At 34.8% G+C, this 72,089-nt stretch overlaps 2 protein-coding genes across 6 annotated transcripts; one reads left to right on the forward strand and one right to left on the reverse strand.

Moving 5' to 3' along the window:
• Positions 1 to 1,758: 1,758 nt before the first annotated feature.
• Positions 1,759 to 22,767, forward strand: LOC125666798 (polycomb complex protein BMI-1-A-like). 4 transcript variants are annotated; one of them, XM_056151913.1, is made up of 10 exons: positions 1,759 to 3,551; positions 10,440 to 10,551; positions 15,138 to 15,234; positions 16,567 to 16,622; positions 16,723 to 16,767; positions 19,014 to 19,122; positions 19,444 to 19,492; positions 19,632 to 19,730; positions 21,842 to 21,922; positions 22,008 to 22,767. In XM_056151913.1, the coding sequence occupies exons 2-10, from the start codon at positions 10,440 to 10,442 to the stop codon at positions 22,623 to 22,625; spliced, it is 1,266 nt and encodes a 421-aa protein (XP_056007888.1). In that variant the 5' UTR covers positions 1,759 to 3,551; the 3' UTR covers positions 22,626 to 22,767. The 4 variants fall into 4 exon arrangements, with proteins under 4 accessions (XP_056007888.1, XP_048756046.1, XP_048756045.1 ...); XM_048900089.2 differs by having other exon boundaries at positions 1,766 to 1,949; XM_048900088.2 differs by having other exon boundaries at positions 1,769 to 3,551; positions 19,011 to 19,122.
• A 20,193-nt stretch (positions 22,768 to 42,960) lies between these two features.
• On the reverse strand, positions 42,961 to 62,491 carry LOC125666799 (polycomb group protein Psc-like). Of its 2 annotated transcripts, none has more exons than XM_048900090.2 (10): positions 62,339 to 62,491; positions 59,598 to 59,714; positions 59,135 to 59,231; positions 54,059 to 54,114; positions 52,387 to 52,431; positions 50,321 to 50,396; positions 49,308 to 49,341; positions 48,062 to 48,160; positions 46,981 to 47,061; positions 42,961 to 46,202 (listed from the first exon to the last, which is right to left on the reverse strand). In XM_048900090.2, exons 2-10 carry the CDS (start codon positions 59,707 to 59,709, stop codon positions 44,538 to 44,540), a joined length of 2,265 nt encoding a protein of 754 aa, XP_048756047.1. In that variant the 5' UTR covers positions 59,710 to 59,714; positions 62,339 to 62,491; the 3' UTR covers positions 42,961 to 44,537. The 2 variants fall into 2 exon arrangements, with proteins under 2 accessions (XP_048756047.1, XP_048756048.1); XM_048900091.2 differs by having other exon boundaries at positions 59,858 to 62,451.
• Positions 62,492 to 72,089: the final 9,598 nt, after the last annotated feature.

Below are 72,089 nucleotides of genomic sequence, written 5' to 3' on the forward strand. Positions count from 1 at the left end.
TTTATTATAGTGACATGTGTTATACAACTTTTGGATTTCAGTAAGATACATGTCAGTATGATTTTACATCCGGCCCAACGGACTTATATGTCACTTTAAGCAATTTAACACACACAAAAAAAAAAACCGATGTCTGCGCATGTACAGTCATTTGGGTGTATATTACTATAGATAATTGAATTATGTGGCTTTCCTGTTAGTTTTTTTTTTTAGTTTTTTTTTTTATTTTGGTCTGGTGTTACAATAATTATAGATAAATTTTGCAGTTATTAAATGTAGTGCATGGAGATGACATCGTTTCGGATTTAATTTAACACAGCATTTGGAAACTTATTAAACGTTCGTCCTATTATGATATCCAGTGTCTAAATGTAACGCTTTCGCGGAAATTAAAAAAGATTTCTTTCTAATTTCTACTAAAGCGGTACATTTTTAAAAAAAAATAGCGGAATGTACCTCCTGTTTTTCCCATATTACTTTAGACGTGAAGTTTACAGTCGGGATACCATATCGTCTCCTTGTATTTAACTTTAAATCAGAATTTTGTCATGACAAACAAAAATTTACACCACACACATTTATGAATATTGAACCGGACATTTTAATTCTGTCGTGGAGAATTGTGAATCACGTTTATAACTCATTACACGCTTTTACTAGCTGATATATATATATATATATATATATATATATATATATATATATATATATATATATATTATATCTCTGTATGTGTCAAAATATTTTTTTTTTTTAATTCTATCAGTGATTTTAGGAAACCTTACCAGGAGTGTTATGTGTATATTTAAGCAATTGTTTTGTTTTGTTTGTTTTTGAATGTTGAATTAATAATATATATTTCACATTCAAGGAATGCCTGTAAGTGACTAGTTCGTTAGTATGTGTATAGACAGTCAATGGATAAATCTAATTACGCAAAACGCATGCATCCCTTGCTTTCATTTTTTCTTAAATACCCTACACAATAATGCACGCACACTAGACAGGGATTTTGGAGAATTCCTCTGAAGCTGAAATATAAAATTATGTATTATTTCTGAAATATATCTCGTAATTATCGTAATCTTTTGTTCGGGAAATTTAAAATGCATGGCTTATTGCATTCGACACATGGGAAAACCTTGCAATACAACCTTGTACTTTTTTTAAAATTATATATATTTGTGAGTTTGAGCACAGTTCTTTAGAATTTTTTTTCTTCAATATCAAAATGATTCACGTTAAATTAATATTCCAAATTTTAATTTGATATGAAATGATTATATACTTTTCATTATCTTGCTTTTAAAAAGCTAAGAATATCAAACGGACTAGCTGAAAATTTTAGATAATGAGGAAGCGACAATTTATATAATTAATTATTAGGATGTTAAATTTAGAGGGAAAAGGTATTGTTATCGTATGAATTTATGCCTTAGTAACCATCTTCGTGTTTCTTTCATATCTTTTTTTTTACCTATATATATATATATATATATATATATATATATATATATATATATATACATATCCTATATTTTATCGCAATATATATATATATATATATATATATATATATATATATATATATATTCGTATTCATCGAAAAATTAATATCTTAGAGACGATATTGATTTTTATAATATTGATTTTATTTTTTTTTAATTACTTTTCATTTGGTCATAATCTTAAAGCAATTACGGAAAGGGTTAAGTCACCTTTATCAAAAGACAGCAGATGTTTCGTTGTTAAAAAAAGAAAGACTACCGCAAGCATCTGATTGGTTAAAGATACTCTATTGCTATTTTTATCAGACAATGCAAATAGCTCTGGAGACGATTGACAGGTCATGTGACTACAGCTGAGAACGCTAGGGAAATTATGTAGACATTTGCTCGGGTATTTCAACAAGAAATATTGAAGATTTCAGCAAGAATTGGACATTAAAGGTATGTCAGTTTCAATCATAAGCTATCGGAGATCTTAAGTTCGTAAACTGAAGTCAAGAAAACGTGAGATTCACGAGATATACGACAAGAAGCGAAACAGTGACCCCACGCACAATCTAAAAATACCAAACAAAATGGCGGCGGTCAAATACGCGATTTTTATCCCATTTCCTTTGTTGCGATAAAATCAAGTAGGATGACAGCTTATTGAACCGGTTGTTTTAAATGACTTAATCAGTATTGATCAAGTATTACTAAAAATTAGACATTCCCTTGAGCTATGAATAAGCAGGCATACATTGTTCGAGGGTTCTCACAAAGGCGGATGTCGGATTACATTATTGTATACGTCAAGCGTACAACATTTGCAAGATTTTGATTCTATTCCACTGTGGGACAAAATGCACGCTGATACAATTTGCTATGACAACAACGGGTATATTGGAACGGGTGAATCTGGTGTGCAATACAATTGTATGCATGCAATTTGCAAAATTCTTCAAAATCAGTATTCTTTCAACTAAGTTGCAATATATTCTTCATACTTCATACATTTGACAGCACGTGTGGATTTTATCGCAAATCGCAGACTTGGGGGGTCAAAGTTCATGGGAGCAGGTGTTTTGGCGTTAGGGGGATGACCTCATGCTGTGATGGCGAACAGGCTTTCACACTTAACAATAGAGGTCACCGTATACATATCAATCATGCATCGAATAAACGAAATCAGTTTGTAATTAGAATCTGTCAGATGTAAAAATTCTCTGCTCAAAAGAGAAAAATTGTATTACTAGAAAAAAGAGAATATTGAAATTTATGTGGTTCTTTTGAAAGTGACAATTTTTTTTTATCAATATTACATTTGAAAATTTTTGGATTTACGTTATTATGTGTTTGATAATTCCAATTTATTAAAAAAAAAAAATGCAAGCTATAATTTTAAGAAAAATCGGCAAACTTCGTAAGATAGAAATTATTATTGCATGCACCTTGTCTCAGACAGTAGTTGTACGAGCAATTATTAGTGTGAGTATAAATATTAATTTTGTCAAGGTGAAAGCTGATGATTGTGTCAGTTGGTGGACATTTAAATTCATGTATGTGTTAAATCTTACTTTGAAAAAAATAGAAGTCCGTCTTTTATGTATATAGAGATAAAACGAAAACTTTTCTTTCAAATCCCAAATCTTAAGACCATGCTATTCGTGCCAAGAAAATTGATGGTCATTTTATAGTCGCTTAACACGTGGGTTTTTTAATGTTTTGTATCTATCACAGTAAAACTGATTTTGCGTGACATGGCCGTTACATGGTGATAAACATTGTATATATGGATTGCCCCCCGTACCCCGGACCAAGCAATGTTGATTTTTTCTTCTTTTTCTTGTTTTAATTCTTTTTTTGAATTTCAATACGAGGGACTTCAAAAGAAGTTAAACTGCGTATGAAAAGTTGGGGTCGGTTTGAGCCGCGTCACGATAAATTCTTCCGCCGCTGCGCACAAATTCAAAATACAGGACGTGTAAATCGGACGGATCGAAAGAGAGAGAGAAAAAAAAGAACCCACAGGACGGGATATATTTCAAGTCAGACACTATTAACGTAGGTATACCAAAATTCGTCCGTACGATTCGTGTACCCTAAACCTCAATCTGCCGTCATATCGTGACCCAGATAGTTGGTCTTTTAGGTCAAATAATGTTACGTCAAATTACACAAGATAGATGGTTAGGAAAACGAATTATGGCTATCGCAAAATACGTATGCACATGAAAATTGTACAGTGATTTATTTGGGGCTACAAGTTTGTTTAACCTAACGAAAGTGTTGTGGGACAATCAAGGTCGGAGAGAAATATTTATCTGTGTTATGAGAATGCCGCTTAACGACCTTTACTTGTGTACGAAGGAAAATAAGCAGCCCAAATAAAATCGAGAAAATACTGCGGTCTTTTCTGATCTTCCGAATTTTTGGTTTTGTGTTTTCTCTACACATGTATATATGTGTTAGCTGGCTGTCATGCTGACATTTTCTGTGTTAAGTGTTAGTGATAAGTACAAAATTGTCGTCGTTTTATTTAAAATGTGTAAATGAAAAACGTCACTCCATGATTTAGAACAATTTAAAAGTACTATTACTAGTTAGTAGTACCACTATTATTTAAAAAAAATCTCAACACAAACAAAAAAGGATGATTTTTGATTGACACAGTTATTCTTTCAAGCATGGTCCTTTTTGGACATATTTTGATTTATCTAAAACCTGGCCAACCGACAGCAAGAAGATGTTTTTCTAAATGTTTTCTCTCGACCCTCTATATATAACGATAAAGGTTTCCAAATTCTTACATAATCTTTTAAAAATGAAATAGTTACGAAATTCTCTTGATATTCACCAGCAAAAGACGCAGCAAAACTATAAAACTGATTAATAATTTCCTGATTTTAGTCGTCTCTATACATTGTAGTTGTATTCTAAACAATTGCAAATAAAAACCGTTACATTCATAACGGTAATATTGAGACAAATGAAAATGCAATTGGTTTATTTTATTATTATTATTTTTTTGGTTATATGATTACAACTGAAGGTTATTTCTCTCGCACCTGCTTGTAGAGTTTTATAAATATCAACTTCCAAAGACAAGTATGGCAGTTGTGATCAAAAGTCCATTGCTGGAAAATGCTATGAAGGATTTTGTATGGGGGGTGGGGTGGGTGGGTTATTGGTTTGGAGTGAAAATCTCTTCATTCGTGTATTGTATTTTTCTTTTTAGGGGTTGATATTTATAGAGAGGTAAATATATTTAATATTTTATTTGAAATATACCCACTTATACATCAACAGACAATAGATAGTATAAATATTTTCTCGTGTTTATTACAAAGCAAACTGTCAGATCTATTTGCCATGACAAAATGAAATATTATCTTGCGAGAAGTATATTAATTCAGAATTAGGCCCTTCTTAGGTTTTGGTGGGAAATATATTTAAACCATTCTAGTAGGAAATGCTAAAAGTTAGTATACAATAAGTTCCTTTTATATCACATTTCCTTTCTTTTTTATTCATTTACATGTAATTATGTAATGGTAGTTTTTTCTTTTTCTTGTTGTTCTCACATTTTCATATTTGTACATATGTTGTATGATTCATCCTTAATGTAATATATATATTTCTGATATACTCTCTGCAAAGAGGAATAAAATATTGAATGAATGAAAGTAGGAAATGCTTCTTTAGTGTTTTTCATGTTATTCATAAACACTAATAGGTGTATAGCTAATTAATGCAATGGGTTAATTATAGACAATCAACATGTACCAGTATATGACATATTTTGTAAAGTGAGAGTGGAGATGTATAAGTCGTACAGCGAAACCAAAAAATAAATGAAATAAAATGAAAATAAAATTATTATTTATATATACTAGATGTTAATTTTGTATATCATGTAGGATGCACAAATGCACATCATTATTGCACAGTTTTAATAAAAGAACAATTTTATATGATTATGGAAAAAAACATCGTTATCCAGTCATAATTTTAGTTATATAAAACATTTAACATGTCCACAACTGGTTTTGGCATATGTGAAAAAAGTGAAAATAACTAACAGTGACCAATCTCATCAATCGTATACGAAAATTCAGAGTAGGACAAACATGGGTTCCTGGAAACACCAGGGGTGGGGTCAGGTGTCTAGGAGTGATTCACATCTCCCGTTCACCAGTCAATGCTGTAATATAACCGGTCACGCCCACCGTGAGCCCAGTAAACGGAGTAACTCGTACTTAAAATCATATTATAAAGTGTACAATTTTGCTCTGGAGTTTCATTGAAAATACAAATGTTTCATATGCAACGAGTGCAATTAAAAAAGACTCGAGTATATTTTGTACCTGATTTAAAGAATTCACACCCTAAATCATAATAAATCAATTTATAGATTTGCTTTATCAAGTACAAAACTTTTTTTTTTTTTTAAGAAATAACGTCCATCGTCAATAAAAAAAAAAAAATCTTCAATTGAATTCAATAAATTCATAATCCATTAACGAAATTCTATGCAATTGTTTTGATAGTTTTTACGTAACTTTTGACATGGTGTGTCGACCATTTTCAATTGCTAAAGGTAATGAACCGCTTGTAAACTCTGACATGACTCGCTCGTGAGACGAGTTTTATATGGCAGGTTACGGCTGTTCTTTCTCTAAATACGTAATATATTTTCCACTGTCGTTATTTTTAACATCAGGTAATGTTTGTCCCCAAGTTACACTGTCTCCTTGTAAAAGATTTTAATTGGCTAATTTTGTGCGAGGTTGAACTTGGACCTCATGCTAAGTATATATTTGGCCAGAGGCCCCACCCCCAATTTTTCCCCCATAAACAATGCTGCATATAATGTTCACCAAAGAAGTGTGTGCATCTTCACTTTCGGAGTTCTAGATCTTCATTAATACTCGGTATACCTCTACAACACAGCTGGGCGGATAGGTATGGCTTCGGACTGATCCTGAAAATAAACGCCAAGCTCTATTCTGTACAGCATTCGTCCCCCCCCCCCTTTCCACCTAGAAGGCGCTGTATTAAAGCAGGATTCTTAGGTTATAATATTCTGATTCTAGAACCATCATCTGATTCTGACTCTTTATTTCCGGGAGCCACAGGCTCATTGGATAAACATGAATACAATTATACAAACAAACAAAACTGACACTGTATAGAGCGAGTAGACAACAGTGTCACAACGATGTACAGTTTCAATTAAACAAATTGTATCACACCACATGAGAATTTCGTAGCTGTAAAACTTTTCCAAAATTAGTCAGTTTTAGGTCACCTCAGTGTACTATTACCAACTATTGCAATTGGTTGTCGTGCGTTAACAATTGGACATTTTCAACTTCTTAATAACTACCAGTCCAATTCTTTTCAAATTTGGTATGAAGCATCTTTGGGACATGGGGGACATATAATGTAAATTTCAGGACTCCAACATCTCTGGGGCCCTAGGGGTAAGGCAAAAACTGTCCAAAAGGGACCAATTTTCAAAAATCTTCTCTACAACCGCACACGTGTAAGAAAAACTAAATGTAGAGCAGGAAGGCCTCTAGGCCTTCCAATATTGTAAATTTCATGATCCCCAGGGTAGGGGGTTGGACCCTAGGGCGGGGCCAAATTTAGTACATAGTGTTTATCTGTAAAACACTTAAATAACATCTTCTTTCGTGCTAGTGATACTAAATTGAAACCAAATAGATATTTGGAAATAACAGGTAGTCCTTTACCAAACTGTAAATTTGATGATCCCAGGGGTAGGGGTTTTGGTATCAGGGTGGGGCCAATGTAGTCAGTTATTGAATGTGTGAACAATAAACATTTTTAACTTCTTCTTGATAACTACCTTTCCAATTCTTTTCAAATTTAGTATGAAACATATTTGGAACAAGATGTACAAAATTGTAAATTTCAGGACTCCTGCACCCCTGGAGCCTTAGGGACGGGACAAAAGCTGCCCAAAATTGACAAATTTTCAAAAATCTTCTTTTCTAGAACCGCACATGTTTATGAAAAACTAAATTCATAGTTATGTAGAGCAGGAAGGCCTCTTCACAAATTGTAAATTTCATGATCCCCGGGGTAGGGGTTCTGATCCCAGAGCGGGGCCAAACTTACTATATATGGATATTTAGAAAGAGCAGGTAGTCCTTTTACCAAAATTGTAAAATTGATGATCCCAAAGTAGGAGTTTTTACCCCAGGGTGGGGCCAAACTTAGTATATAGTATTTATGTGTAAGTTTGCTGATACTGTATAAAATCTAAATGCATACTTAGGAATAGCAGAAAAGGATTTACAAAAAATGGTGAATTTCACAACCCAGGATTTTGACTTTAGGATGGGTTCAAACTTATAGTCATATCTTTTGATGTTTTAATGTTAATACACCTATTATATTATGTAAAGCCTTTCATCAGTGTGTGCACTTTTGAGGGCAGTGAAGTTTTAAGAACACATCTAGTTTTATACTGTTGCTGAACATTAGAATTTAGCTTAGATATTCAGAACAGGAATATTTTTCTAGATTTAATAGCCCTTGGGATCGAGTAGTGATACTTTTTCACAAGTATTCAGGTGACCGATAAGGTCTGTGGGCATCTTGTTTAGTATTTTTAACACTGAGTAGTTTAATCAGTTTGAAAACACTGGATTTTGTATGATAAAATTTGTTAACATATTTTTTTTTCTCAAGTCATCATATAGAGGGCATTCTAAAATAGAATGGAACTCATCCTCTACATCATTTAGCTCACAAACAGTACATAGCCATCGTTCTCTGACTATATGATTATGTCTTCCAACTTCAACATTTAAAGTTAGAGTCACAGATATCACTCTGGTTACAATTTTGACATTTGTATTTACCATAAGATTTCCTTCATTATTTGTTGTTTTACATCAAATAAAAGTTTTTCGTCGTCAACATCATCAGATGACGACCTTAAACAGGGTCCTAGATCAATTCTAAGTTTGTGCGATAAAATTCGTCCTAGCACAAAATATTTTTCCAGACCCCCCCCCCCCCCCCTTAACACCCCCCAACCAAACACAATTTCCGGTCTTTAACATAGCGCTGGCACAAGATCCCCTGGTATAATGTTTTAAATCTGTTTGTTCCTTGTAAGAGTAAATTGGCAGAGCCATTTTCTGATAAACAATTAACGCATAGTGAATCCAAGACGGAGCTTTAGATTGATGTAATTATGCTGATTCTACTGAACGCTTGTTTAAGCAAAGGTAAAGATCCTTAATGTTGTAATCACAGAGACTCGACGTTTTAAATATATATAATATAAAAAAATAAAAAATTGTCTTCCTGTAAACATAATTTTATGTTTTACAGGAAAAGATTTTTTTTTATTATATATATTTAAAACGTCGAGTGTCTGTGTTTGTAATGTATATAGATCAACAACTTATCACAGATTTAAGGAGGTAGGCTAGCTACACTCGAGAAATTTGATATGGATGAAAACTGGAGGATATGTACAACAGTATTTTGAAATTGATAACTTTCAAATTTACTTTATCTTGTCAAAAAAATGTAGTTTTAGGAGAGAGCAATCGGAATTTTTTTTTTTAAACCCCTGCTGGACTCTAACCCGCGATCTACAGTTCAGCAGTCCACGTGCTAACCTACTGAGCTACTCAGCTAGGCAATGATTTTTTTAAACGAGTAGACAAATATTGGTGATATTTATATTCTCATCCATGTTTTAAAAGGAAATCAGCCATTATGACGATGTAGAATACCTCCTTAACAGCCAAAAAAACATGAGGGAATCTAACAAAATTCTGATAAAGTAGTAAAATTTGTTACCGAGATTACAAAATTTAATATGGATTTATTTTCAAGATAGGATTGGGATAAATTAATGACATTGCAAGTCATTAGTCTTCAGTTTCTTTCTGAAAACCCAGAACTATACAACATAATAGGTTTGATGCTATATATAAAATGCAGGGTGCTTTGCTGGTTGATTTCATCATTTTACGACCTGTGTGTTTGAGTACTCGCGTTTTATGAATAAAGATCGCTAAATAGCAAAACTTCGCTATTACACCTTAGGATAAGATATCTATTGTCGTGTCTCCATTAAAGTCCAACTAGTTTTTCAGAGATTGTTTCAAGCATCTGAATATCTTTTACAGACATGCCAAAAAAAAAAAAAAGAATATAATTGAGAAACTTGCAATTAAGAGAATGGAACAGAGAATTTTTTTTTTCAAAGTTTCAAAATGTCCCAATTTTTTAATTTTTTTTTTTTTTTTTTTTTTTTTTTTTTTTTTTTTTTACTTTTGACTAAATGCATTCCTTGTGAAAAACAAGCTCAAGACCACCATTGTTGAAGACGGGATCACTAAGCACAGTCAAGCGGCGCAGGTCATTTAGCGTTCCACGTGTTTCTGCGGAAGGAATCTACCGTATTCTTTGCGTTTGGTCTGATTTTCTGCACATTGAGATAATCGTATCGTATAAAGTTGCGAAATTAATGCTTTTTAATGTTATACGCCCGCGGAACCAGAAAAATAGTTGTATTTTCGCTTCAATTGGGAATAAATCCCGCTTCTGTATAATTGCCAATTTCTTGTCGGAGAAAAAAATCAATAGGCGTTCAAATATTCTCTCTCTCTCTCTTTATACAGATGTCTGGTATTCTCTCTCTCTTTGATTTACTTTGTGCTTTATACAGATGTCTTGTTCTCTCTCTCTGTCTCTCTGATACTTTACTTTTGTATTTTATACAGATGTCTGGTACCGCTTTTCATTCTCTCTCTCTCTCTCTCTCTCTCTCTCTCTCTCTCTGATGATTTACTTTTGTATTTTATACAGATGTCTGGTACCGCTTTTCATTCTCTCTCTCTCTCTCTCTCTCTCTCTCTCTCTCTCTCTGATTATTTACTTTTGTATTTTATACAGATGTCTGGTACAGTCCGTATTAAGATCACAGAGCTGAACCCGCATTTGATTTGTGTGTTGTGTGGTGGGTACTATATTGACGCAGCAACTATCCGGGAATGTCTGCATTCATGTGAGTATCTCATTAAGTAATTGTGTAGGTACAGGTCAGAGGTCAAATGTAAAACGACGGCTGATTCAGTGTATTTGGTGGGGGTTTTTTTTGTTTGGGGGGGGGGGGGGTGGTGGTAGTTGGTTTAGGAGGAATTTATATGAGTAGGCCCAATGTCATTAGTACATGTAATCGTGTAGGTTACGATAAGAGATCAATGAAAACCGGCGGCCGTTTTGGGGATGGTGGGGGTGGGAGTGTGTTTATTATAGTTAAAAGTAAGTTATATGTATATAGATATATACAAGGCTAATTAAACCATGAATTAAATGTTCTAGAAAAATGATATAACAAATGGCTTCTTAAGTCCAATCCATCCAATTCAAAGGCTTTATATTTTTTTCAAACCGTTTGTGTATGCACTTATGCAATAAAATATGTCCCCCCCCCAAAAAAAAAAATATGTTCAAATCAAATCATATTATTTCAACGAAAAACAATTCTGATCTTCTAAAATTATTATTTCAAGGTGATAGCCTAAATTGTGTATCCATTTATCTCCTTTAGATCTGTTATTTTCACAAAACCTTAGTTGGACTGAATTTATCAACAGTATTGTAGGTACGTGCACTATATACAGGGAAAATGTTTTTTAAGTGGGTAGGGAAAATATTCAAATTAATTGTAGTATACAATATCTTTCGGGCCTGTGCTCGAATATGCTTCAGTTTGGGATAGTTGCTCTCTTTATATTATGTTAAAGTGTGTTTTCTTTGGGGGAAGGGGGGGGGGGTTACTATAAATATGCTGAAAGATTTGAGGAATCGCTTTCTTCTTATATAAGATGGGGACCTTTACAAATTTCACAAAAAGAATTACTAGGATACTTCAAACATTTCAACAAATGAGGTATGTACGCGAAAAAATTAACTAGAAAGCATTCGAAGTGTTATACTCATAACAAAGAATAATATACTAAAAAGTAGATTAGAAATATTCAATAGTTCATTCGTACCCGACGCTGTAAGAAAATGAAATTAAATTCATATAGAAACACGAGACTCCATTCATTCAAAATTGTCTTATTCTGCATTTGGCAAACCCTATTTATTCACATTAAATTAAGGCATAACTGCGTGCGTTTAATTCAATGTCATTTTTATGTATCTATGCATACATATTAAACTGTTGTGATAAGACGTATGTCTCAAGCAATAACCAGAATAATAGAATGGTTGATTTAGACGAAGTAATATTGATAATGCATTCTATTTTTGTGGAAAAAAAGAAGCATGCTTGTCATGACCTTATTTTATGTAAAAGATACTCTAACGCTCAAATCATTATTTCCAATCATACATTTAGATTTTATTTAAACGTTTTAGATACACACGTTTTAATTTGGGAAAATGAAAATTTGTCTTTAGAGCTGATTCATCACATTTTTGCTGCTGTACACAAATTCATAGATAAATTTTGTACATTCAGATACGTTTATGTAATAATTTTCAGTGCATGTGTGTAACTTTACTTCGTGAATGATTTCTTTTCATGACAAATATGTTTTTCTTTATGGAGGGGTGTTTGTAAACTTTTGATTCTTAGGACCCAGTTGCACAAAAGTTAGTTAGTTAAGTTTAACTGACAGTTAACGTTTAGTTTTCACTATATAAATGTAAGAGATAATGACAAGTTAACTGTTAACTGTCAATAAAGTTAAAAACAAAACATACGGAAGAAGCTAAGTTTTAAGTGGGGACGATATTTGGTTTTGCAATTTTTAAAGGTGTTGGTGGAAGTTTGCTGGACTATTTTCAGAGAGAGAGAGAGAGAGAGAGAGAGAGAGAGAATCGACTTACCCCTCTAACGAAAGCAAAATGAGTAAATTAAGTATGTACAATATATTTAATCCCTTTTATGAAATAGTTTCTGCAGTCTTTATCATTACTGAAGTGCGTGGTAAATTTCCCCTTGGTAACCTTGCTAATCATAGCATTCTGATCAATAGTTTGTGAATTAAAATTCAATCCAATGACATTGAAAAAGGAAATCTCCCAAAATTTGTCCTACAGACAGAATATCATCAAATTGCTATATTTCGTGTATTGGTGGTTGGCTTACATCGTGTAGAAATTATTATTCACACTATTCATAGATCTAAGAATTATGGTGTTCGAATAGGGCCATTTGCAAAAGCGTGACTGCGCGTAAGTCACAACACGCCAACAAGCAACGCACCTTCGCGCTCTCACGCCAACAAGCAACGCGCTTTCGCGACAACAAGCAACGCGCCTTCGCGCTCTCACGCCAACAAGCAACGCGCTTTCGCGACAACAAGCAACGCGCCTTCGCGCTCTCACGCCAACAAGCAACGCGCTTTCGCGACAACAAGCAACGCGCCTTGGCGCTCTCACGACAACAAGCAACGCGCTTTCGCGCCGTCACGACAACAAGCAACGCGCTTTCGCGCTAACACAACTTCACACAACTCGCCTTCGCGCCAACAAGCAGTCACGCTAACACAACTTTACACATCTCGCGCTTGTCTGCGCGAAGGCGAGTTTTGTTAGCGTGTCGGCGCGAAGCTTGTTGGCGTGACGACGCGAAGGCGCGTTGCTTGTTGGCGTGAGAGCGCGAAGGTGCGTTGCTTGTTGGCATGACGGCGTGTTGCAAATGTCCCTATCCGGACACCATACCAATGTCCATTCAAAAGGCAACCTCCTGAGAGCCGGCTATGGCCTGATAACGCTCGTCAGCTGGCAGACCTCGGCTTAGGATATTTAAACAGTAAAATGCTGTATTTGTTATTTCACCGGGTGATGAAGGTAGCTAGCATTGCAGGAAAATGCATAACGTAAGCGGGTTATTCATTTTTTTTCTGCAACGATTGCTACCTTCATCATCCGATGAAACAACAAAGAAAGACATTTTATTGTTTATACCTTTATTTTTATGCATTATTAAAAGATATAAACTAGAATTACGATTTATTGTATCATATGGTTGACTCATTTGTTAAGTTAAATGGAACAGCCAATGCACCCTTTGACCTTGATGACACTCCATATTTGGTAATGAGTTTGCAGACAGGTGGTACTAGAAAACCGGATCGAACTTGTTTACAAGAAACATGCATTTATAGCTTGATGAAAGCAATGTCATATTTCAAAAGACCGCCGTGGTGGCCTAGAGGTTAGAGCGTTCTCCCCGCATGCGGAAGGCCGGGGTTCGAATCTCGGCTGCGACAGACCTTAGTCGTTAAAACAGGTAGTGAAAGTTCCATCGCCAAACGCTCGGCATCAGGTGTGAATGTCACGGGTCCTCGGAGATGACCTTAAAAACGGATGTCACAGTAGGTGTGACACGCTAAAGAACCCTCACTGCTCAATGGCCGTAAGCGCCAAGCATAGTCCTAAATTTGAAGCCCTTCACAGGTCTTGGTGACGTCTGGATATGAGTGAATAATTCTCGAGAGACATGTTAAGCAAGATACAATCAATCAAAATAAATATAAGAGAAAAAATTCAGTGAACGTAAATATTGTACAATAACATGTTACACCTGTTGGTTTCGAGAAATGAAATTTTCAAAATGCATGCAATTATGCCGTGAAGAAGCATTTCTTGTTCTAGAAGTGAAACAAATTGAAAATTGAAAGAAAAAAAAAAGAATTCTATGTTTTAATATATTCTACCTGAGACATTATATGCTGTGTGTGTGGGTGTGTATTTCATTATAATTATTATTTTAATACGCCCTGAAACTGATGTTTATTCTTATCTAGCATATTTATAGTATCTTGTGTTTTCATGTTTTATATGTACAATCAGGATAGGTACAGCTTTTAATGCTTTATTTATTTTCTATGTATTATGTGTATAACATTCTGTTATAAGGTATATACGTATTGTAAAGCACCTTTGAGCGTACATAGTGTATGAAAAGGGTGCTATATAAATATGGTATTATTATTTATTATCTTGGGAATTAGGACCTGGTGTTTGAATATATCTATTTAGTTAGATATGTTTAGAGTCATCAATGGAGTCAAAGAATACCGCAGTGCACAGTAAGAAATGATATGGGTGTTGTCTTCAGAAGTTCTCTGTACTTTTATATTCGTACATGAAATATGATATGGATGAAAAGTGGAGGATATGTGCAACAATATTTTGAAATTGGAAACTATCATAAATTTTCTTTAGTAAAAAAAAAAAATGCAGTTTTAGTGGTAAGTAAAATGAAAATAAAAAAGAATTAAAACCCCTGCTAAACTCAAACCCTCAATTTACAGATCAACAGTCGATACGTTATCCTGCTGAGCCACTCAGTCAGGCAATTAAATAAAAAAGGAATGTGCAAATATTGCTGATATTTATATTTTCCTTCATGTTTCAAAGGTAGTCAGCCATTATGACGATGTAGTATAATAACATGTAGTAATATGATACTTATAAAATCTTTTAAATCGTTTTCTGGCACCATATAGATAAAATTATCAATCACATGGGCCAGGACGATGCAATATGATTTTTATAGCTCGGGTTAGCTATGTTGTCCAAGGGACTTTTCTGTCGGTTGATGTTAACTTTCTTTGTCTTTTTCAGTCTGTAGAACATGCATATCGAAATATTTGGAGACCACCAAGTACTGTCCAATCTGTGACGTCATGGTACATAAAACGAAACCGCTCCAGTTTGTCAAGTAAGTGGTTATATAGCGCCCCGGCCCGAGGATTTCCGAATAGGCACATTCTGTTCAAACCGTATCTGAAAATCAAACAGTCCAAAATATATTGTGTTGTAAGATATCAGCAGAGAGTTGTTTAATTATGAATTTAGGATTAGTATACTAATACGTAAAGGGAAATGTGCTTAAGCATCTTAAGGGTGGGTGAAAATACATGTATGAATTAAAGTTTTCGTGATAACTGCGACAGATATGGATGTCTAAGATTTATGGGAACATTTTAGTGTGTAGTGGAATATTAATACTGTTATATTAATCAGTTTCACATTTATAGAAAGCAAATCTACTACTGCTTGTATATTGTTTAACGTCCCTCTTGAATTTTTTTCACTCGTATGAAGATGTCACCATCGGTGAAGGGCTGCAAAATTTAGGCCTATGCTCGGTGCTTACGCCCTTTGAGCAGGAAGGGATATTTATCGTGCCATACCTACTGTGACACGGGGCCTCGGTTTTTGCGGTCTCATCCGAAGGACCGCCCCATTTATTCGCTATAACGACAAGCAAGGGGTACTGAGGACCTATTCTAACCCGGGTCCCCACGGGATGCCCATAACAAGAAGAATGGCACGTTTGAAATACGCTAATCACTGCGTATGGATACTAATCTAGTACATCATGAGTTTATCATTAAAATGCAATAAAAAGGATTAAAATGCAAATAAATATTTAGGAAATGCCTGTCATGTTTTAAAAGTACAGTAAATGAGATGATATTCCAGAGTATCGTCATACCAGCGTATTTTTCTCAAAGAGTACTAGTTACACGCCCCATTCAATGCGTCTCGAGGTGTTATTGCCATCGATGTATCTTTACAAATTGAAAAGATAGCCATTTCCTCGTGAATGTGTCGCAGGTTGTGAACACAACGCGCGTATGAATATTGATCAATATAATACACGTCTACTTTAAAGACTTTCTGACAGAAATGAAAGTAGAATACAAAATATAAATTTTATTTTTGAAAATCCATGAGGGTATGAGCAGCTACGCTTCACACCGGCCTATTTTTCTTGCGCCTTCATGAAGTATACCGGAGTGAAACAACGCAGTTGATTCCCTCATGTATTTTCTTAAATACACTTTCAAAATCTGAAAAACATGTCGTAATGAAATAATAGAGTACGCAGATGTGGAAACATTGAAATCCCCAGTTTTTCTCTCTACTCTGCAACACAACAAGTGCTGCCCTCTTAAATATAGTTTATGAAATGGAAGTCTTTAGAAAGAGATATCACGCCAATGCTGATTTTTCTATATTCATGATGCCATATTTTGATTTACAGATCTGACAAGAATCTTCAGGACCTTGTCTACAAGCTCGTCCCTGGGCTATATAAAGGTATGGGAGTGTTATCGATTTAGCCTGACATATATGCGGTGAGATATTCTTATGAAGTTCTCTGAGCGTTACCAGTTAATATGGATTCTGTTTTTTCCAGATGAAATGAATAGGCGAAGGGAATTTTATGCAGCGCATCCGGAAGGTAAGTTCATTAACGGGGGGCGGATCCAGAAATTTCCAAGATGGGGGTGGGGTAATTCGACCCATGTTTGTACCTTTACTGCCTAGAAAGGGTGACTAAAGAGCCAATTTGGCTAAAAAAAATCCATTTTTGTTTGTATATTCAGCTAAAAGAGGGGGGTAGGGTTGCAACTTCCCACCCTAAACCCTCTACTGATTAAGTTCGCACATTTAATGAATTTTTACAACGAAGGAAACGTGTGCTACAACTCAAATTAATGGATCTTGTCCCATCATCAGTTTAGTTCCATCACTCCGGCGCAGTTGTTTTTGTGGCGCGCAGTTTTCTTTTTGTGATGCGCAGTTATTTTTGTGTTGTGCAGTTGTTTTTGTGTTGTGCAGTTGTTTTTGTGGCGCGCAGTTCTTTTTGTGGTGCGCAGTTCTTTTTATGGCGCGCAGTTCTTTTTGTGGTGCGCAGTTCTTTTTATGGCGCGCAGTTCTTTTTGTGGTATCACTAACGGTATGAGTCTGATCGGTTGTTTTTGATTTTTTTTCGATCTTTGAAGTTTTTGTCTTGTTTAAGTCACTTCGACAGAACACTCAGAGCGCATGTAAATGAATTGACACCTGCTGAAAGAAAGACGAAAAGACAAACACAAAATAACTTGCAAGTGTATAGTGAGAGAAAGAGGTTTGTAACATGTTCTCGTTAATAGTCGGTTTTTACTCAAATTCTCGCTCCTTAATTTCATAAATATTCATGAGACACTGGGATAGTGTGTTGAAAATTAGTTACTAACTGGCACTGGTTATTGGGCTTATTTGTCGTCTCGGATGGTAACAACTAGGGAGAGGGGTGCTTCGGTCTGGGAGGAAATAAGAATACCCGGTATAGATTCACCGTGGTCCATTTGTCCAAATGAATGAGCACCATGCCTTTTCGGATATAACCACTGTTGATCACCGTGAACATGGGTCTCAGCGGTGAGAAATGCTATCCAGACACTTTACACACCCGTATTGACTGGGGTCAGTGCCATATGTGTTTTTGTCGGACCGGCAACTGTGTCTTGCAGGGGCAATGCATACAATATATCAACTCCAAATTACTAGAATTTTAATGGTTTTAGTTGGTCTTCCTCTTTAAATGACACGCAATTATACCGCATGGACGAATCATGTTATTAATTCGTTAAAAATGATTTATTAATGTTGGAGAATTTGCATTATTGTTGTAAGAGAAAAATGTATTTATAGATATAGGGGGAAACCCAAATAAATCGCCCTTATAATATATATAAATTAAAAGGTAGATACAACTGTATATATATATATATTATATATATATACAACTGTATATATATATATATATATATATATATATATATATATATATATATACAGTGTATATAAATCCAAATAGAAAGAGTTGATATCACACAGTCAAAATAATTCAATTTAAAAAAAAAAAAAAAGAAGCAGGAAAATATACAGTTCCAAAATATTTAAAATATATTTTGGGACTGTATATTTTCCTGCTTTTTTATTGAATATATATATAAAGATACTGGAAATATCGCTTCCCACAATAAAATAAATCCCTGTGTGTAATTTATTTTTCTTTGATTCACGTATTTTCTATGGACAATTATTTGGTATTGTAGCAGTAGCAGGTTATGAAATATTTTCAAGATTTTCTCCCCCTCACCCCTACCCACATAACAAAAAAATAACTTAATCGATAGAGCACTTGCTTCCTGGAGAGTGAATGGTCAATACCACGGGATCTGGTGAATGTCGAATATACTGTGTCGTATTGGTGTGAATAAACTACATTTCGGCGGGGAAGTCGACCCGCGTGCAATCAATCAATAAATCAATCAGATTAGGACGGTGAAGTCCGGGTGTGCCTGGTCACTTTGGATTGTTTAATTCAGCAGAGTAATTGAACTATTGATTTATTAAATCTGATGAGGGTCAGGGGGTATTTGATATTGTTCATATGTTGCCGACACTTTTCATTGTCTTATCATACCCTGTTTGCAATAAAATCCCGGAACTCTTCTTCCTCCGATTTTCCTGTTGGATAGATATTAATATAGATCTAGGTCATTCTGATTCTGTTTTATTCATTGTAATCATTTTAATGGATCAGTTCATTCTAAACATTTTAATAAAAGATGGCCACCCAACGGTGATTATTTGCTAGCGCGCAATACTTGTCGCGGTGATGTTTATAGTATTCAGTATTGATTTATTTTTTAGCAGACACTTCTAACCCCCCGCGGCCCACGGAAGCTCGCGGGTACGAGGATAAGGATCGACTGATCTACACAGAAGATGAGAAAATCAGCCTTGCATTGGAACTTTTCGCAGAGTAAGATATCCGAAGTTTGGCGACAGTGGTTTTTTGTTTGTTTGTTTTTTGGTTTTTTTTTTTTACTTTGAAGCGAATCTCTGCAAATAATGCTTGTCCTAAGGATTAAGAAAAAAGAAAGAAAAAAAGCCCACCCGATTTAGATGCAACACGAAACACGGTTATATAATGTAGTAATTATGATAATTTCTGTCGACAAAATGTCCTAGAATCAATGGGATATTTACGATTTATGCTTTTCTTTCAAATTATTTCTACATGAAGTATTACTGAGGCAATGCATATGTTGAAGTGCACACGAACTCTACGCTTTATTTTCAGTGTCCCAGAGCCCATTAAAAGAGCACCGAATAATTCCGATAAACTGCAGGTAAGAAAACACCAACTGTAATGAATATTTACTACATGTATATTTTAACATCGAAAAAAAAAAACCCTGCGAGAAATGTATTGAAGGGAAGTTCTCTTTTAATAGAAAATTCATGTTTATCGTATTTTGTATTTTACAGCAGAGAGACATTCGTTACCTACAATGCCCGGCGGCGGTGTCCGTTGCACATCTGAAGAAATTCATTCGCCTTAAATTTGACTTGCCGCCAAAATACACGGTTCGTGACATTAGATATATTGTCTGTTAGAGAAAGAGGTGTTCTGTTAGAGAGGAATCGTGTGTGATGCATTTACTGTTACGCCGTCTTTACAATAACAATATTAATTTGAAGAAGAGACCCATGGGTCACATTACTCACCTGAGTCACCTAGTCCCTGCCATTGTTCAGCAGTTGTGGTTTTTAAATGATTCTTTTTCAATCTTTATTCCCATGAAATAATTTGACTCTATATTCTGGTCCCCACCTAGACCTAAAAAATCACGACTTATTTGAACTTGAATTCACACAACATGGGGATGCCTCCACACCAATATGACCAACATGACCTTGCTGTTCTGGAGAAGATGAAGGTCAAAGATCATTGTATGATTGATTGGTTGTATATTGTTTAACGTCCCTCTCGAGAATATTTCACTCGTATTGAGACGTCACCATTGCCGGTAAAGGGCTACAAAATTTAGGCTTATGCTCGGCACTTACGGGCTTTGAGCAGGGAGGGATCTTTATCGTGCCACACCAACTGTGATACGGGACCTGATTTGTGCGACCTCATCCGAAGGACCGCCACATTTAGTCGCCTCGAACGACAAGCAAAGGTTACTGAGGATCTATTCTAACCTGGATCCCCACGGGATGATCATGTTATGAAATAAAAGGTCTTGCAATAAGAAATATATATATAAAATATGAAAGCCCTACCTTAAATTGTTCAGGAGAGATTGGAAAGGTTAAATTTTCTTTAAAGTAGGTCAAACACCAAGGTCAAGAAGTCAAAAAGCTTAAGGTCTTGTCACAAGGAATGTGCATTTGAAATATGAGCGTCCTATCACTCACCATCCAAACGTTATAGCTACATGTACAGTCGCGGGGGTATACAAAGCTTGGAAATATTTGTATTTGTAAATGATTTAGTATTGCCCTGCTACTTTTGAAGATAATTTGTTTGAATTAATTTCCTGTATATTTCCATATAAACTTTTGATCTCCTATTGTGGCCCTACCTTGCCCCATGGACTACTGAATTGAACGAACTTTAATTTGAACTGCCTGACGATTTTTTGATATCACTATGATTAATCAAGGATATTAATTTTGTTGTTTAGCTTACCTGAGCTGAAAACTCGAGTGGGCATTTCTCATCGCCTATTGTCCGTCATCGTCCGTCTGTAAACATTTCACATTTGCGACTTCTCCAGAACCACTGGACCAATTTCAACTAAACTTAGCAAAAATCATTCTTGGGTACGGGGCTTTCAATTTTGTTCGAATGAAGAGTCATGCCCCCTTCAAAGGAGAGATAAGCACAAAAATGCATTAATAGGCTGGGGGTAATTTAACAATCTTTTTCTCAAGAACCACTGGGCCAGAAGAGCTGAGATTTACATGAAAAGGTCCTGACATAGTGCAGATTCAAGTTTGTTAAAATCATGGCCCCGGGGGTAGAATGCGGCCACGATAGGGGATCAAAGTTTTACATACAAATAAATAGAGAAATTTTTAAAAATCTTCTTCTCAAGAACCACTGAGTCTGAAAAGTTTACATTTACATGAAAGCTTCCTGACATAGTGCAGATTCAAGTTTGTAAAAAGCATGGTCTCCGGGGGTAATTTGAGGCCACAGCAAGGATCAAAGTTTTACATGCGAATAGATAGGGAAAATCTTGAAGTTTGGGCCAAGGTAACAAAGGTGAGCGATGTGGCCCATGGGCCTCTTGTTCAAGATATTTCTCTATGAATTCCCATGTAAAATTTTGATCCCCTGTTGTGGTCCCAACCTACTTCAGTGGGCCACAATTTGAACAAAAGTGAACCTACACTGTGTCAGAAAGTTCAGTTTTTTCTGACCCAGTGGTTCATGAAAAGAGTTTTAAATAACTTCCTGTTTTTGTCTTTTCTTGATAATCTCCCCTTTGATGGGGACATTTAAACAAACTTGAATCTCCTTCTTTGAAGGTTGATTTGTGCCAAGTTTGATAGAAATTGGTCCAGTTGTTCTGGAGAAGATGAAAATTTCAAACGTGTACACTCACTTGAGCTTTTATTTCAGGTGAGCTAATAATAAGATAATTCTAGAGAAACGTGTTGTTAACTTGTATACCTCCTTGCAGATCGACATTTACCACTCCGATGAACCTCTCAAGGATTTTTTCACCTTGATGGACATTGCTTACATTTACACATGGAGAAGGGTATGTGTTAATGAAATATGTCGGTTATTGTTTACGGACGTGCTGGTTTAGGTATATGATGCATTACAAATTAATCATTTTGCAGACAGCTCCATTACGGCTTCTCTACACAGTGTTCGAACAAGTCACGAAGAAACGGAAAAACACAAATGAAGAAGTCACGAATCAAATTCATAAACAACCAAGACTTGGGGATAAAGATCAAGAGAATCCGAAAGAAAACAAACCTACCGAAAACTGTGACAGTTCGTCTTCAGAGACGGATCAATATGACGAAAATTCTTCTCCGGATGAAAACGAATACCATACGAAGGAACCCAAGATGGAGAGCGATGAAAGTGCAGAGGAAAGAAACAAGAACAATGCTGACGACAATGACAACGAGGAACAAAAATTTTCAAGCAGCAAAAATTATAAACCGTCCGTGAACAAGCCAAAACTAACTGAAAAAGACAGTGTCAAAAATATAATGTCGGGAAAGAAATCTACGCCGAAATCTCTGCATGAACAAGGGGGTAAATTCTTTTCATCCAATTTCTACAAGCGGAAGGCAGCTCTCCAAGCCGATATATGCGCCGATTCCCCATTAGACATGACCAAGAAGACCTTAAAAAAGCTCAAGGATACTACTACAAAGAAAGTAGGAAAGGAGCAATCGATGCTGAACGGAAGTCATTTTCCCGGATATGAGTTCACGGACTGAAATATGTACACCAGGGAGAGTTAATCGCTGATGTATTTACACAACAGGTGATTGTTAGCCGGCGTAAATAGATCTGTCTTTGTTACTGATGTTTTTACACAAACTTGCTTGTTATTTTCATTAAAGAAAGGAAACATAAAAAGGGACATAAGTCTGATATATGAAAAAGAAAATGGCTATAAGCAATTTAAAGATCAAGCTGGTACAAGTGTAATAGAATAAATTCCTAGCAAAATTCCAACAATATTTTGAAACGTCATAATGGAAAAAACACGCCAGAAAACGCGATATCATTTTTTGCATACTTGTATAGAGAGACGTCATGAATCGCCAATCACCAGTTATTTGTCGTCTGCGATTGATTGTAATATCTTAAAAGACAATCAATATTGCTCTATCATTTTTGAGGGATTGTTCTCTGTAGTTCATACTTTGGCACTAACTTACTTACGGGTTCGAAACGGCTCAGAAACAGGTATATACAGGTGTATCAGGTGCAGGTGTAACGGATATAGCAGGAAGTGTAATAGAATCAGGTGCAGGTGTAACAGATATGGCAGGAAGTGCAATAGAATCAGGTGCAGGTGTAACAGATATAGCAGGAGGTGTAGCAGATTTATAAATAGATCTGACGTAACAGCTCACATACAACAGACCTGACACACGTGTAGTAGGTATATGTATACAGATTTATATATAGATATGACGTAACAGCTCACATACACCTGACACACGTGTAGTATGTACAGATTTATATATATATCTGAAGTAACAGCTCACATACACCTGACACACGTGTAGTAGGTACATGTATACAGATTTATATATAGATCTGACGTAACAGCTCACATACACCTGACACATGTAGTAGGTAAATATACATGTATACCGATTTATATATATAGATTTGATGTAACAGCTCACATACACCTGACACACGTGTAGTAGGTACATATATATACATATTTATATATAGATCTGACGTAACAGCTCACATACACCTGACACACGTGTAGTAGGTACAGATTCATATATAGATCTGACGTAACAGCTCACACCTGACACACGTGTAGTAGGTATATGTAGCAGTGTAGCAGGTTTATTTGCTCGTTCTATATAACGTCTTATTTGACACTTTTTCACTCGTGTAGAGACTTTGCTAACTTTAGGTCAAGTGCCATCATTTTTAACCTATGCATGTATACTTAAGAAATATATCTGTAAAATTGAATTAAACTTCATTGATATCTGTCCCGGTCACGAGAACCCCTTGGGACATTACGCAGCGCCCCACGTCATAGTCTAGCAAACGTTTTAGGGGAAAAAACAGCAAAGAAGACTCGTGTAAATGCTATCATATTTTAAATTTTAAAATATCTATAAAAATTGCAACGTCTTTTACGTGTTGATATTTTATTTTTAAATTTAAAGCTACATTTAAGTTAAATTATTCAAGAAGCATGTCAGTCGGAAAAAAAGGTATATTAGACAAATGTATATTAAACAGAGTTTCAAGTGAAATGATAACATTTCAGAAATATCGCTATTTCTCTCTCTCCCCCCCCCCTTTTTTTTTAGTTTTGAACCAAACCAGGGAAAAAGCACCGATCCTGATCACAATTGATAAAATTTCGAAAATATTCATATTGTTGCTAAATTTACGCCTTTTTTAATTCAAGAAATTAGTTTCCTTTATAAATTCATTTAATTTGTAAACCATGCAGGTAAGTAGGTTTCTGATTACAATGTTTTTCCATAACTACTTTTTTATAATTCTGAACGGGCTTGATTAGAATAAGAAAAATTGCAATATTTCTGAAATTCGGCCTTGCATTTCATTTAAATTTCTTTTTGAAATACATTTGTACTATATATCTTTTTCCTAACAGACATTAGGGGGGGGGGGGGTGGTATTAGCCGTAGATTTAAAAAAAATATTAGCAAATAACGTTTTCAATTTTCATAAAATAATTTTTGTATTTAAAAACCTAAAACGTCTGAGTCTTTAAAACATGTTTTATTAGCTAATCAGCCATACATCAATTCACAGAGAAATTTGGACTCTATCTCTTATTTTTAAACAATTTTAATTAAAACACTTTTATTTCCCGGACCTAATCTATAGCAAATAATTCAATTTCTAAACTAAAGGAAAAAATTGCAGCTACAGTTATTTCGAGGATGGGGCCCCGACTAAGCTCCATCTAATACAACAATACTTGCCTATTGCATCACGCAGGAAGCATATATATTGATACAGATATATAAAAGGTATACGTTGAATAATATTATAGTAATTGGACGCAATGCTTTTAGTGAAATATATATCTACCTATGCCGCCCTGTTATAATATATAGCGAGTCCACATCGCATAACAAAAGTTCATATTTGACTGGCTTGGATTTCTCGAAAAAATCTCAAACTTTAAGTTTGAGTTTTCTTCTATTTTGAGCAGTCAAAATTTGAGTAAAATTTCAGACTTAAGTTTAAGTTTCGACTTAATTTCTTTTCGAGAAATACAGGCTAGGGGCCCATTTTACAAAACAGCTTACGACAAAGTCGCAAGACGTAAAACATCTTCACACAGTTAGTATGTATGAATGAATTAAAACGTTTCTGAGACTTAATTTTCAGCTTTATTTTTTTCATTATTTTACATTGGAGTGACTGGTCTTACAATAAACGAGAAAATTTTAGCATGTAAAGTTGGCCGTAAGTCGTACGTTCTTTTGTAAAACGCACCCCTCGTCCCTCTCGATAGTGGCTTTAGTGTAACAAAAAGGTTTTTAACATATAAAATAAATAGTATATTACATGTTCCAGCCCCTCTTATTATTCTGGAAAAAAATCACAAAGAGTTCATATAGATAATTCAGAGCGTGCATCACTCTCTCGATCGATGGTGAAATCGGACTTCATATGAGAGGTTTTAACGAGCCATTAAATAGAAGTTTGACGTAATGAGCCATCAGAAAATAAATATCTATTTACATGTGTGTATACATTTTAACCAGAGACATATATAAATTACATACGTTTCTGCATTAACAACCCCCGTACACACCCGACACGATGTCTCGGGAGGTTGGGAAACAGTTTATTTTTTCCAAATTCAGCCTAAAATTGCTATGTAGTTTAAACTGTCTTCAAAAGAAAGATTTTTTCCATTATTGTCCTGAAAAGTGTGCTTGTATCTAAAAATGTTCGAAAGCCTATTACGGTAGTATCATGTATAAAAAAAAAAAAATAAAAAAAAATCGCATTCCACTATCTCGTAATTACGATATATTTTCTCGTAATTACGAGATGATTATCTCGTAATAACGAGATATTTTCTCGTAATTATGAGATAATTATCTGGAAATTACGAGAACAGATTTCGTTATTACGAGATGATTATCTCGAAATTACGAGAAAGATCTCGTAATTACGAGATAATTATCTGGAAATTACGAGAAAAGATATCGTAATTACGAGATAATTATCTGGAAATTACGAGAAAAGATATCGTAATTACCGTAGAAGAAAATTTACGTATATAAAGCAGAATTTCAAAACTTATGAATAGTCTTGAAAATGTTTCATTGGTAAACAGAAAAATGTGCGCGTGAGAGAGTTTTATTCATGCATGATAAGAAATTAAACACAAAAGATGCATCTATCGGACACTAGATAGCGATCTGTTAACACAATGATTGTTTCATATTAAACATATGTTAAATTGAAATTTATCAATATACAAAATGAAACAAGTCAAACATGAAATCATTGAATGAAAATGGTATTAGTATCGAACAAGAATTCCAATCAATATTACCACAGCTAAATATTCTCTACAAATTTGCACGTACCTATCGTTATCTTACCCCCCCCCCCCTTCCCCTCCTTCCCATCTATCGCGGCCGGCGATAATATATTCCAATGGACCATTGCCTCCGACAACACTATATACAGATATTTACTGTGATACATATATTTACTGTGATGCAAATATTTACTGTGATACAGATACAGATATTTACTATGATACAGATATTTACTGTGATGCAGATATTTACTGTGATACAGATATTTACTATGATACAGATATTTACTGTGATGCAGATATTTACTGTGATACAGATATTTACTGTGATACAGATATTTACTGTGATACAGGTATTTACTATGATACAGATATTTACTGTGATGCAGATATTTACTGTGATACAGATATTTACTATGATACAGATATTTACAGTAACTGTGATACAGATATTTACTGTGATTTTACTGTGATGCAGATATTTACTGTGATACAGATATTTACTGTGATACAGATATTTACTGTGATGCAGATATTTACTGTGATGCAAAAATATGCCTCGTGTCAGCCCGTACATATTATTGTCGGCGACAACATGTACCGTAGCGTAAGGGTACGTGCATATCATCGCCGAGGACGACATGTGCCAAACGACAGTATGTGCCATCACAGTGTGCACTCAACACCGGCATTACTGGAGTCTTGAACTTTCATACACAGTTACACTAAGCTAACTTTATTATTAGCTTACGTCATCGTGAAACTTGTGAAAGGTAATTATTCAATGCACAGTAGATTAGTTTACAATTATAAATCGTCGTTTTTTCCTTTGTATTTTGAATGCATGAATATACGTTCACTCAGTAAGTTAACTTTCTAACTATTCTAATGGTCTACTTGGCATATTTTAAAACAGCATTAAAAACTACAATGACGGAAAGAGGAGCGGATACCTTATATAAACAAAGATATCATGTGACAAATTCTTTAAATATTATCTCGTAATTAGTGGCAGGTGAATTTATATTTCTATATGATACTAATAGGATTTCGTACATTTGAAATGGTCGGTGACGACAAAGTAAAAGGGAACGCAATATGAAGGTTTGAACGTTGAGTAAATTCGAATAGTATACAGACCCGTGTTTCACAACGAAGCCTAGCTAATCGTGTTGTCATGGAACAGTTAAAACAAAAATGCACAAATATTCCTCTCTAACCTACTGATTGGTTTTTTTGGTACATCTTGGTCGTTTGGTCTGCTTTCTGATCGATGTCCCTGTTTTGAATATCAGCGTCGCACTCCATCACCCTGCACAACCGTCACTTTGTGGTAGTCGCTAAAAAGAACAGAGCAAATTGATATTCTCCGTTTGGATTTCGACCTAGCCTAGATCACGCAAGCCGTTTGACTTCCCACTCGTTTGTCTCGTAGAACACTGCATTGACAAACGTGTAGGTGACCTAGACTAATTTCGACCGTGTGTAAGGTCATGGCTTTTTCTTGCATTTGTAACCATTATTTGTGTAAAAAGATTTATCTCGCACGGAACAAAAGATAACTAAGGTTCATCCACGTCGGTAGTTTGCCTGGATTGACCTTCTAGTGTGTTCAAACACTTCAGCTCTGTTTACAGAATAGAAATTTTTCCGCTGTGTCGATGATGATAACATTGCATAAAAGAATAATTACCCTGCAAAACTTGACAGTCTTTAAGGAATGCACGTAGTCGATTCCTGTTAGCATTACAAAAGTAACATGCAGGGGGTCGATTTCCGGTAAAGATTTGGATAAGGGGAGTCACAAAATAATGTAAATGATGGATTTCCTCAAAAGTGTTATTAAATGACAACCTATTTTGTATAGAAACCATCAGTTTCTTTCGCAATTTTTAAAAGACCTTTTACTTAGTTTTTAAACATGGCCAAAAACCCCCAAAACAAAACAACCCCCAAATACTGTATCTCCATCGACTTACGAAATAGCTTATACAAGATCCAGAGGAAATAGGCTTCTCATTTAGCTGATTCCCCCTACACATCCTTGTATCTTTTAACACCTAAAAATCCTGAAAGCCCGCACAATTCCTATCAGGTAATCATAAATCAACTCTTATGGAAGTTTCGCCGGATAAGAGCTTAAGAAAAGTTGAGATCTTGTCTGACGGAATTCCAACATCAGTTGGCGATGCAGTAGCTGTCAATGAAATGCATTGCCCATCTCCGGTTGTGCCTTATACCTGAATGTGTTTTGTGGCTGTTCAACTAACTCGCTAGTGATTACTTGCTCTTCCATGAAAGGTGAAGATAACGAACAGTGATCAATGTCATGTAACTCCTATAAGCAATGCAAAATAGATAGTTGGGCAAATACGGACCCCTGGATATACCAGAGGTGGGATTAAGTGCCTGGGAGGAGTAAGCATCCCCTGTTGACCGGTCACTCCCGGCATGAGCCCCACATCCTGATCAGGCAAAAGAAGCCATCCGTAGTCAAAATCAGTGTGTGCCAAGAACGGACTAACAAATAAACAAAATGGAAAACCTTATCCAAAAATCACTTAGAATATGTTATTTCAAGCGTATTTAGATATCAAATATACAGGTATAATTGTAGTCATTGATACACATCAGTTTATCATTAATAGCCAGGAGTAGTTAGCGACTTTCTCTACTTGAATCTTTACAGAACATTGACACCCCCCCCCTCCGTTACGTTTGCAATGTCAACCGAAATCGATCACAAGCATTCCTTAATCGAGGATTTTCCAAATCCTAAATGTTAAACACTGACGAACAGCGAAAAGTAACATGGTGTGATTACCTACTATCAAGTGTCGTTGCGTAATTATTCTACAACACAATGTTTGGTTGCGTAATTATTCTACAACACAATGTTTGGTTGCGTAATTATTCTACAACACAATGTTTTTGGTTACGTAATTATTCTACAACACAATGTTTGGTGCGTAATTATTCTACAACACAATGTTTGGTTGCGTAATTATTCTACAACACAATGTTTGGTTGCGTAATTATTCTACGACACAATGTTTGGTTGCGTAATTATTTTACAACACGATGTTTTTGCCACCGACATAGCGAGCATTTTCTATTCTGCAAATAGAGCTGAAGTGTTTAAACACACTAGACGGTCAATCCAGGCAAACTACCGATCTAGATAAACCTTGGTTATCGTTTGTTCCGTGCGAGATAAATCTTTTTATACAAATAATGGTTACAAATGCAAGAAGAAAAAAAAAAGCTGTGACCTACCATACGGTCGAATTCCAAACGGAGAATATCAATTTGCTCTGGGTTTTTTTTAGCGACTGTCACAAAGTAACGGAGTGGCACGGTTTTCATGACCATCTTGAAGCTGTTTTTTGTTTTTAATTTTACAAATGAATACCAAATACAGATATTCAATTATTATGATTTACGTACAATATTTTTATCATATTTTTATTGGGTACATATTTTAAGGTTTACTTAAACTCAGTGAACTTACGATCCATTTCACAGGGCTATAAGATCTTAGAGGTAACTTTTGAAATTGTCAAATTTTTTGGGACGACCCGTTCCTTCCTCAAGACGACAGAATATTTACACAGAAATGAAAAGTACATAAATAAAACAGAAATACAAGCAAACACTAAAACTAAACACAAAAAAGAAGAATTATCGAGTGTAATATAGGGCAATAAAAGTCTGTTTTGAACGAGCGTTAAGACTGAACTCGAGAAATTTTTAAAAATTATGAAACTTTCGAAAGGGTTATTAATTTAGAAATCTAAACGTATATGAAAACTCGTATTTCAGTAAAGTATTTATTTTATTAAAGTTATCATTTTGACTAAAGTATTGAGACACGTAGCATACAATTCGAACACGACTCGAAACTGTTGTCAGTATGTGCGATAAAAAAAAAGAAGATAAATTTCGACTTGCCATTTACAACTTTACAACCCCATGAAAATATCATTACATAGAAGGGACCATAGACTGCCAAGCGAGTCTTTCGTAAACAAACTTTCAGCAATTAATCCCTGCAGCTGACCATTGTTATGACGGCATTGTCATCTGCAGGAACTACGAAATGGGCAATCCTATTAGGAAAATTAGACAGTGTTTGATGTCCAGCGAGCGCAAGACGAAAAACCTGAAAGCTCCAGCTGGGTTTACGCATATTTTATGGTCGTTATAACGATATTAATTTACCAATACAACCTGTCACTGAGTCAAATGCTGTCTGGAATTTGTAATACCGATTGTTAGGCCGTTCTTTACACACTGATTTTGACTACGGATTATTCTGTTTATCCGATTGAGATGTAGGGTTTACGGCGGGTGTGACCGGTCGATAAGGGATGCTTACTCCTCCTAGGCACCTGATCCCACCTCTGGTATGGTCAGGGGTCCGTGTTTGTCCCACTATTAATTTTGTATTCTTTATAGGAGTTAGGAGATTAACCTTTAACTTTTCATGTTTTAGCCCAGCTATAGTGTATATTAAGGTGGCATATTTCTGCTTTTACTTCTCAGATAATTATGTCGACTTGTCAGATAATTTTGTTAGCTTGTCAGTTAATTATGTTTCATGAAAAATTTCTAAATCTGCATGATTTTATGTACAGTTATTGATATTCCTAGATATGTATTTCCACTTTGTAATTTATGATACAGTTAGTGGAGACTGAACTTTATAATAATAATGACGATAATTTGGTTGATATATTACAGGGCTCACGGCGGGTGTGACCGGTCGACAGGGGATGCTTACTACTACTAGGCACCTGATCTCACCTCTAGTATATCCAGGGGTCCGTATTTGCCCAACTATCTATTTTGTATTGCTTATAGGAGTTATGAGATTGATCACTGTTCGTTATCTTCACATTTCATTTTCCAAACAAAACACAGATTCTCAAATACCACTATATTAATCGTTTACTAGAAATTTAGATTTTGGCTAATAATTCAAAACATGTAATTTATGACTCCCACTTTTTAAAATTCCTTTTTGAATTTTAAGGAAAGATTTTGTAACGTAGATGCAAATTAAAAAACAAAAACCCAACCTAACTATACTCCTAATTTGTTCTAACTTTTTTCTCGTATACTAAGTACAAAAAATCCTTATTTATTTCCAATCTGCTAGCATTAAACTTTTTGATAGCCTTATTGTTTGAGGTATAATTATGTATCTATTTGATGTAATGATTGATTTGTGCTGCTTATGTTGTGTTGACACCAACAGACAAATTCAGTTTATGCAAAAAGGTCAGGTCTAACGCACTATAGCTCAATAACAAGCACTATAACCCCCAACCTTTTTTTTTTTTTTTTTTTTTTTTTGCCGTGGTTTACTGTTCTATAATAAAAACATCAACATGTACAGTAGAAAATTGTTTTGTGTGCACTCTTGGTCATACTTCTAAACCATTCTCTCAAATCGCCGGAACAAGAGAGAGAGAGAGAGAGAGAGAGAGAGAGAGTTTGAGAGAGAGAGTTTTTCTTTCTTCAATTTCCCCCCTCTTTTTTCCTGGATATAATATTAATTTATATCTGATGTACCGATATGCGCATATATATATATATATATATATATATATATATATATATATATATACTTAAAGATTTACAATACTACAAAACTCAAACTCGGTGCGAACCTCTATAACACTTCTCTTGATACTTTTATTAGATTTGATTTTATGCAAGTGTCATTGCATCAATCCATTTAAAAAAAAAAACAACCTGTGAGTGTTCATCAATCATAGAGTTGAAACGACCATGGGATAACCATGGCTGCTCTCTCCAACGTGATTAATCAAACGAACCACAGCACATTTCAAATTTTTCATGGCTAAATCATTCTGGAAAGTAAATCTGATGTATTGTTCTCTTCCGGTATTGATTTTTATTTTTCTGAAAGAATGATAATTTCCAGTTCACACAGATGCCCTCTGGTACGCAATACCGGTATATAGTGAAGAAGTTATACTTTCGCAAAGCATTTTTTCAACAAAGTTCATTTTTGGAAGAACAGAACAAGAAAATTTGTTACGTTTGTAATTTTTATGATTAACTTTCTTATTTGAATGTTCTTTTGTTTTTATAGAATTTGAATGCAAATACAGCTTTTAACCCCAAAAATATAAATTATACACAATATGTATAAAATATCAATTATACGGTTTCATGAAGAAATGAAGAGAATCTTGCTAAAGCAGGGGAGCGTGCTCTTGGAAAAATTATGTTCACAATTCATAGAGTTTAGTTTTAGGGCTTATGAGAAGCTATCTTACTCCTGTGTAATACCTGTCTTGTACTATGCATCTCGTGTCTGGGGTTTCAAAAAATTTCAATCAATAGATAATATTCAAAACGGAGCTATTCGGTATTTTATCGGAGTACATCGTTTTGCACCTACATTGGCTGTTTACGGAGACACTGGATGTATATCCAGTCAATATAGACGTAGGATAAATGTTATCCGATATTGGGATAGAGTTTCGTCCTTTGACAATGAGCGGATTACAAGAAATATATTTGAATTTGATTACAATAGATGTAGAAACAATTGGTGGAGTGATTTGAAAGAAATATTTCTCAATTTAGAATTAGATTGTTATTTTGAGTCAAAACTAATGGTAGATATAAATATGGTTCAATCAAAATACAGTTATTATTCAAACCTTTGGGGCAATAAAATTTGCAATATTTCCACATTGCGTACTTATGTATCTTTTAAAACGACTTTGGTAGGGAAAATTACGTAGTACTGGATATGCGTAAATATTTACTTTCAGTTTCTGCGCAATTTAGATGTGGAATTTTAAGACTGGTAGACATGGAGAACCTGTTGAAGAACGAATTTGTACTCTTGTTCCGAAAATCGTGTAGATGACGAAATTCATTTTTATTGACTGTCCTTTGTATTCCGAATATCGATCAAAACTTTTTGAAAACACTGGATTTAACCAAATGTTAGTAAAGTCAGATATGATGTATTGTGCATGCTAATTTCAAAATATCCTCGCCAGGTTGGAAAGTATTTGTATTCTGCGTTAAGACAGTCAGTTATTTTAAAAAAATTAAGAATGTAAATTGTGTGTGTATGTATTTATGTCTACATGCCTATGGTTATATACTTTCCCCCTATATCTTATAAGAGACACTGGTGCACTTGGTACTGCAGGTATTTACTTACAACATGTATGCATTTCTAATGTGTATATTTTCATGTATTTTTTCTTTATTTCTTAACGCTGTGCTCCCTTTTTTCGTTATGTACTGCATTTACGCTTTGTGTTTAAAGTGGCATATAGGCCCGATGGGCCGGGTGTTTGATTTATTTCTAAGCTGCCTGTTAACATAATGTATGTTAATATACACATGTCATTATATATATATATATATATATATATATATATATATATATATATATCCAATAATAAAAGTCAAGAAACACAAAACTCGAATAACATTTCACTGTTAGCGCTTTCGGCTTTAATGCCTCTTCAGACAGTTATAAAATGAAAAAAAAAATATATATATATTGTACTATTGTATACGTATGTATAAAGATATGAAATTATATCGCACGTTGTCCTCTATAAAAATCAAAGTACTGACAATACTTAAACAGGTAACGAACTATACAAAATGTTGCATAGATAATAATGCTAGTGTATATTCTGTTATTGTGTTTAATTCTTGTGCTGCTAGGGAACAGTTGGTGCCTTAAAGGTGAAATAAGAAAAATAAAAGTTTGAAAATCTACATATTGTCAATAAAACAACATAAGAGACTGGACTAGCATATAGCTTTACATCACGTTCCCGAGGATTAGATACATAGAATTTCAAATCCTCTTTTGTCACAAAACCATCAATCTGTTCACCCGAGTAAACATCGTATTGATAGTTGTGTTAATGGATTGTGAAGGTAGAAATGATTAGGCAAATCATGTGGATGAAGATATGAATGATTTCATTTAACTTGTCTGTACACTTAGTCACCTTCTCGGAGCAAAACACGAGTATCTCCTGGAGTCCACACACTTTGTGATTTTTCGTTAACCCCTTTATGATCAATACAAACAAGTAAATTGGCTTCGTACTGTCTATAAACCTCTTCTTCCTTTACAAAACAATATTGGATTCCTGGTGAATGTTAACAGTTTCACATTTCTTTATAGAATTTTTTTTTCTTCTTGGATGTTTGTTGTCCTTTTTGTCGGATTATCTTTAGTATAATCTATTCCCCTCCTCCACGCACCATTCATTCTTCGTTCTGTAGGCATTGTTTTAAAACCTTAAATAGCACCTGAACTGTCACAACCAAAGGAAAAGTATTACTCGAGTAATCGCCGTATTCATTTCGAATACATGTATTAATATATATTGTAAAATTAGGTTGCATTTGTTGTTGAATTTAACTGTACTCATTAGGGCTCTTTGGTTGGGTTTTTAAATTGACAGTGATTTGTTTCCACGTATGATAATTAAAATAAAATATATATAACATTTGCTGCTCAAAAATATTTCAAGAATTAAATGTATCATCTCTTTAAAGTCAAACCAAAGAATTCACATCTCTTGAATGGTTTATCTCTTAAGTGCATATCGCATATTGTGTAAACTCTTGCATTAATTGTTCATCCATTGCAAATCATAAACATGTCAACTCTTGAATTATTCAACACCTGCAAATCGTGTTATCTAGGGGCGAGATCAAAAGATCGATGTCGGATAAAATCTAAATTCAAATAGTTAGGGGGAGGAGGGGGGGGGGGATGGAATATCCTGTACGTTTCTGTCATCCGACATCGATTACACTTTAGTGGAAAAAGAAAAAAACGACAAGCGGCTGTTAAAAACTACATAATAATATTACATTTTAATGAGCATTTAATAGTTTTAGGTGACTTTCATTTGTGAATAGACAGTAGAGAAGGTGTAGGCCTACATAGTGTTATTCATAATGGTTTGTTTTTACTTGTTAATCGATTAGCTTCAACATTCATCATAGTTAGTTTTAAAGGGGGTGGGGGATCTTAGTGAAAACTATGTGAATTTAGTTTTTTTGTTAGACATTGAACTTTTGATCTCGCCCCTTAATGTATTATGCCATTCCTTACATTGTATTAATTAATATTTAATCTCCCGGAAGTTTTCAACTCTTGCTTTGATGTTTCATTTCACTTACCAGGTAATAGAGAAGGTTTGGTATTAAAACCGAAATGTTTGTAAAGTCTAAAGGCATTAGCTTTACATAGCATGGTTGGATGAGCATTGAACTTTATAGTTTCGTCTGAAAGTCATCAATATTTAGAGACATGTCACATTATCTAAAAACAGCCCAAAAAGTCTGGAAAATTGTGAATAATTAGAAATTTTCGAAGTCGAAGGGCAATAACTTTTGTAATCAAAGTATGCTGAAACGAGGAGACGAACGATACAAAATGTCAGACAGCTAATAATGCTACATATATTTATTCTATATATTGTGTTTCTATTCTGTTTAATTCCCGGGCTGTTGGGGAGGTTGATTGGTTGATTGATTGATGTTTTCCGCCACACTCAACAATTTTTCAGTTATCTGGTGGCGCCCAGTTTTTATTGGTGGAAGAGAGAACCCAGAAACAAGGTACCTGGAAAGAGACCACCGACCTTCCGAAAGTAAACTGGGAAACTTTCTCACTTTCCGACGCGAGCGGGATTCGAACCCGCGCGGAGGAATTGGCGTCTTGAAGATGAAAATGGAAAAACAATACCAAGTTTGAAACTCCACATACTGTCGTTGACACAGAGTTACAGTTTGGATTAGCTGTAACTTCACTGTCACGTGCAGGAGAATCAAATACACACACTTTTAAATGCACGGAAAATATAGTAGCTGAACTGCCGTGTTTATGTAAAAATGGCACCAATTCGTCTTGACTGATTTGCAAAACAGAGATTCGAGGCAGAAGCAAGAGAAAGTAAAGGGACATTGTTTTTAAAACCATCAATCACATCACTCGAGTAAACGGATATTTATACACGTCTTCCTTCATCTTGAAAGTTGAAATGATAAAGTATATCATGTGAATGGAGATTTGAATGACTACATGAAACTCTGGCATGTCTGCACACAAGTATCTTCTGGAGTCCACTCTCCTAGTGATGTTTCATTAACCTCTTTATGAGCAATAAAAACAAGTGAACTGGCAATATATTGGCTTCCTGTGCTTTCATCAGAACAAATATTGGGTCCCTGGAGAATGTTAACAGTTACAAATTTCTCTACAGAAATCCAATTTTTCCTATTCTCTTCTATGACTTTTGTTGTTTGGTCTGATTAAAAACGGACAAATTTTCTTTTCACATCATTCATTCTTCGTTTTGAGGGGGGCCTCCGTGGCCGAGTGATAAGAGCATTGCGCTCAAAATCACACGGCCTCTCACCTCTGTCGGCGCGGGTTCGAATCCCACTCGCGCCGGTAAGTGGGAAAGTTTCCCAGTTCACTTTCGGAAGGTCGGTGGTCTCTTCCCAGGTACATTGTATCTGGGTGCTGTCTTCCACCAATAAAAACTGGGCGCCACCAGATAACTGAAATTTTTTTAAGTGTGGCGGAAAACATCAATCAATCAATCGTTCTGAGGACCTTACGTTAATGAAATAAACCTTCAAATACCACCTGAACTGTCATAGCAAAACGAAAAACTATGTATGGGGTTACATGTATTACCATATTCATTTTCCAATAAATATTCTAAAATCAGGTTGCTTTTGCTATCGAGTTTGGTTGTTCTCATTACTGCTCTTCAATGGGATTTTTTGAATTCCTGCGATATCTTTCCACACATGACAATTAAAAAAGAAATTAAGTACATATTCTTAAAAAGAATACTGCTCAAAGTATTTGAAGAATTAAATGTATCATCTCTTTAATTAGTGCACTCCTGCAAACTAAATAATTCATTTCATGAATTTTTCATCTCTTAACTGCAAATCACAGATTGTGTCAACTCTTGCATTAATTGTTCATCTCTTGTGAATCATAAACTTCTTGAATTAATCAACTCCTGCAAACTATGTTAATCAATATATAATCCTTCGAATTTATTTTTCAACTCTTATAAATGATGTGAGGTTTAATCTCTTATATTCACTCAGATTTCTAATTTACTTTTCTTCTCATGACTACCTGTACGCACCTCTATATTGATTTTGTACAGATTTATCCTGGGCGTGCATTCATGATGAAATGCAATATTGAACAATAAATCTTTCAGTTGAAACATTTTTCTTAATACAGTGTACCATTTCATAGTAGATAAGAGTATACACAGCACAAACTGAACAATGCTTTTTAAGCCGGCTCTACAATATTTGGTCTCCTACCTAACCACAATAACATAAACTGTAAATACCACAGGACGTTCAAATGAAAGGTGAAGATAATGAACAGTGATCAATCTCACAACTCCGATAAGGAATATGAAATAGAGAGTTGGACAAACACGGACCCCTGAACATACCAGAGGTGGGATCAAGTGCCTAGGAGGAGTAAGTGTCCCCTGTCCACCGGTCACACCCGCTTTGAGCCCTATATCTCGGTCAGGTAAATGGAGTTATCCATAGTTAAAATCAGTGTGATAAGAACGGCCTAGCAATCAATACAAATGTCAAACAAACAGATAATAAAATTTCTGAACATACGACTGGTTTGCGGTATATCAGTGGTTGAACATTTGCTTCATAACTGGAAGTCATGAGTTCGAGCCCCGCTTGTGCCATGACTGCATCAAACCCAAGACTTAGGTAGTGATTGCTCGGTATTTAGAAGTGACAATCAACGGTCTTCCAGATATGATCTTAGAAGGGGAGGTCCCGTGTTGTGGCAGGCGTTGGCATGTTAAAGAACACTCGTTGCTACAGCCCTGAGTGCTAAGCATAGTTTTAGATATGTGGTACTTCACCTTACAGGTGATGACGTCTCGATGTGAATGAAAAATTCTCAACGTGACGTAAAACAACCCAACAAACTTAAAGATAGGAGTTTTTTTTTTTTTTTTTTTTTTAAGTTTCAAGAACCTTTATTTGCATGGGAACGTAATAACAAATAGAGTGAAGGGGGCCAATATCTTTTTCTCAGTACAGTAACCTTTTTAAAATAAGTGTTCTTACAAATTTTAGATTAAAAGCAACCTGAGTAGATTATCTCTCTGGACAATTAATGCAGTTTGTAATAGATAAGGAACGTTTATGTGCAACGGAATAGGTTAGACCAATTGATATTTAAACTATATGGACTGAACCTGTTTCCAATTGGTCAACACATTTTACAGGTCATTCAAATGATAGTATTCATAGATATCCTGTAGTTTCGTTTTACTAATGGAATACTTGAAAGGAAAGTTAAATATCTTTGATAAATGACGTATAACTATCAGCAATTTCTGGCGTGGACTATGATTATAAACAATATAGCGTGGTGTGCAGGAATATAGAACAATAGAACAATGTACATGTATCACACAGTTGCTATAATCCAAAGTATTTCAGCAAAGATATCGTTCCATGAATCCTCACATAAACATATAACTACCGAAATTCTTATCTCTGCTTAATTTCGGAATTTTGCAAGTTTTGGTATGCTTCATACCAATGAACTATATTTTCTGTAGAAGAGACCTGACAGAAGCGCAGGAACAACGTTTCTTCGAAATCAACAAAAACAAATACATGAAAGGTGAAGATAACGAACAGTGATCAATCTTATAACTCCTATAAGCAATACAAACTAGAGAGTTGGGCAAACACGGACCCCTGGATATACTAGAGGTGAGATCAGGTGCCTATGAGGAGTAAGCATCCCCTGTCGACACACATATGTACATATAGCTACTATAGTTATTGCCTACATGACTGATTTGCATTTTCGTATAGAATAATTCATAAAACATTGGTGATAAAATAAGTTTTTATCTTAGTTAAGCCTTCACTGGCAATGGTGACGATTCCATATGGCTGAAATATTCTCGAGAGGGATGTCAAACAATATACAATCAATCTTAGTTAAAAACATATATTTTCAGAAGAATCCATTACAGTCCAGTGGGGATCCGGGTTAGAGTAGGTCTTCAGTACCCCTTGCTTGTCGGATGAGGATTAGACTGCAAAATCCGAGGCCCCGTGTTACAGCAGGTGTGACACAATAAAAATCACTCCCTGCTCAAAGACAAAAAGCGTCGAGCATAGGCCTATATTTTGCAGCCTTGCACCAGCAGTGGTGACGTCTCCTTATGAGTGAAATATTCTCGAGAGGACGTTAAACAATATTCAATCAATCAATTGTTACATTACGTTACATCATCCCAATCCCGTGGGGATCCGGGTTAGAATAAGTCCTCAGTACCCCTTGCTTGTCGTAGAAGGCGACTAAGTGGGGTGGTCCTTCGGATGAGACCGCAAAAATCGAGGTCCCGTGTCACAGCAGGTGTGGCACGATAAAGATCCCTCCCTACTCAAAGGCCATAAGCACAGAACATAGGTCGAAATTTTGCAGCCTTCACCAGCAGTGGTGACGTCTCCATATTAGTGAAATATTCTAGAGAGGGACGTTAAACAATATAAAATCAAACAATCATTACCCCCTCCATGAACTCTATTTTTAAACCTCACAGATAAAAGTAAAGAAATCAGAAATTGGTAATTTTCTATCCCATTTTGAATTTTTTTTTACATCAGATCTCAGTAAGAATTGCAAGATTCGTTATATTCTAGAAAAAATTAGTAAAATGGAAATCGTAGTACATCGGCAAACAGCCATCTTGAATTGGACACTGACTAAACGAAGTTGACTACGTAACCTCGCAATTTGTAAGTCATTAATCAGTATGAAAAGCACAAAGATATGATTACATGTACGGTATGCATTTAGTAATATATGAAAAAGTGAACTGACAGTGATCGATCTTATTCCTTTACAAAATCAGGAATAGGGCAAACACGAACCCCTAGGAGGAGTAAGATTCCCCTGTTGACTGGTCACATTCACCGTGAAACCTAATTCTTCATCAGGCAAACAGAGCAAATCCTTGGTCAAAAAAGTATGTAAAGAACGGCTTAACATTTGGTATGGCGTCAGACAGCATTCGACCTTATGAAAGGTGACGATAAGGAACAGTGATCAATCTCATAACTCCTATAACCAATACAAAATAGAGAGTTGGGCCAACACGGACCCTTGGATATACCAGAGGTGGGATTAGGTGCCTAGGAGGAGTAATGTAAAACTTATACGGTACCAATTTTCATGCACCAGATGCGCATTTCGACAAATAATGTCTCTTCAGTGATGCTCAACTGAAATGTTTGAAATCCGAAATAACTATGAAGTTTTAGAGCTAAATATAGCCAAAAACAGCGTGCCAAAAAAGTGGAGCCAAATTCGTCCAAGGATAAGAGTTATGCATGAGGGAGATAATCCTTAATTTTGAAATGAATTTCTAAATTTTATAACAGCAATTAAATATACATCCGTATTTTCAAGCTAGTAACGAAGTACTTAGCTACTGGGCTGTAGAGACCCTCGGGGACTAACAGTCCACCAGCAGAGGCCTCGACCCAGGGGTCATAATGTAAAACTTATACGGTACCAATTTTGATGCACCAGATGCGCATTTCGACAAATAATGTCTCTTCAGTGATGCTCAACCGAAATGTTTGAAATCCGAAATAACTATGAAGTTTTAGAGCTAAATATAGCCAAAAAAACAGCGTGCCAAAAAAGTGGAGCCAAATTCGTCCAAGGATAAGAGCTATGCATGAGGGAGATAATCCTTAATTTTGAAATGAATTTCTAAAGTAAGCATCCCCTTTCGACCGGTCACACCCGTTGTGAGTCCTATATCTTCTTGATCAGGTAAACAGAGTTATCCGTAGTCAAAATCAGTGTGCCAAGAACGGCCTAACAATCGGTATGAAACACGTCAGACAGCATTTGACCCAATGATAGGTTGTATTGGCAAACTAGATCGTCGTAAGTTGTATTTTTGAATTAGATCATTATAACGACCATGTTAGAAAGTGCACATGTTGTCTTTAAATGAGACTGTTGACATCAACTTATTCGTCTTTACATTTCTCGATTTGAAAACTGCGTATCGAAGAGACAAAACACCAGATGCAGGTGGTAATGGAAATTTGCTACACAAATATGGGAAGCTGACGGTGGAGTAGCTGAAATCATCTCATGTGTCCAGGGGTCCATGTTTGCCCAACTCCCTATTTGTATTGCTTATAGGAGTTAAGATATTGATCACTGTTCGTTATCTTCACATTTCATGTGTCTTCAATTTGAATTGTTAGTTTGCCGAAGCAACTATGTTCAATAAAATATCTAAGTATGAAACAGATGTGGACGAGTTCAATGATGAGACATACCACATGTATGAACACAGCCAAAAGTCTGGGAAGCTCTTTATAATTTGAAATTTTCAACGTCCAAAGGCATCGCTTTTGTAAAATACGGTCGATTGTCACAGCGGGTGTGACCGGTCTACAGGGGATGCCTTCTCCTCCTAGGCATCTGATCCCACCTCTGGTATGTACAGGGGTCCGTATCTGCCAAACTATCTATTTTGTATATGAGATTGATCACTGTTCGTTATCTTCACTTTTCTATTAGTAATGCTCATTTTCACTTATATGTCCACCCACAATATCCCAGTGAACTCAAAATAAAAGACACTACAGAGTCTTCCACATCTACTTCAAATCTGAATATTTTATTGAATATAGAACGATTTCAGCTTTTCCATCGTCAGCTTCCCAGATCTATGTAACAATATATCATTATCACATGCATATAGTGTTTGTCTTTCAACTGATTTGATAAGCACGATCATGTTCTGCGTATGATCAGTTTTTAAATCACAATAGTCTACTGTCACATAAGTTGATGTTAAAGTGGTGTCAACAGTCTTATGTAAAGTCAGCATTTCTCACTTTCTATGGCCGTTATCACGATATGATATACAAACACAACCTGTCATACGCCGGAATGCTGTGTAACGCGCTTCATCCCAATTGCTAGGCCCTTCTTTACAAAGTGACTTTGAGTACGGATTATTACGTTTACTTGATCAAGGTATAGGGTTTAACCAGTCAACAGGGGATGTTTACTCCTCCTAGGTACTTGATCCCACTTTTGGTATGCCCCAGGGATCCGTGTTCGTCCTTCTCCTGATTTCGTATTCTTTATAGGAATTATAAGATTGATCGCCATTCGTTATCCCAACTTCATCAAACTAAAGAGACATACCAAAACGTAGCTCATTTTCTGCAATCACAGGAAAACTAAATATGACAGAAGGAAATGAATGACACTATATGTTCCAGGTCATTTCAAGGTGGAGGCAAAAAATGTTTCCAGTGAAATATACGGTGGAAAGAATAGAGGTTGAACGACTTAAGATACTTCACTGGAATACAAGTATAACTATATGAAAGAAAACAATTAACAAATCTGTAAACAGAATGGGGTTTATTCAAAATCTGTAATTTTAACGAAGTGATCTAAGAAAAAACCTATGATATAAACATTTATCATGAACACCAACAACAGAAAAAAAATCACACTTAACAACTCACATGGTCCTTCAGTCTACTAACTCCTCATATTGCAAGCATCGTAACGTCTAAAAATGTACATTAATTCTGGAGAAAGAGAGAAAGATAGATATATAGCACTAATGCTGCATTCCTTTACAATGGTGTATAAAAAGTTATTGCATGTACCATAACATATTGACATAAAACTCTAACAGACTCCTTCATGGAACCTCAATAACACATAAACCGTACTCCTTTATATAAAGGTGGAGAATGCAAACATTTCCCCCTACACTGCGAGCCTTTTGTTAATTATATGCCTTATTTCTTTCATCTCCATATATTTGCATTTACCTATTTTCATTGTTTGTAATTTTTTATAACAATGTAACACGCAAGTGACCTTCCAACACGATATAAAAACCTTTACTTATAAAAGTTAAATTATACTCTATAAAGAATAGTGTCTATTGTTATTCTGGGAAATATATGCAAATTATCCTATATTCCCACTGTGTGTATACCCCCATATAATACATGCAAACTAATTCGACATATATTCTTTTAAACATTATTACTCCAATAGTTTGCTTAATTATTGCTGACTTGAGTACACTAGTACATGCACAATATACACCTGGACCGAGTCGGGCTCTTTTCAAACGGAAGCTTATTTTCTCTAATCCCATCTTTTACCATACCATTCCATAACACTGTTTTTAAACTTCACATATGCACAGCACAAACATCTGAAAATTCCATACCATATATCATATAGAAATGGTAGAGAAAGCGAAAATCTGAATTGATATATGCATGATATGTACTTGCTGCGTAATTTCTTCAAATATGTCAACCCATTTTCAAAGACTGTAAATGAATAATAAAAAAAGGTGCACATCAAAAGACAACAACCTTAAAATATATTTCACGATACAAGTCAACATGTGATAATATGGATTCATGGATTTTAGAACACATTACAGTGTAGCGTGATAAGTGACCTGTTGCCCTGCATTACTTATTACTTACACAACATTACTCGAAACAAGCGAGCAAAATTAGAAAATGATTCTCAATGGTTCACACAGCACCGATATGAAGGTTGTCGACATATGCCTCTTGTTTTGTAAAAACAACTTTCTTCCAGTCTGACCAAGAAGTTCACCTTTTGACAACTAAAGGCATCTTTCTATCTAAAACATGTGGTTTAGCCATTGTTTAGATAATCCAGATGTTATGTCACTTTCTGTCTTCCATAGATTTCTTTCAAAATACACTCCTTTATATACATGTATAGGAATTTCACCGTCCTCCTTTCTGTATTGATATTTGGGTGAATTTGTGAGTATAAACACTTGGATAACACAACAATCATGCACTATACAATTAATGATGATTGTATATCTAGGAACAAAGTTTTATGGCAGTGGAATATACATATATAACAAAGAAATCTGCGCCACCTAACCACAGATGAAACACACTTGATTTATGACATTGTTGCTGTATAGTTTTCTGAGTTTCTTTCCTTACTGAGCTTTACAACCAATTTTTCACAACGAGGTTTATTTTTTGGCGCCTTTTCACACCGAGGCTGACTGATGATCAGTTTTTCACAACGTGGCTGGTTCAGAATAAATTTCTCGCTTTGGTGCTTTTTATACGTGGAACTTTCAGAGCGAGGCTCCACTGAATGTCCATTGCATACGTCGGTACATTTTGAATGTCCGTTTGAGAAAACTACTTTATGTTTGGAACTTTCGGAAGACTTTCTCCTCTTATGGTGTTTTCCACTGGAAGATTTCTTCGATGCATCCTCAATCTTCTCCCCTTTCCATAATAAATTTGAGGAATCTGACAACTTTGGAGTATAAAACTGAGGTTTTCCCACCATGGCTGGAATTTGGTATGGTATATGCTCCATTCGAGTGGATGTAACCTCGTTCTGATCTGGAGACAAAACAGAGTATCTTTCTGGGGTGTTGTCCTCATTTGCATAGCCTGAGTCTACCTCCATGTCTCCATCGCCTTCTTCCAAACCGTCCACTACGTACGTGTATTTCTCTACCTCTTCTTCATCCTCGTCCTCAGCAACAGAAGATCTCACATCTTGGTAGCAGTCAGTACCTTTTGGTTTTGGTTTTGACAGGTCCATCACACCGTCCGTCCATATTTCATCCGTGTCAAAATCCGTTTGTGGACAAGACGACGTTTGTGCAATGGAATCGTTGACAGAACTGTAAGATGAGAAGCCGGAATCGTTAAACACTAAAGACTCGGTAAACCTCGGGTATTTACTACTGGGACTATTCAAAGAATGGAATGGTGTGGATGTTTTTGGGGACTTCGATTGATCTTCGCCATTATGATACGAGATGGGTGGTTTGAACATTTCTGGATGAGGGATTTTGATTGGCACCGATGGAGACCGACTTTCATTTGAACACACACTGTCATTTTCATTAGGGCTATTCTCAGACACCTGTATACCAGAATCATCCGAGCTTTTCTCTGATTTTGAGTCATCAATAACAATCTGTAGCGCTCCCTCATCATCTTCAATGGCTACGCTATTGCTCTTACGACCCGTGGTTGTCCGAATAAAATTTGGTTCTTCTTTTTCTTCTACTGCGTGATTGTCTTTTTCAAGCACATCTACTTTTCTTTGGGGGTCAGAAGTTTTACTAGGCAAGTTTAGCGATACCATTTCCCCCTCTTTGCCTCCGGATTCTTCACGAACATCTTTGTGTTTCTCAGCGTCTGTACCACTATTTTGTTTTTCAGCATGCTCAGGTACCTCTTCTTTTCCTTCGAGATTGACTGTATCTTGCTTTATATCAGCACTTGCATCTTTCTCCGTCGTATCTACTGCACCAGCGGCGTCTTCTTCCAACTTTTCCGTTTCATCTGTTGGTGGTGAATCGGGCGCGTTTCCGTCACCATCTGATGGTTGTTGATTGTCGTTTTCCTTCGATGCTTGTGAGCTTTGAGAAGTCACGTGGTTCTTATCCGGGTTATTTTCGTCTTGATTTGAATTCTCGTCCTCTATCCCAGAGTCCTCGTTGCCAGGTGATACAGCACCACTATATGAATTTCCTTTGAATTTCTTGTTCGAGTTTTCATAAAATGCATAATTCAGCACCATCATATGTTCCTGTGTGAAGCAAAGATTAGATATTACATATACATAACCTCAATCACATACTGTCAAATTCGGGAGTCTATAATGATATAATGTCTTCACTATAATATCAGTCACACATCCTCTTAATCAGTTTATCAAACATCTGGCCATTGTTGTCAATTTGCCATGAACGCTGTACTTCTGATAATGCTTATTTTGCTTTCATTTTGTTCCCCCCAAACTAAGCAATGTTTCTTTATATTATGGAAACAGAATGACCTCAGTGTTAACATTTTTCTTGTGATACCATTACAATAGAGTCTTAGCGAGTTCTTCTTTATTCAAGTCAGTATAAAGTTAGCTAGATTCCATGTCAAAGATATTTCAAAACTGTATCATCCGTGCTGGGCATTGTTCCTTATCAAATTTGGCATTTACGATGATATTTCATAATGGGGCCAAAGCTTTTTTTCTGATCTTCTATTGCTAATTTAAAAAAAAATTACGCACATGCCATTTTTCTTATTTCGCAGAAAAAGCCCAATTTCCTTTACATATTTTCTTTAATTAATTTCATATCAACTTTCAAAAAAACGTATGTACCTTATCGGTGACAAAGTACATGTCATAATGACCATACTTAATAATCTTTTATAATACCGTCATTTATACGGTGATGCCTTTATAAGCTAAATACCAGTATTTCATTCACCATCCTTACTGTCTGAAACGACCTAACCTCGTCTATCCAATTATTAGCTGGGTTTTGTCACATACATTATCTATGTCTACCAGTACATATACACACCCTTGTCCATCCCGTAATGTAACTAACATCCACCAAACTGTATTCATCTCTCAGCACCTCGTCCACGTGAAATAGCTCCACCTAAAAGCCATTTGCACAATTTATCAAAATAAATTAAAATTGACAAAATTCCGCCATGTCTTTCAATCATCGCATGCTGACACTACCACAAACAGCTCTCTCTTCTTTTTTTTTTATATAACATCACGTATTTTGGATAACGAAATGACATTATCATCAATCCATGTATTTGCTGTATATAGTGATCTTTAAAATACCAGGTATCGGAAGAATGTTGGTACTCTGAATAAATAAAATTCCCACTTATTAATTCTTTCCATTTCATGAAAAAATGATAACGAACAGTGATCAATCTCATAAATCTTATAAAGAATACAAAATTGAGAGTAGAGCAAACACGGACCAGGATCACGTGCTTAGGAGAGGTAAGCATCCCCTGTTGACAGTTCACATCCGGTGTGAGCCCTGTATCGTTCCTTATCAACAAATACCAACGCAAACAAACCTCAATATCAACAAAATATGGATAATATTGCCTAATTATGTGACCCATATGGAACTATTTTACAACGTTAACGGGTAACTATGTGACCCATAAGGAACTATTTTACAACGTTAACGGGTAACTATGTGACCCATAAGGAACTATTTTACAACTTTAACGGAAACGATATAACACGTGCATTTAAAAAAAAAAAGAATTCCTAAGCTGTTTAATGGGGATACTGAAGTATGAGGAAAAATGCTAAATAGTGATATGTGTTTAAAAATGCAATAAGCACGTGAAATCTACTGTACTGGTGTCTTCCTGTTGATTAATTTGATTAAATAAAAGATAACAAATATTGATTTCTTCAAACAAAATTTACCAACGATCGATATGCATACATCCATATGGAACAAAATAGCCTAGACACTAAACTAAAGAATTGATCCAGATCCTTTGAAGTGCGTTTAAGTGGGCTTTCATTTTCTCAATTTTTCGTTATCTCCATGAATTAAGTGATTCAACCGCCCTTTAACAAAATGCCCTGTTTTTTTTTATTGGAATTAACCTTACCTCTAGTCTGTCTGACAAGGAATATTTCAGTCGCAGGAACTTTTTTAGATGGTAAACACTCATCTGTGCAGGACACAGGAGGTACCGTTTATCCTGAAACTAGAGGTCAAAAGGACAAAGGTCAATAACGTTAAGCAAGCAAAAATAATATACAAATTCATCTTTGTTACTACTCGTTTCCTAGTCATTGGTAAATCTGTTAAGTCTATATAAGTATGCCATAACATTGGCGGTTACACGTACGGTATATGTCACCTTTGCTAGCTTGCAATAGTTGTGACAATTTCAAAATGAGCTGGATTCTCTTTAATCTAAAATAAGGTTTCCTAATTGACAGGTCAAATCTCTTCCTGTCCTTGTTTCTCTGACAATACCACCTTTGTCATTCCCAATATCTTAAACATTACGTAACATCATAGATTATTCTTTGAAGGAAAATCGACAGCTTAGTGCTATTATGTCACATGAGTTTTAAGTTGCAGCAAATTAATAGTTATAAACTTACAAAGTGAATGGGTGTGTATCGCATTTTGTGTATTCATTAAAACAGTTTATCTGACTTCATGCAGTAAGGATTTACGATTCATACTGTCATTGAAGTTGTGGGTGCATCGAACGAGACCTTAAGAGACCCCGATATGTCATAGCAGGCCTTGACACGATAAAGAATCTTCGCTGTTACAACCCTGAACACTATGTAGAAATCGAAAATTTGTGACACTTCCCCTAAAGCTCAAGGCGTCTCTGAGTAAAATATTTCCCATATGGAAGTCACAAGGTCACCGAACAAATAAACAAAAACAAAACCAATGGATTTGGATATTCAAAATTAACATGTTAATGATCAAATCTATTTTTAAGAATTTTCAAATTTTATTCTTAGATTTTTTCAACTTTCTAGGGACTTAAGTCCCATAAAGACCTCGTAATCTCATAATACAGTCCGGTGGGGATCCAAATTCGAATAGGTCCTCAGTACCCCTTGCTTGTTGTAAGACGTGACTAAATGGGGCGGTGCTTCGGATGAGACCGCTAAAACTGAGACTGCGTGTCACAGCAGGTGTGGCACGATAAAGACCCCTCCTTGCTCAAAGGCTGTAAGCGCAGAGCATAATCCTAAATTTTACAGCCCTTCACCGGCAGTGGTGACGTCTCTCGCCATGTGAATGAAAACTTTTTGAGTGGGACGTTAAACAATATACAAACAACCAACCCTTAATGCATACCATGTAACAATAACACATACCTCGTAATCCTGATTACTGCTTTCACAGACCCGCCTACAACATGAGAGAACATTCAATATAGTTATTCTACTTCTCCTTACAATATATATATATATATATATATATATATATATATATATATATATATATAGTCTTTTTAGATAATAATTACTTTTCGCAATGATCGGTAAAAGTATAGGTAGAAAATAAAAAAAAAAGATACACGAAGACGTTTAGTAAACCTTTAGCCTTTCATTTCAAATCTTCAGAAGCTTTTTGAACTGCCTGATGAACCAGGTAGACATGGAGAAAGCGCTAGCAGTAAATGATTGTTTTTTATGGAATGTGTCATTCTGATTTTATATATATATATATATATATATATATATATATGTGTGTGTGTGTGTGTGTGTGTGTAGCTTATCAATTTTCCTTTTCCTTCAACATAGTTTTCACATATTTCGTGGTCGCACAATGCCACGACATCAAGTGACAACGTGGCACATCGTTCGTTCATTTCAACAGCACTGTGTATATTGTTTTTCTCACTAATCCACAAAATGTTTTATCCAGGAATATTGATAAAATCATAGTAATATTCATTTGACTTTCAGTTGCTAATGGAGAATTACATTTTGTACATGAACAAACAAGTTTCAAACTATGTTAGTAATAGATGCTGTAAAACAAGCTTTTATTCACGTTTGAAAAATATTCGCCCGATTCGCGAGCATTACTTTTTGCTGCGAACCAGTCAGTATTTAAATACATTTTAAGTGTAAAGGTAGGGTTTACTGGCGAATGCAACTCGTAAATAATCTCCCCCATCACTAATTTGCGGAAAGAAAAAATCTCTACATACACGTAAGACTAATCATTGCATAATGAGTCTTTCTATTACCAGTATAGAGGACAACGACTTCCATGTCGTCTCCATCACTTCACAAAAACATCGGGGTGTTTGTCTGGCTGTCGTTACTACCACAATGAAATATTTAAACACACATTAACACTGTGTAATTGTATCACTGACCTTGTACATAATCTCATGCATAAACTGATCTTCTCCTCCGGGGAGAAAATAATACGCCCCAGTCGGCGCTGTGAATCTGAAATAACAAGAAAAAACGTTGTTAGACGGACGACCCACGTAAAGATGCACATTATGTAAGCTATTTGCGATCTAAATCCTCTGTGAAAGTCTAGGTTAACATTTTCAAATCATGACATTTTTTACAAGCATAAATATCAAATATTCTTTCAAATATTTAACAAACAATTTTCACTTAAATGTCTTCGTTAACATTTACAAATTATGACATTAAGATGTTTTCTCTAGGGAAAAGGAGTAGTATATGAAATATCATATATAGCAAAGCCCACAATTCAAACATAAATGCTCTCCATCAAATGTCTAATCAAACAGATAAACCCCAAATCGTATATACTAGCAAGAAAAAAAAAAACAGATGGGGGAGGAAAAGTCGTAGAATGTGACTGACAAGGTGCCATGGTAGGTTTGACTTGAAAAATGGGATCACCACGAAGCTATCATGATGATAAATGGCGGGGGTTACCACCTTAATGATAATCTACTTTAAGCTGCAGAAATCAACACGATTCAAACGCACCGGGAAGTGTAAAAGAAAGTTCAGATTTTACGACAATATTTACTCAAAATCAACGCTACGCAGGGGATTACTGGAGCAAATTTAAACTCTATAATGGCTAATTCTCATTATATTTGATATTATTTTATAGATAAAAATAGTCCAAGATAAACCCTGAAAATTCTATTTGCTTACATATATTTTGAATGTAGAATTCAGATATCTAATACTGATTCGAGAAAATCTGTTTCATATGGAGATCGATCGTTACAATCGTTATCGCATAAAATGGTTTTTATAAAAAAGACAGAACGAAACAAAAACATACCAAAAAATTTGGAAAACAAAACAAACCACTAATACATGTAATAAATTAACATCCTAGTATGTAATTTTTGCTACCATATACCAACATCTCGATATGTGCATGTGTAGATGATCTTTTCATATTTCGAATTTGTTATTCAAATTACAGAATTTTATATCAAGTCTAATCAAATCTTGGCGTCACATTGTATCAACAGCAGCAAGCTGTTCATTTTACTGCCCGTCATTTTACAACACATTTCTGGGAATTTTATACATTTTAAAATTTACAAGATATTATTCAACTGCAGATAAACACGAAACAGGAAGAAATATTTCCATCCTAATTAATTCCCATGGTGATTGTAGATTATTTTCAGATCAATAATTAATCTGAATGATGATGTTTGGTCTGAACAATTCCCACGATCCCTTAGACTTCCTTCACGTAACATTAAGCACTGTAGAGTGTGACTATGTTATGTAAATAAAAAAAAAAAAAAAAAAAAGGTCCCCATTTGCACAAGAATGATAAAATACCTATAATGGAGAAAATATTTTAGTATCTAAGCATGGGAAAACACATACAGAAAAAGTATTTTAGCATTTGTGCGGAACAAAACATTGAGAACATTTAAAACTCTCTAGCATACTTCAACACGTGCCTTATCTCCGATTAACGTTATGCGTTACAGAAATCGGGTAATTAATAATGCGGCTTGATCCCAAATTCATTTGTATAAGGATGTCAGAATACTTCAATCCCCCAAAGTAGGTGTTGAATGAAACTAAAATAAGCACCAGTTTGAACACCCCCAGCGAACAGCATTTCTATACACGTATTTATAGGACCCCAGCGAACAGCATTTCTATACACGTATTTATAGGACCCCAGCGAACAGCATTTCTATACACGTATTTATAGGACCCCAGCGAACAGCATTTCTATACACGTATTTATAGGACCCCAGCGAACAGCATTTCTATACACGTATTTATAGGACACTGTTAGTTGATAAATCAAACTGAATTTACCACATGCAGTGCGCTTTCTAGTGAGCGTCATAGCTGACCCTCCTGCTTACGTCCAACCCCTTACTTCCACGTCTAAACAACACGAGCTTGCTGGTGGGTGGGGGTGCGTGGGAAGAGGGGGTTGGGGGGATTAATTAAGGATACTTACCATCTGTGTTGACGTTGTAATACTTCCGCCGTCTCCTCATTTCCTCTGTAAATAAAACGCAAATAGCCATATTAAAACGTATAGATTTATTTATGGTTGAACTGTAAACGTACAAGGGTAAGTTTGTGGACGGGTAACGTTTGCCCTTACTTCTTTTAAAAGCACCTGCTTCTTTGATCATTTAATTTTTAAGTAGGCGCATCGATCATTATAAAACACATACGACAAGGACGTCACGTGACTGATGAGTACATTGTTGCTGGAAAAGGAAGGCTAGCTCAGTACGATATCGCAATTAGCTGGACCTAATTCATGTCCCGCTCGATATTCCTCAAATTGTTCAACTTCGTCCCAATCGATCATCTCAAATTCACATCTAGCTACAATCATATTCTCTTAGATTGAAGACAGAAATTCTCAGTCCCTAAGTAGTTAATCAACTACATATTTAATGACACCACACAAAGGTGAATAGTCGAGAACCTTATTTTTGTTTCTGGGTCATCGCATTGATCGTCAAGATGTAGGGTGGGTTCGTTAGAGCTACAATCTACAATAGCCTGTCCGTCTTAAATGCATACAGAATATATTATAGTAATCAATAACAATTTCAAAAACTTCACTGGGATACAATGTAGGAAACGCGGCGGTACGTGATCCACTTAGAAATCCAATGGGCTTCGCGGGATTTGATCCCGTGACTGTCCCACTTAACATTGGGGAGATGTCCGTTGTCAGCGTTGTAGAAAAATTAAATGACGCGCGTAAAACGTTTATTTTTCCCCCTGCAATGCTCAAACCTCACATTTTATTCTTTATACATGTAGGCTATTTCATCTTGTCAACACTTGATTAATTACCTCGAACGTGAAGTGCATTAGCCAATCAAAATGAGGATAGCTAAATTGTTGTTATAGAATATACCTCGCATGAAATTTTAATGAGTCAGCATGCGAGTAAAGATAAGAATGGATAGTACTATGTGAGAATACTGTAATCCAATTAAAATAAAAACTTTTTATATTTATAGGTCATCTGAGTACACTGAAGTGACCACGACACAAATGAAACAGGTGTGCATCTACTTATGTGTTTTTGCATATGGACAAGTGCAACATATCCCACTATTTAACGAAATTTTAAAAACTAAAGCAAATCAATTCCATGCATTTATATCAACATCAAGAGATGCGATTTTTGATCTATCATCAAGTCTGCAATATTACAACTATAATGTTTACAGGCCTATGTAAAGTAAAAACACATTAAAACAGGTGATCCAATGAGTTTTTGATTGGCGTAAAAGTCCCAAGTTTGTTTTTTCTTTCTTAAGAATTTGTGCAATAATTCACTGAAAATATTACAGAAAAATCATTTTTTTTTTTTTTTTTTTTTTTTTTTGGCGCTTTTAGTTTCGTTTATAATCTTTGTTTAAAACGACAAATGTTTTAGATTAATATGACAGTTGCTGCAGTCAACACGTGACCCGCCGTGACCATGGATTTGCATCGTGAACGTCTTTACGCACAATTGCCATATGAACGCAAAACACTACAATAAAGTTGATCAGGGGAAAAACAAATGAATGTAAGTATATCCCAGAGAAGTTTTCAAAGTAGTTGTATATTTTTTTAATGAAAAAATGACAGTAGGTTCATGTAATTTCACTCACCCATGAAGAGGTCAGGAACCAGTTTATAGACAACGTCTTGTAGCGTCTTGTCTGATCTACAACATACACACACACACACATGAAAAACGTTTTATACAAATAATACAACATGACGCATACAAACTTTATAAATGTTTACACTGTTTTAGCACAGATTACCACGTGTTGAAAATTCAACACGAAACCTTTCCTTTTATAGGACAAATTGCAGCTCTCGTCACAGCTTGGACTTCGTGAAACTAATCATAATATGCCAAAACCTTAGGATGATGGCCATAATATCGCTTTTCCCCCTCACCACAGGCCCCCCAAAGAGAGGTGAAGCAGAGGTATGATATCGCTTTTCCCCCTCACCACAGGCCCCCCAAAGAGAGGTGAAGCAGAGGTATGATATCGTGATTCGAAATACAAATACTAGAACTGTGATAAATCTAATGTGCAAAGGTAACGGAGAAAAAGAAAATAATGTGTCATTTGGCGTAGTAATTTCAGAATCGGTAATTATTTACTCAAGGGATAAAATCACTGCGAGGGTATTGCTTCCTTGACTGTACGAGGATATCATTCCCTCCTTCCATGGCTATGAATTATATACGTATTTATTGCATCAATAAATACGTATATAATGCGGTAAAGATTTCTGCAATCCGTTCATTATTCACCAATTCTATCTCCTAAGTATGTGTTTAAAAGGCAAAAAATAATAAGTGTACGTTTAGTTTAACAGGATAGCTATAGATAAAACGTGATCACAAACTAAGGTCAAATATACGGATTCATTTTCGAACCTCGAGTGCAGACATATCGCAACAGAAAAATCCTCTCGTGCATCGAATTTCTTGAATGTTCTGTACATATCTGACATTCATATATATATATATATATATATATATATATATATATATATATATATATATCGCTTTCATCGCAGAAGCAGAGATGATTGCCACAAGACGTTCATCTGAGAAAGAGATATTTGAAAACCGAGAGTATAAATACTACTTTTTATTTCAATCAACAAACAACAAAAAATCGCGGAAAATGAACAAAGATAAATGATATGTCTAGTTAGTGTTTTTCATTTATTGTTTAGATGATTAATTCAAAATTTAGATCGTATATTACATAATTCATAAATGTAGACTTATTCTTCGCTAGGGTATCATCAAATGTGTTTTACCCTAATGCTACAAACAAAAATATCCTTGAAAGAGATCCGTCATTTAATGTGCAAATAAATTTCCCCCTTGTTCATAATGAGGCCATTGCCCGCCATTACGACCAGCGATCTTGGCGGGCGTTGTATCTCTTGTGACACGTTATAGATAAAGATTTCGGCCAGATCCCGCTACCCCAGATAAAAACATCCAATTAATACACTATTTATTATACGACCAGCATCGTTCGCCAACGGTTCACGTCTTAATTCTTTATCGATTTTGATTTTTATAATATATACTTTCAATGCGCGCCAATAAATTTCTAACGAAAGTTATGATTAGTCTACCAAAATCGCAAACATGATATAAAAGCAAATTCTTTCTCTCTCTCTCTCCAAAATTAATAGACGGCTGTGTCTTCTCGAAGGAGGAAACTGTTGTTAACATTAGGACATTAAGGCCAAAATATGAAGATACCCTCTAAACAACGAAAAAAAATAAATAAAAAACAACACACAAAGCAAATACCTGCGTTGATAATTTTTGACATGCCTAATTCCCATCAATGAAATTTAGCGGAAGTCATAATACCATATTCTAATGTTTAAGCAAGTATTTGTCACATTGAAGAAAAAACGAGGTTTTCGTTTTTTGATATCTTTGTTTATACTGTCACTGTTTACTAAAAACGTCCTCCAAAATCTCACCCCCATTCAACAAGTACATCACAGACTACTTATCGGAAGGCTAATTTGGTGAGACACCTATTTACAACAAAAATTGGTTGTCAAGTTCCGCCAGCCGTCTACTCCGTCAAAGTCATAGCTGATATTTTTTTACTTTAACAACTCGTACCACAATATTACTTTTGATATTCAAAATAGTTTTAACACCTCCCGACAATTTTCTCCTCGGGAAATGTGTTGTCTGTTTGGGTTTTTTTTTTCCTTCACGTGTATAAAAATTGGTATCTCCGCGCGTGATAATTGACGCTGTTGACTTTACTTGGTTGTGTTTGGGCATCAATTTTCAATATATATAAGGCATATAGCTAAGAAACATCGATACTGTTCACAAGTGTGTATTTCAAAATATATGACCTAAATACTTTATGATTTACCGTAGATAATAAGTATTCAACCTATGTCCGCATTTTCATTCTTAAATTTGAAATTACTTTTTGAACAAATACAGAATATAAATAACATGGTTGTTTGTTATATATATATATATGAATGTACAAACAATATTAAATGCACGGAGTATCAAATGTAAATATCACCCCCACTACTTCCCTTCTTTGTATACCCTTATAATACAGACCACGTGGACAATTACTCCTTGTTTATTCATATTTGTAATCTACAGACTTTATGTCTAGGTGCTTTAATTGAGAAATAAAATACATTAATTAAAACATTTGATTTATTAATGACAAACCATTGGAAAGAATAAATGGAAATTTTGCTCATAGAAATACAAAGCCGAACAGATTTTCGCAATCACATGTAAGGTACAAGAAATCTGTCTTTATTTCGATCATTTAGGGATTGTTGGATAAAGACCATGAAGTGTTTAACTCAATGATCAAAGTTGATTGATTGTAAATTGTTTCAGGGCCCTCTCGAGAATCTTTGACGTCACCATTGCCGGTGAAGAGCTGCAAAATTTAGGCCTATGCTCGGAAGGCCTTTGAGCAGGGAGGGATCTTTATCGTGCCACACCTGCTGTGACACGGGACCTCGGTTTTTTGCGGTCTCATCCGAAAGATCGTTCCATTTAATCGCCTCTTACGACAAGCAGGGGTACTGAGGACCTTTTCTAACCCAGATCCTGACGAAAACAATGATCAGAGTAATGAATGGCGACAAACATCAAACACATTTAATAGGGAGTAACGGAAAACAGTAATAATACTGTCCTGATATGTTGTATTTAAAAAGATTTTATCTTAGTATTTATCTAAAGTTTATATTCACAAATATTTATCTTAGTTATTTATCTAATGTACTGTATATTTATTTTATTTGGATCATAAGGTACCTGAAGGCTAAAGAGCTGCTACCCTAAAACATGTCAGTATTTTTATCTCTCTCAGGAACGAATTTATACTGTATAAACATTGACATGATGTAATTTGTCAATAAAGTAACAAAATGAAAAAATAATATTTAAACAATGCGTGCAAATATTGAGTATGCGAGTGACTCAATGGGGTTATTGAAGCAAATGTCATAAAAATACAATTTTTAAAATAAAATTATCTAATAATAAAGATCTGTTTCGGATACTTAAAGTTTGCAAATTCTAGCATAAATCATAATATATAACCATGCCCCATAGCTTTTATTGTTATATTGCTGTTTATATACCCTCTGTCATTGAGCAACACATTCTTCCCTGTTAGTTTCTATACTGTATAAAGTTTGATTTCACTTGATAATTTTTCATGTCTTGCCCCTCAGGGGAATTACATTTTTTGTCCCCAGTTTCTACATCTGCGAACTGGTGTGTTGTAAAATTGTCTTTTGTAATTTTCAAACTATGCTTGACCATGAAAAGGTCCGACAAACCACTGATGATACAATGGATAAGTTAAAAATTAGTCTATTATAGCGACATGTGTTGTACATATAACATATTCTGTAAATAAATGCATATACCAAGTTGTTGACCTTAAACAAAAGGACTGCAATGTGTGGACCGTAGGCATGCATTTATAGTCTAGGTTGGTGAAAATGTCTTTAAAACAGGTTTTTCAAATTTAATCTTGAAACATGCAAATATTTCATTATATTTTTGATTTTATATTGTTTAACGTCCCGCTTGAGAATTTTTCACTCATATGGAGACGTCACCATTGCCGGTGAAAGGCTGTTATATTTAAGCCTAAGCTCGGCGCTTACGGCCTTTGAGCAGGGAGGGATCTTTAACGTGCCACACCTTTTGTGACACGGGACCTGGGTTTTTGCGGTCTCATTCGAAGGACCGCCTCATTTAATTGCCTTTTACGACAAGCAAAGGGGTACTGAGGACCTATTCTAACCCGGATCCCCACATTGCTAAAGCCGTAATGATATATGTAGACCTAATTGTAGCTTTGACCTTTAACGTCAGAATTAAGTCATTTTTGTATTTGATTTAAACCTTTTACGGAGCAAAGGGCGAGGGGTTCCGATTGGGCCGAGTGATGTTCCGTTGGCTCCGGTGAAAACGTACACGCATGCGCAATCTAACTTTTCCCCATAGCATCCGGTTTAACCTCCTGATAATATTTTTCTGCGTGAAAACATTGAATACATTCACTTGTACATTTTTGGGGTAAAAACATTGAATACATCCTGCATTGACAAATAATTTTTTTTCTGAACTTAATATTACTCCAGCAAGTTAAGAGTCTTGGTTAACGTCCCTTATAAACCTCGAAGCGGCGCCAAGTCAAAAGTATATATCACCATGAACTTCTAGCATGCTGGAGTAAACTTAAGGAGGTATGCTACACCAAAGAAATTTGATATGGATGAAAAGTGGATGATATGTACAACAATATTTTGAAATTGAAATTTTTCAGATTTACTTTATTTAGTCAAGAAGTGCAGTTTTAGTAGAAAGCAATATGGAAAATTTTTAAAACCCCTGCTGGATTCGAACCTGTGATCTAAAGTTCAGCAGTCGACGTGCTAACCTACTGAGCTACTCAGCTAGGCGTTGATGTTTTCAATGAATAGACAAATATTGCTGATATTTTCATTCATGTTTTAAAAGGAAGTCAGTCATTATGACGATGTAGAGTACCTCCTTAATATATGCTGGACAGTGTATTAAAAAATAAGAATTTCGTGTTCTACAACATAAGTGATAAAAAAAACACACATCCTAGCTAGTCACTATGATTGTAATACTAGAATTGACATACCTCAGGTTTTGATGTGGGTACTTTTTGTGCACAAGGCACTCACATACCGGGCAATAATTACTGGTATGGAGGTAATGCACGATGCACGTCCGACAGACTGACCAAAAATAAATAGTATTGTTACAGTTAGAGTGTACTTGAAATGATTCTACATAAATAAAAATGATAGATATCCAATAATGTCCCTGGCACGTGAAGAGCGCGATGTCTGGAGCACCTATTGCACTGAGAATGTCTAATTTCTAAACTGAAAATAGGGAAGACTATCACAATATTTATCAAATTATATATGACTTTTTATTTCCATGAATTTATTAAGTAAAACGTGTTAACTATAAATTAATCAATGCTAAGATTTGATGCATATGAAATGACTTTAAATAAAATTGTAATTACATGTACACATGTCCTTACATTCATTAAATACCATCAATTAATTATTCACAATTTCTGGAGAACTCACACGAGTGAAGACATTCAATGATTGTGGTGGCATCAATGAGATATCCCCCGCACAGCACACACGTCAGATACGGATTCAACTCGTGCACTGGCATCCGGGCACTTTTCATCATGGCGACTGGAAAGAAAATCCAAATGGCATGAAATCGGATCATACAATTACCCCGTAAAGCGCCAATTCAAACAAAGCCAATCAGGCCGATGTAATGGCCTCATAATGGCGTAAAGTGATTTTTGCTATAAAAGATAAAACCTAATTACGAGCACGTCCGAAAAATCCACCAAATATCGAAATGGACGATCGATCAACGAATTTTTCAGGAAGCCTTTTTTTCCAAAAAGGCGGGAAACAATTTGTCAGAACCTGAAGTCGTAGTAGATAAAGATGAGATTAACTCAGCTGCTGCCTCGATAAAACCCCTTCATCAAAATCCCTGATCCACAATTCATCATCCATTTAGGGGGATAATGAACCACCGCTACGTCTCCGCGACTCGAATCATCCCTAAATTAAATCGAATTCTTCCCGTTATCTCAGTCTCCAAAATGTTTAAAGGAACGAATATATGAATGTGACGGACAAAACCTTCCCGCCCTCGATGGCTAATTAAAGAAACGAGTGAAACTCAGCATCGTAATGCGCTTCTAATGTGGCGCTAAGTGAACTGCGTTTTCTAATTATTCCCTGTATACCACTAATGCCTACTATCAACATCCGAACCAATGTACATCGTCATAGGAGGTAGAAGTGCTGCAAATTATGCATTAATGAACTCGCTACCTTATACAACATGTGTAATTTACAAATTTCCAATTTGTAGTTGAACACGATAATAAATCAGTAAAAAAAAAATTTTCAATTCTCTCTCTCTCTCTCTCTCTCTCTCTCTCTCTCGTTCAGGTATATTTATCCCCCGGGCCACTGTTTTGCCAATCTCAACAAAATATCAAAGAAGCTTCTAGCAAATTTAATATAAGTGATATTTTTCAATCTAAAATCTGATTTAATCGCTAACGCAAAACGACAGAGATCGACTGTCTTCAGCTTACAAATATATCGAACAAGTCTAGCTTTTTTTTTTTTTTTTTTTTTTTTTTTTTTTCATGTATATCCCATTTTGATCGAAGTTAATTTCCCATTCAGAATATAGGAAGCAATAACACAATAACTAGTCAAGAGAAAAACGAATGAATACAAAATGAATCGAGGCCTTGTTCATTGAATTGCCGATTTTTCACCCTCCATCAATGCAAATCTAATTAATAAATACAAATTGGTTGCGCAGAATTTGCATAAAATGCTGTAAAGGGACAGCAGGATGGAGTTTTAGAATAAAAATGTAGCTTTATAATGGTTTTCTTCCTGAAACGACTTCTATCGAGATCGAATTTTAAAATAATTTACAAGATGTGCCAATCTGAATCCATTCTACTACTTACACCAACGATTTTAATTCCTCTTTATCTATTTTTTTTTTTTCATGTGACGTTAAGAGAAGTTATACTACAATTTGAATGCCGATTCGGCGCATTTAATATTTCCTTTTTCTTAACATCAAGCATTTTATTCGTCAAAATATTACGTGAGAAACCGTGACATTTTAACCCGGATATCCTTGATTTGTATGCACCTGGGTATAAATAAACTTTTAAAATTATGCTCGACAATGTTTAACGGGAAGAAATAAATTTAGTTTTATTTCTCTGTCATAGGAAAACGTCTTTATCACGTGACTAATGCAATTTGGGCTGCTCTTTTTTAATTCTCAGATTACACATTTTTTACCGCTAGATTCCCCTTTAGATAAACAAGTGCGCGAAGACTTGTTGAAAGAAGTTTGATTGGGCATAAAAAACAATGATTTGGGCACGTGGCTGTCCAATGCGCTCTCCAAGATGGTGATCAATGATTTCGAGTTTTGCATGCTAGGATGAATTTCTATTACAATATCATAAATCAATCTGTCACAATACATTATATTCCTTAATATGAAAACCATAAATTTCAGTTTTAATTGTTTTATAATCATACTGATCCCAACCAGTGTCATTCAATCGTGAGTGCAGGGGATACTTCAAAAATCATTCGCACGATCAATGGGTCAAGAGAGTTCAGGTACTAGTAGAAATTTTACACCTTGTGTGCCATTCGTGGATGTCCCCTCCCCTTTATAATTCCACGCAATTAAAAAAACCCACTTCAATTATGCTAAATCCAACCTGTCCATAATGCTAATTTTCTATTTGAAATTCGCAGTAAATTTCTTGTTGATCGTAGTATGATATACACTTTTATTTTATTAGTTCAGAAGAACTGGAAATGACACGTTGCGATTCGGGGGGGATATATGTAAACTAGGCATGCAATCACACGCACATAAAATGAATATATGCAAATGCATGGGCTCCAGTATATGATCTCGCGTTGCTGTGCAATTTTCATTTGGTCAAAGTGATAAATGCGTACCCCGCGTATTGACAATGGTCGGGCACTAAATTACTCAGAAAAATAAGATAAACTTGCAACACCACAGGATCTCAAGATGCCGTGACAGAACGTTCACACATCACCATAGCAGACTACACACGTAGTAAACTGTAGCCGCCATATTTGTTGACTTAAAACCACAACATTATATTCAGGCTATGAGCACTCTACCGCATACAAGATCTGAAACGGCAATATTTGGGGGTAAAATGGATTAAAATCTATATACCAAAGTCAAGAAAATGTAAACTTACCTAGATAAAATTTCTTTAGTCCGAAGGGTGTGCATATACTGGTAAAACTCTAGGCTATACAACATACGGTTTAGCAGACGTCGTTTTGCCGGGTCGATATTTGTATACATGTTCATTTCAGGGAGTCACATGATCACTCTCATACAGTTTACCAAGGTTCGCCAACCACATTGGTACTCATTGTTACAGCTTTTAAACTTTGCATAAAACTTTGCATACATTAGATATTTTTAGAATGGAATGGTACATAATTTTTCAGAATGTAGAGCTTTAGCGTTTTGCAGAGAAATTACGTGTACATCGTATATTCTGTTATCATATTCTATTTTTCCCCCGTGATTTTCTATAGTAGTCATAATTTAAAAAGAAAATAATTTCCCCCTTTCCCCCAAAGTTGCTGCTAATGAAATTATCTAGATACGAATTTTATTATAGAGCAGACACAACTCAAACGTTTAACAAATGTTTAACAATGGCAGGATGATTTTTATTTCATTTTATAAAGTTAACTCCAAAAAATAATTTAAGAAATAAATTCTAGCTTGGTTGTTTGTGGTATAAAAATATACAACAATCGAATCAGGACGTACGTTTGATTTGCATCTCTCTCAGCATAAAAACGATGACAGTTATTTCCTAATCGCCTACATTTAGATCTATATAATTTAGCATTCTAGCTTTTTATGGGTTTTTTTTAATTGTTAATATTATTTATTATTATCATTATTGTTATTATTACATGTATAAATATGAATTTTATGTTGTAAGGTCTTTGATTTTATAGGAAACGAGAGGAAAAAAAAATGAAACAGGAAATATTTATATATACATACTGACAAACATATATTTATTTTACGCTAAAATAAAAGTAAAAAGTATATACGGCGGTTTTCCCCCCTTTTCTTCTTATAAAGCTGATAATGATCTGAAAGGCGAATTAAGTCGAGGAAATTTATGCATGACCATGCATGTACGCATGTCTAAGCTCTAATCTGATTAAATCTCTTTTCCAGTTTCTGACATTTTGTGTATATCTAGCGTACATATCTATGATGCACGACACTAAAATAAAGCAATAAAGTAAAGCGTTGTTATCGAACCCATATGCAGTTTCACACAAATCTTTATATTTGATCAAATTTCTCTTTTAATCAATTCATTCTCTGGATCGGTCGTTTTAGGATATAAAATTTGGTTAAAATCTATATTAACAATTCGATATTTAGTTTCGGTTTCGTTGTCTGCAACAATTTGTCATCAGAGTACGATTATTCAAAATAGTCAAGAGCTGAAGTAGAGAAGGATGGATCATAAATACTTGTACGTTATAAGTATGAAGGGGTTAAAAGAGTGTACATGACAATATGTTTTAGATGTTACACGAATAGTATATACACTGTACAACATGAATTAGACATCTCTTTCTTATTTGTACAACCAAGTAGCTTAATAAAGTTGAAATAAAATTTCTGGACCTGAAATTTAAACATTTAATCGATTTTATTGAAAAACAGTGATTAAAAAAGTAAAAAAAAAAAAAAAAAAAAAAAAAAAAAGAAAGAAAGAAAAAAGAAAACTGAAAATTTTCATATACTTCTTCGTCTAGTGTCAGACAATTGGTGTATAAATATTATTTATTCCCTAGCAATTTCGTAGAAATGTGTCAACTTTTCAGACAGCCTGTTAAAAAGGAAATCATGACTTGTGTGTATTGAGCAAAACCATTTACATACACCATTAAGATATAGAATTTAGCAGACCTCTCTTGCATTGGACGTGACTATACGTTAGCGTCCAACTTATCTAAAGTCAAGCTGCTTAAGAAAAGAAGTGATTTGAAAGAAAATGACTAGAAATGCACGCGCCCATGGCGTCGTATACTTATTTGTACATGCATGTATGATTCATTTGTGTTAATAAAAAATTCATGATAAAGACATGTACGTATTTTTTTTCTATATGTCGCCCTCTTCCTTTCTCAATGAAACAGTTGATTTTACATGTATATTTATGCATGTTAACTTGTATTGTTTTCAGAGTTGGCGAAAGAAGGTAAAAATCTACTAGACATTATGTCCTGTAGGTTAAGGATAATTTACAAAATTTACCAGACAAGTTAAAATTTTAGCAGACAGAATTTCAAAAAAAGAAAAAACCCTGACTCAGTGGGATTGTTTCAAATTCTTTTATTTTCAAGCCTTGGGTGTGACAGTTCAAATCATTAACTTGTGTTTAACAGCTCTTTATGTTTTGATCACACGGGGTTAAATTTTCATATCAATTTTGTTGTACAAAATCGGAAGTAGAATGACATGCAGTGCACACACGGAGTGGGCTTGCGATTTCTGGGAAGGCAAGTTCGTGGTATAAAAGCAAGTTATCTTTACCATGCAGGCTAAGTTTTCGTTTGCATAAAAGCCAATAAACAGCACATATGTAATCCTTTTTTGTTTGTCTGCTAATATCTACAGGACAGCTTGTCAGATGAGGTTCTTACTTTTACCGGACAAATTGAAAATTTACCAGAGATATCTGGTAGTTGGGAGTCTTTAGCCTACTCTGTGTTTTAACTTTACTTAAAAGTGAAAATGTACGTGGGTATGAATTGTCATGCTTCACGCCGATATACTTCATGACTGGTTTATTTCTTATATTTACATTCTTCTGTTAAAATAGACGTACTATATTTATCAAGATTCATACGCGCATTGTTTACAACTGCAGCGCGTTCTTGAGGAAAATGGTTATCATTACAAGTTGTAAAAAATATTGGAAACGTAAATATTTTGATATGAAATACTGTTCTATTGACAAAGCAATGTGCCTTTGCTTTCCAGTGTTAATTCTGGTCTGAGCTTCGCTTCTCTACAATGATATTAAATTCCTTTTATCAGATTATATTGGATGGGATCCAGAATACAGAACAGAATTTCCCTAATATATTTCTTCTACAATGGTATTGAATTTCCTCTATGAGATTATACTGGTTGTGATGTAGAATAGAATTTCCCTGATATATTTCCGTCCAATGACATGAAATGAATTTCAAATTATTTTTTCTGATAACATCACATGAGTAAATGACTGTAAATGATAAATGATTTAGTAAGCCCAAAATTCGATGTGTCACCTTCTGGGATTTTCCTTTTTCATTAAACACATCCAGTGTCGAACTTATTGATTACATTAATTAAGCTTTTGACTCGCACGTGAATGGAAAAAAAAAGATAAATACTAGGCGGTGTAAATTTTGTATAACATGTGATGTTGGATATTAGTTTCGTTTTACGCTGAAATGTCCAATGTATTTAATGATTTCAGACTTTAATACACGCACTTGAAAATATATATCATGGTGATTTTTTTTTTTTTTAACAAATCGAGAAAATAACTTTGTATTAAGGACATATCTTTATCTTTTATGAGAAGAATTTAAAATTAAAACATGGGCTGTATTGATCTTCTATATAAACGGGCTGTGTTTGTTTTCATAACTTCTCAAAATGAGGTCAAATAACTTTTAAGCATATGTATTATCTGTAATTACGTGTGGTCGTGATGGTTGTTGTTTTTTGGGTTTTTTTAAAATTTATTTTATTTTATTGAAATTTACACAAGGCCTGTAACTAAGGACGCCATTACCAGTAAATGTATACAGCTGAACAACAGAGGAAGAAAAAAATAATTCAAAATTGCAAGTATGACAAGAAGTTATTGTCATACAATGTAAAGAACTGCATTTAGAATATTCTACTGACACGTAGTTCGTAAATAGATGCACAATATACCTCTAGAAAAGACATCACGATGTTACTATTTTTAAATCTATGTATGAATGGTATTGAATAAATACTCATTTTTAACATGCTATAATACCGTGTAAATTGTTAGTGCGTAATACATGAGAACTAACATTTAAAAAAAAAAAAATCATTTCAGACTTGTGCGTACAAAGTGCATGAGACATAACGTGTTTTCGACTTAATCACGTGTCTTTCGACTTAATCGCGTGTCTTTCGGTTTTTGGAAGCACAGGAGATGATAAACCTCTTCACATAGGCATGCTCGCGCTTCTTGAACATGCAATACCTTGTGTAATACCGATGCATCATCTCGTATACTTTCAAAAGCTGAAACACAATTCTTAGATTTACATTTTCTTCATTTCACAAATAAAACCCGTGTGGTACGCTTTGGGTCGAGTGTATTCAAACGCAGTGTTTACAAGCATATTTCAAAAGTTGAAATTTTATGAGAAATTAACCTTCAGTTTAAGAGTTAATAAGAATATTGAGGGAAAATGTAGTGGGTGTAAATATCATGATTTATTTCTACCGGTATGTGTCCATCACTATATGATGAAACAAGGGAGTTTTGATACAATTATGATATATAAATAAACTTGTGGATTTATTCTGTGAGTTACAGTGTCTAACCCGTTGCATTCATAATTGAAAATGAAACAGATAATATGATATTGTAATCAACATTTTGGTATACAAAAAAAACAAAAAAAAAAAAACAAACAAGATAAACAATAAATAAAAAAATTGAAAAAAAAACCATGCCATTCTCGTATCATAATTCAATACATTGAAATGTTTATTAATAGATAAATGAATTTTCTATGGACATTATGCATTTTTTAAAACAAATTTTAAGGTTTCTAGCTTTCAAAATAAAGAAACTCCGGCATTCCTAGATAACCCAGTGTCAATTTTTAGTTGTAAAGGTGATATTAAAGTTACATATTTTTCATCAACCGCAGCGGAAGAAAACAAATCGCACGGCATATTAGCGGCTAAAAGGAAATTCCAAAAATGGAGCAACACTTTCTTCCACTCCCGGAGAAATAGATGAAAAAATCTTTTGATTTATTGAATTACTTTATTGGAAGAACTCAATTTGTTTCCAAGAACTCTTAAAATTTTCGTCATTTTATTAATTTCACCTTATTAAAAATGATAGAAAATAGTACAAATGATTAGATAGGAGACATATTTCAAGCCCTATAAAATCTGTAAAATCCAGGGGCTTCGCCCTAGCTCTGGTTCCCCACCAGAGCTTCACCCTGGACCGAGTGGGAGCCTAAAGGCGGCCCCTAGACCCCCTGCCTCATAAAGTTGCGCCCCCCGTAACCGCAATTCCTGGATCCGCCCCTGACTGCGATATAACAGAGATAGAAATTCTAATATGTGTGTACATGCATACATGTCCTTCCTGGCTAAAATCTTTCAAGCTAAGAGTTGTGTAAAATTTGCATATGAAAATGATAATGGTACTCCGCACAGAACGTTTATATAATAGTTGTGAAATTCACTCAAGTGATGGCAAACATTTCTCAAAATCTCTCAATGGCATATGAATATATATTGATGACTAATAAAACATTTATTTGTACAAAAACAAGAGAAACCTAATGAAACTATGTTAGATAACCGCTTTTAGTGTAAAGAAATATATAAGGAAGAATTATTGTCTTGCAAGAGAATAATTATTTAATCACCAAAATTACACATTCATGTGTCTCTGGTTTGAGATTAAAAAGTGTTTGAAATAATTAAATACGTGTGTTATTACTGAAATAGAATATGTATAATAAAGCAATTTTCATTGAATTTAATTTTTGGTGATAAAATGACAGCTAATAATAAAATAAAAAACAATTACAAACAAAAATATTACGATGATGAATTTAGACTTCGGTGTTTTGGTATTACCTACTTCATTGTTACAATTGACGAGTTTTCTTCAAGTACTGATTGAAGTTGTCGAAACAGTATATAGAGCTATAGTACCACGAACTATCGTATGCAACTCTTTTATAGCAAAGATGGTATCTTATATATAGAGTTCATCTACTCTATTTACTGTATACTAAACTTTGAAGACAATGAACAGTTCACATCACCACACCAAGGTTTTGAAAACAACAGTTAAGGGTATAAATGAAAAACATTCCTGCTCTTTTGAAATTGGCAGATAGAAGATACTTTCATTGATTTCCAAACTTCAGGAAATTCCTGTACTCAGGAAATCCGATATGAATGACCTATAATAAGAACTGGGTCTGCGTTTGTGGATAGTATAATTACGAGTATCGTGTCTTGTTTTCTTAAAAAAGAACATTGTTATACAAATATTCAAGTGCTTCGTCAATATGAATTGGAAATAGTGTTTGCTTTATATTTGCATTGCCTATACTTAGCATAGTGAAGATTCTTTGGGGGCCAAGTCGGGAGGATCCGAAACGATTCCTGCATGCGTTACTTAACCGCATGTGCGTTATTTTGTAATGTCTGACAACAGTCACATACTCCAATTCTGTCCTGAGCGTGTCGCACGGTTTAAAAGGTAAATCCTATTCGAAAGTTGATTTTCTCTTTAAAGAAGTCCCATTTCTGCTCTATTTACAGTGTACTACATTATGTAGTATTAATATACACAGACCAACACGATTAAATCATGCGGAAACATTGTCCTAGATTGCAGTGAACTGAGACACGTTTTAATTGAAATAATTGTAGAATAATATTGATTATTATTATTGCTAAAAAAACAAAAAATTAAAATTCACTAACCAATCATGATATAATTTTTCTGATATGCTTTGATCATTCTTTCAATATTTTTTAATCATCGGTATGTTATATCAAATTGTCATCTGCATGTGACCTAGAGATATACATAAAGATAACATAATTTTGTGCAACATCATAAATCAAAAATAAAAGGGGGTCAAGCACAAAGCCTTGGAGCACACCTGCATTGGTACTTAAAACTAGACGACGGCAAATCCATTAACATTACTTTTTTGTTCAAATGCGTAAACAGCCCCCTCACTAATACTAATTGAAATAGAATGCCATACATATAATGTCATAACAAGTATGTTGTACTCTTATTTTAAAGATCGTTACACTCTGAAGAGCCGAACTATACGGCGAAAGCGCTAAGTGTAATTAATTAAATGTGGATCATGTGTACTTAGTCATCGTTGGATATATTATATATATTATATATATATATATATATATATATATATATATATATATATATATATATATATATATATATATCCACACAAGTAATAGTATACTAGAGAAAAATTAGAACGCCGAAAATAACTCAACCGGTTTTATTTTCAATCTTCAAGAATTTGATATAAAATCCTTCATGCCAATTTCTTTCAAAATCCTTGTTTGTCTCAAACACAATTTACCATCATCAATACTGATAAAAGTTTGAGTGACCAGATAAACCCCTGACCAATTATGCAACAAGTAGTTATTGTGTGAATAAATACATTTTTGTTTAAAAGCAATTCACCCCCTTATTTTATCCACACAACTTAACTATGAAACTGTTAATATAATAGATATTTATATAATAAATTTTCCTAATTCTTGGAAATGTATTTTCTCTGATGCAGATTTATCAAAAAGCACAAATATTTTGAAATAGCATGAACAGCAAACCGACATCTGGTGATTGGTGCAGACTATTCTGATTTATCAATCGTAAGTCATATCAATCCTTTCTTGTTCCTGAATACAAATGTCATATCACCTACATATGACCTAGCCTCGAGACCATAAATTAAGAATAGAATAAGTCTAAATTCCGAATCTAAGTAACTTTTGAAATACTTTTCATAAACAAATGAAATTCTCAGTATATGTATATATTTGCAATTGATTTTTTTTTTATATATACCAGCAGTTGTTTAAAACACCTGTGCTAGATAAATCTTGAAGTATCAATGATCTGTTTTCAGTTTATGGTCTTGAGGCTTGGATTATAAGTATCTGAAATCGAAGCAAAATAAGCGTTGACAACATCTATTTGATTAAATTTCAGAAATGCTAACGCTGTTTTCCTGTTGTAAGGGACAGCTCTAAGTGTATACAACTGACTTACAAAGCATCGCTCATTCATGTGTAGAAGAAATATTTCCATCACACTGCACATAATGTATATGTAGCATGATAGACATATGTATATATATTATACTATAGCAACATCAGAATATTGGAGCGGATCAAAGATCTAGTTTTATTAGCGACATCCGAATATTGGAGCGGATCAAAGATCTGGTTTTAGTAGCAACATCAATATATTGGAGTAGATCAAAGATGTGGCGTATTAGCGACATCAAAATATTGGAGTAGATCAAAGAACTGGTTTTAGTAGCAACATCAGAATATTGGGGTAGATCAAAGATCTGGTTTTAGTAGCAACATCAGAATACTGGAGTAGATCAAAGATGTGGTGTATTTGTGACATCAGAATATTGGAGTAGATCAAAGATCTGGTTTTAGTAGCAACATCCGGATATTGGAGTCGATCAAAGATCTGGTGTATTAGCGACATCAGAATATTGGAGCGGATCAAGATCTGGTTTTAGTAGCAACATCAGAATATTGGAGTAGATCAAAGATCTGGTGTATTAGCGACATCAGAATATTGGAGTAGATAAAAGATCTGGTTTTAGTAGCAACATCCGAATATTGGAGTCGATCAAAGATCTGGTGTATTAGCGACATCAGAATATTGGAGCGGATCAAATATCTGGTTTTAATCAAATTGCATATTTACTTTCCCCATATTTTAAGAAATCTAATTAGAAAGCCTGCAACGTTTTTATGGTAATCGTTTCGAAGTAGTTTGAAAAGAAAGCCCGAGACACTTATCCGATTTGTTATTGTAAAAAAGTATTTCCGTAAACCTGAAGGAAAATTAGATCCATTTTAATGTAACTATTGCAGACAATGTCGAACATGCTAAAGTTCATATTAGATAAATACTTTACCATTGGCAAGGAAGAAAAGGTGGAATTTGATAGAAATATTTCAGGAAGTAAAGTTAATTCGTATTTTTCTAGGCAATTAGTATTTAAAACCACGGAAAACCTACAAATTATAGATTCAAGCAAAGTCAGTGAAGATTTTGCAAATGAATGCACGTGTTTTATCTATGACCGGTGTTTTGCTTCGATACATTTTTTTAAAATCTTACTTTTTATGAAAGATTTGAAATTCACAAGTTTGGACAATGTCACAAAACGGCATACAGCAGATATATAACAATTCGAAGACAGAAAACCAAGGCAATTTCTAGGACATTCGTGTTATGTGAAATTCAGCGACAGATACCCGAGACAATTCCTAGGACATATTCGTGTTATGTGAAATTCAGCGACAGATACCCGAGACAATTCCTAGGACATATTCGTGTCAGGTGAAATTCGGGTGTCGTGAAACATTGGTTTGAAGGTTCTGTTTTCTGTAATTCTCAAAGTCAGATAGTTTTCATGGATTTATCAAGCGATATCTTTCGACAGCTAGCACTGGCCCTCTTAATGTTTAACACGGAACTTCACATATAGCCTTACAGCAGCAAATAGAACCCCAACCTTTATCAATGAATGCGTGAGACAAATTCTAAATATCTGCTGGTAAAAGAGAACCAGGATATACAGGCAAATAGCAGTATATATAAATGGAAATTTTGTTTTATCATTATTGTTGTATATTTATACCTAATCTAGACAACTGCCCTAAACCGCTTTACAATAAAAACAAACTAAAATAAAGAACAATAAACACATAGAAAAGGGCATAAAATAACGCTAAAATTGAGGTTAACATAGTAACTATATGAGAAGGTAAAACTACATAACTGTACACATAAATACCGAATTACAGATTAATTGAATGCAAATTTGAAAGAGATATGATTTAAATTTGTT

Source organism: Ostrea edulis, chromosome 10, assembly GCF_947568905.1.
Source record: "Ostrea edulis chromosome 10, xbOstEdul1.1, whole genome shotgun sequence".
NCBI lineage: Eukaryota > Metazoa > Mollusca > Bivalvia > Ostreida > Ostreidae > Ostrea > Ostrea edulis.

Coding starts and splice junctions, on each gene's coding strand:
- LOC125666798 (XM_048900088.2), top strand. CDS start 10,440: ATGTCTGGTACAGTCCGTATTAAGATCACAGAGCTGAACCCGCATTTG. Junction 16,768..19,010: donor TTATGCAGCGCATCCGGAAG/GTAAGTTCATTA, acceptor TTTATTTTTTAG/CAGACACTTCTAACCCCCCG. Junction 21,923..22,007: donor ACATTTACACATGGAGAAGG/GTATGTGTTAAT, acceptor ATCATTTTGCAG/ACAGCTCCATTACGGCTTCT.
- LOC125666799 (XM_048900090.2), bottom strand. CDS start 59,709: ATGATGAAAAGTGCCCGGATGCCAGTGCACGAGTTGAATCCGTATCTG. Junction 59,232..59,597: donor CATTGAATGTCTTCACTCGT/GTGAGTTCTCCA, acceptor ATTTTTGGTCAG/TCTGTCGGACGTGCATCGTG. Junction 54,115..59,134: donor TACCCACATCAAAACCTGAG/GTATGTCAATTC, acceptor TGTATGTTGTAG/ATCAGACAAGACGCTACAAG.